Below are 71,531 nucleotides of genomic sequence, written 5' to 3'. Positions count from 1 at the left end.
CAACTCTTCGCATGAGGTGGCCAAAGTACTGGAGCCTCAGCTTTAGCATTATTCCTTCCAAAGAACACCCAGGGTTGATCTCCTTTAGAATAGACTGGTTGGATCTACTTGCAGTCTAAGGGACTCTCAAGAGTCTTCTCCAACACCACAGTTCAAAAGCATCAATTCTTTGGCGCTCAGCTTTCTTCACAGTCCAACTCTCACATCCATACATGACTACTGGAAAAACTATAGCCTTGACTAGACGACCTTAAAACTGCTCTGAAAAATAAAGTTCACTAAAATTTTTTTTCATAAAAATAGTTACATATGTGGTTCACATTTCAACTGGACAGTGCTACCTCATAGCATAACAATTTGTGATTGTTTCAAGTTATGACCACAGCTTTAAGCTGGACTTCTCATAATTTTGCTTAATCTATAACATTTCCAAATGTTTATAAAGATATGTTAATAATTTACCTCCGCTGCTGCTGCTGCTAAGTCACTTCAGCCGTGTCCGACTTTGTGCAACCCCATAGACGGCAGCCCACCAGGCTCCCCTGTCCCTGGGATTCTCCAGGCAAGAACACTGGAGTGGATTGCCATGTCCTTCTCCAGTGCATGAAAGTGAAAAGTGAAAGTGAAGTCGCTCAGTCCTGTCCGACTCCTAGCAACCCCATGGACTGCAGCCTACCAGGCTCCTCCGTCCATGTCATGCCATTATATTTTAACCGTACTTCATGTTTATATCTCTTTTTCCCCCATATTATCCTGAATTCAAGACATTTTCTACATTCAACTTGTTTCAGTTAATTACAGTCATTGATTTTCAATATTTAGTTTGTCCCTGTGTGTGAAAACTTTCTTCTCAAACTGTCCTGTTTGCCTCCTCCAACAGTATACATGAACTCCCCAAAGAACTGGTGCTTCCCATCAGTAACAGTATGTACTAGGTGTTTCTCTGCCTGGAGAATTGGCACTGGCTCTCTTCCAAGAAGCCTGGGTTCCTTTTCTGTGAGGGATAAACCTGAAGGATTTAACTATTAGAGCTACATTTGTATCATTCTCAGTGACTGTTGGGTGTCAACTGGCCAAAAATAAACATTAATCATTTCACTGGCTGAATGGAAGCCTTTCAGAGTCATGAGCTCAATTCAACGCTAATCTCCTTTCTTTTATTTTACTCTAATGTGAATAATAATTCTAAATAGAGATTTTAATTCTAATTATTTACCAGTGCAATTCTCCCTCTCCAATATTCCTGATCTCTCTCTCTGTTTTTAATGTTTTAATGTTATTTTTTGTTTTTGGCTGTGCTGGGTCTTTGCTGTTTGCACAGGCTTTCTCTAGTTGTGGCAGGCTGAGGCTGTTCTTCGCCGTGGTGCCCAGGCTTCTCCTTGCGGAGGCTTCTCTCCTTACGACGTGCATTCTAGGGCATTTGGGCTGCAGTGGTTGCAGCAAACGGGCTCAGTAGTTGTGCCGCACAGGCTCAGTCGTCTCGTGCCATGTGGAATCTTCCCAGACCAGGGATCGAACCAGTGTCCCCTACACTGACACCCGAATTCTTATCCAATGTGCCACCAGGAAAGTCCCACATTCTTAATATCATTAAAAATTGAAAGCAGTCCTTGACTGTTTTCTGGAACTGTCCTGGCACTCACTTCTTGGCCTAAGCTAGCCTGGGGCTCACCACTCAGCCACAGAGTTCCCCTGTTGAGCACAAACAATTTTACAGGACACAAACATCAGATAAGGGCATTCTGATTATGAGAGAGGCAGACAAAACAAGACCACTCCATAATCATGTCCGAGCAGACAAAAACAAGAAGCTTGTCTAAACCACAATAACACATTCCCTTTCCCTGGGTAATATGAGTGACCACTGCCGAAAGAGGAGAGTTGAAAAAGTTGGCTTAAAACTCAACATTAAGTTCATATCCCAGCGGGACGTCCAAAAAAAAAAAAAAAGATCAACATTAAAAAACTAAGGTAACGGCATCTAGTCTCATCACTTCATGGCAAATAGAAGGGGGAAAAGTGGAAGCAGTGACAGATTTTCTTTTCTTGGGCTCCGAAATCACAATGGATGGTGACTGCAGCCATGAAATTAAAAGACATTTGCTCCTTGGGAGAAAAGCTATGACAAGTGTTTTAAAAAGCAGAGACATCACCTTGCTGACAAAGGTTTGTATAGTCAAAGCTATGGGTTTTCCAATAGTCATGTGTAGATGTGAGTGTTGGACCGTAAAGAAGGTTGAGTGCCAAAGAACTGACGCTTTTGAATTGCGGTGCTAGAGAAAACTCTTGAGAGTCCCTTGGACTGCAAGGCGATCCAACCAGTCAATCCTAAAGGAAATCAACCCTGAATACTCATTGGAAGGACTGATGCTGAAGCTGAAGCCCTAGAACTTTAGCTAAATGATGTGAAGAGCCAACTCACTGGAAAAGACCCTGAAGCTGAGAAAGATTGAAGGCAAAAGGAGGAAGTGGCAGAGAATGAGATGGTTAGATAGCATCACCGACTCAATCACCTGAATTGGATCAAACTCCAGGAGACAGTGAAGGACAGAGGAGACTGGTGTGCTGCAGTCCATGCGAAAGCATCAGTTCTTTGGCACTCAACCTTCTTTATGGTCCAACACTCACAAAGTGTCAGACACAACTTAATGCCTGAATAACAGCAAGAGCAGCTGCTGCTTTACCAAGCACAGCTCTAACTCTGCTTTATTCCTCTTGCCTTCTGTATAAAAACCGCAAGAAATTTATATAAATTAGCAGTTGTTATTTCTCTTTGCTTTGAATAATAATTACATAGAACAACAGAAGTTCTATGCTGTTGATTTCCAGTTTAAGAATCAACCTATAGACAAAGCACAGCACAGAAGACTGGATGTAAATATTTCCCATCTTGATCATGTAAAAATAAAGAAGACAGAAGGTCTGGAGGTAAAAGTGGGGAAGATGCTGAAAGGTAGAATTTCCTGACCAGGGTCAGAAGGGAAGAGGACTTGTTTCACAAGACATTTGACATTGGCTGGGGACATTTTGACTTGTCTCACTGGCAGGATGCTAGTGGCACCTAGTGGGGAGAAGCCAAGGATGCTGCGCAGCATCCTAAAATACATTGGGCAGTCCTCCACACGAGAGAAATATTCAGCCCCAAATCTCTGCAGTGCCATGGCTGAGCCATCATGATCTAGAGTAAAAAGCAAGGTCCTTACCAAGGCTGATACAGCTCCTCCTGATCTGATGCTGTCTGCCTCTATTGTCAGCTCCTCCCACTCTCCACACTGATCTATTCTTTCTCAGACTCACCTGACACATTTCTGCCTTGGGGGCTTTGCATATGTTGGTTCCTTTAGTTAGGAGCCTCTTCCCCCAATAACCACACAGCTCAATCCCCCCTCTTTCTACAGGTTTTGGAAGAAATGTCCCTTCTCAATGAGATCTATGTTGACCATGTTACATAAAATTACAATACCTGCACAGGCACTAGCAATCCTTGCTCAATTCTATTTTTGTTTTCTTTTAATTCTATTTTACTTATCACTTACTAACATTTTTTTACTTTGCTTATTTATTGTATTTATTGCTGTTGTCTGTTATCCCTGTGATAAGCACCACAAGAAATTTTGTGCAGTTTGCTCACTGACCTACCCCTAGTGCCTGGAATACTTCCTGAAGTGAAGTGAAAGCTGCTCAGCCATGTCCAACTCTTTGCAACCCCATGAACTATACATTCCATGGAATTCTCCAGGCCAGAATACTGGAGTGGGTAGCCTTTCCCTTCTCCAGGGGATCTTCCCAACCCAGGGATTAAATCCAGGTCTCCTGCATTGCAGGCTGATTCTTTACCAGCTGAACCACCAGGGATGTCCAAGGAACACTGCCTGGCATATCTTTACGATCCCAAGGACTGTAGCCCACCACACTCTAATGTGCATGGGATTTCCCGGGCAAGAATACTGGTGGGTTGCCCTTTCCTTCTCCAGGGGATCTTCCCAGCCCAGCGATTGGACTCCCGTCTCCTGTGCCTCCGGCACTGCAGGTGGATTCTTAACCTGCTGAGTCATTAGGGAAGCCCACCAGTAACGGTCAATAAATATCAATTGCATGAGTTAAATGGATGAACTTGACAATTTCCAAAGCTTTTTAAAGTATTTAGGTATTTTCAGTGTCATTTTCAGCAAGATGAATGGACCTAGAGATTATCGTACTAAGTCAAGTAAGTCACAGAGAGACAAATACCACATGATATCACTTATATGTGGAATCTAAAATATGACATAAATGAACTTATCTGTGAAAGAGAAACAAACTTCAGACATGGAGAACAAACTTGTTGACAAGGGGGAGGGGCCGAGGAGGGATGGATTGGAAGTTTGAGATTAGTAGATGCAAACCATTGTAAATAGAATGGATAAACAAGGTCCTACTGTGTATAGCACAGGGAATTCAACATCTTGTGATAAACCATAATAAAAAAATAATAAAAAGTATGTTGTATACATATACATATATGTATATGTATGTATAACTAAATCATTTTGCTGTACAATAGAAATTAACACACTGTAAATCAATTATACGTCAATAGATTTTTGAAAAAGCATATATATCTTCTCTATTCACTACCAATTTCAAAATTCCAAAAGACTTTTAAAAATCAAGAATTTTCTAAAAATCCACATTACGTATTATAAATTATACCTAACAATACATTCTCACCTGCAAACAAGATTTTCTTTTCGAGAGTCTATGGATTGAATTAGGAAACTATCAAACTATCTGTGCTGGTCTCCAGGAAATAAATTGCGTAGCCAGTTAAACACCAACTGGGTTCCCAGAATCTCATTGCTTCCATATTGAATATTCAAGATAAAATTGCATTCTCATAAAGCACTGGACTGCTTACTCTAGCTCTGTTCATTGTATTTTGAAAATATACTGCATTTAGATATTAACAAAATTAAGTCAATCACTGTTCATTTTTTTTGCCTGTAGATTTTCCAAATAACTGCAAATAGAGAAAACACTTTCCCTGTAAAAACATACGGGCTTCCCGGGTGGCTCAGCTGGTAAAGAATCTGCCTGCAATGTGGGAGACCTGGGTTGGGAAGATCCCTTGGAAAAGGGAACAGCTACCCACTCTAGTATTCGGGCCTGGAGAATTCCATGGACTGTATAGTATAAACATACACACATGTGCACACAAATTACAGGAAAAATTATCCTTAAAAGCAATAGTTTACTTTTGTTCATAAAGATTTGGAAAACTCCCAAATAATTTCCATGAGTCAGGCAGCTTTTATTTGGCAGTCAACAACCCCACCACATAGAGTCAAATAATTCTTCATTTTCACCCACAGTAACTTAAAAATTAGTTAGGAAGACAACTTTTGCTTGTTTTTCACTTTGTAATATATCTGGTCAACAAATATATAATTTTTAAATTGATATGTTGATAAATTATGAATCTTCTTAATTAAGATGAAATAAGTAGTGTGTGTCAATTGTTAAATTGGAATAAGTTTAAATTTATCTCTGTGTATCATAAATATAATTTAAACAAAGTTAACAATGAACTGTATAGTAATAATATGTTTAGAAACATGCTAAACTAAGTTTTGTTATAGTATAAGTTACCCTGAAAGGGGTTCAAAAATCAAGAAGATGTATTAAATATTGATCTCTAGTATGAGTATTTTAATATATTTTAACGTTATTATATTCTGTGCTTTGCTCAGTACATGGTACTAGCATGGTACATTTGTATTGTCTTGAGCTCTAAGATTATTTTGTTTTCAGTATCTAAATATGCAGCTGTTGCCTACCACTTTACATTCTGAAATATGGTATAATTATTCCTTGCTCTCCTCTTTAAAAAAAAAAAGTAGGAAAATATTAAGGTCTACTGATAAATCTGACGCCATAGAAGCCCAGAATTTTGGAACCAAAAGGATTGAACAATAACTTAGCTTGTCGTACCCCACTTCCAATTGTTTTTTTTTTTTCCAAACTTTAAACTTTTTATTTTGTATTGTGGTATAGCCAATTAACAATGTTGTGATAGTTTCAGGTGAATAGCAAAGGGACTCAGCCATACATAGACATATATCCATTCTCCCCCATCCAGGCTGGCACATAACGTTGCCACTCCCAGTTTTATAAGTGAAAAAACTCTGGTCAGAGATGTTGTAGACTGATCTGACTCCTTCTCTTGATCTCTTTATACCGCATCCCCTTCTCATAAGTAAAAGACGAGTTTCTCTACCAACAATATATGGCTTATTAGATTTATTTATGTTCAAGCTTATATAAAAAATATTTGAAGCAACTCACAGCCAGAGCACATAAACTATAAATTGAAATGTAGGACCATATCAACTGAAAAAGCTAGGCACCCAACTTTTTTTTTAGCACATGCAGGCTCATACCACATAAAATCCTTTATAAAAGTTGACTTCTCAGAATTGTGGCTCCAGGATGCCTTTGTGTCTTGTGAGTTCAGAAGTCTCATAAGAATTTGCAAGTCATAGGTAGCAGTGAGATTAGCTACTTGGTTCTCTGGAGTAAAGACTGTTGGCTTCAAATTCTGTTTCCTACCTGCCCTTCACCTTGACAACTTCATTGTCCTCGATTCTTCATCTGAAAATTGAGGCTGATTGGTCTCACTTCAGAGGGCTCTTGTTGGCTTCATTACATAATCTTCATAAACTTCTGTGAAATAGAAAAGATGCATGTTGTTCTTTGCCCCCAGTTCCTGGTACAGAACTCCTGAAACCTTTGTAATTTCTCAAGTGACAAGAGCACTAGGAACATCTTTTGCTCTAATATTTGGTCTTTGTCTCTGGTTCCTGACACAGAACTCCTAAATCCCTTGAAATTTTGAGGGCAACAGGAGTGTTTTTGTTTTAACGAGACAACTCTTAGGAGTCTCCTGTGGTGGGCTGGTCACCAGAAAGACCAAGCCATGATTAGATGCTTGGAAATTTCAACCCCACCCACATCCATCCTTTGGGAAGGGAACTGTAAACTGAGTTAAGATCAATCATGCCTATACAATGAAGCTTCCTTAAAAACCCCAAATGTGGAGGGTTTGGAGAGCTTCTGGGTTAGTGAACACATTTATATACCAGGAATGTGGCACAGTCCAGCTCTACAGACCTGACCGTATATATTTTTTCATCTCTCTATTCATGCGTATCCTTTATTATAATCTTTACAATAAATTTTATAATAAACCAGTAAACAAAAGTGTTTCCCTGTGTTCTATGAGCCATTCTAGCAAGCTATTGAACCCAAGGAGGGAGTCCTGGGAACTCAGATTTACACCCGGTTGGTCAGAAGTACAGATAACAACCTAGGACTTACGATTAGCATCTGAAGAGGGCAGCCAGTCATGTGAGATTGAGCCCCTTTACTTTGGCGATCTGACAAGATAGCGTCAGAATTGAGTTTAAACCATAGGATGATGGTTTAAACTCCTTGACATCATCCAGGTGATGTCATGGAATCACTTGTGTGGAAAACCCACACATCTGGTGTCAGAAGCAGTGTTAAAGTAGTGTGAGAGTAAAAGAGAAAGATACAGGAGGAGTGTAGATTTTTCTTTATGACCTCTAACAAAATTCACAGCTCCTGGGACTTCCCTACTAGTCCAACGGTTGAGAATCCACCTGCCAATGCAAGGAACACAGGTTTGATCCCTGGTCCGGAAAGATTCCACATGCAGTGGCGCCACAGCCAGCTAAGCCTGTGTGCCACAACTACTGAAGCCCAAGCCCTAGAACCTGGGTTCTGCAACAAAAGAAGCCACTACAATGAGAAGCCCTCACACAGCAACGAAGAACAGTACTTGCTCTCTGCAACTAGAGAAAGTCTGTACACAGCAATGAAGACCCAGCACAGGCAAAAAACCAAACAAAAAATTGATGGCTCATAGTAAGTGCTCAATAAATATCAGTGATGTTGACCTTAAAAATAAAATAGTTATTTCACCAGCAAAAACGGGTTTATTCAGGAACAGCTGGGGAATTGCAATTTGGACAAACAAGTTATAGCAAAAGCCATAGGCAAACCCAATAACAAAATGAGAGCAATGTTGCTTTACAGAGAAAAAGGAGGAAGTTGGAAGGGATTGTTTGCAATGAAAATCTATTGGAGAAAAGTGAGAGTTCAGGGTGACGAAGATTTCTCATTGACTGAGCTGCTGGTGTAGTCAATTTCTTGTAGGAGATGCAGTGCACATCTTTTCCTGTTCACTTCAGTCGCTCAGTCGTGTCCGACTCTTTGCCACCCCATGGACTGCACCATGCCATTCTTCCCCATCCATCACCAACTCCTGGAGCTTGTCTGACTCAAGCCCATTGAGTCGGTGATGCCATCCAGCCATCTCATCCTCTTTCATTCCCTTCTCCTCCTGCCTTCAATCTTTCCCAGCATCAGGGTCTTTTCCAATGAGTCAGTTCTTCACATCAGGTAGTCAAAGTATTGGAGTTTCAGCTTCAGCATCAGTCCTTCCAATGAATATTCAGGACTGATTTCCTTCAGGATTGACTGGTTTGATCTTGCAGTCCAAGGGACTCTCAAGAGTCTTCAACACCACAGTTCAAAAGCATCAGTTCTTCTGTGCTTATCTTTCTTTATAGTCCAACTCTCACATCCGTATATGACTATTGGAAAAATCATAGCTTTGACTAGATGGACCTTTGTCAGCAAAGTAATGTCTCTGCTTTTTAATATGCTGTCTATGTTGGTCATAACTTTTCTTCCAATGAGCAAGCGTCTTTTAATTTCATGGCTGCAGTCACCATCTGCAGTGATTTTGGAGTCCCAAAAAACTAAAGTGTGTCACTGTTCCATTGTTCCCCATCTATCTTTCCTGTTGGAGCCTGTAACTGATGGTTGTTTCCTGTGGATTCTTTCATCGAGGTCTGTAATTGACAGCTCTTCGTGTAAACCACGTGGAGTGCTACTGCAGTGAGAGCGCGCCTTCCTGGCCTATTGACTCCACTTTAGTGAGATTTCCATTTATTAATTTTCACAGTGATAGTGATCTGTCTTTGTCCTTACTCTGGGCCTCCAGGGAAGTTACAGCTACCAACAAACACTAACAAGCAAATACATAGCTTTCAGGTGGTTTTGATCCAACCTTTAGGTGGCGTTAAGAGCACCTACATGAGGGACAGAGTCTGCACTCACTCCTGCAAGGCCTCCTTCTTCTGCCTGAAATGTTCTGTTCATCGTCAACTCCAATGCTGCAAATTAAACATATCTTTCATATTTCAGGCCAAGAGTGACTTCCAAAAGAAAACTTTCACTGACCTCCCAGTCTAGGTCAAGCCCCCTTTCTAGAACTGATAGAACTAATCAGAAGTGTAATGTCATAATTTTTTCACAGATATTCCATTTGTATCTGCCTCCCCACCAAACTACAGGTCCCATGACGGCAAGACCTACTCCTTTTTGCTCATCTGTTTCCCCAGGACCCAACTTAGTGCCAGGAATACAGGAGGCATTCAAAAAACACATTTTATGAATGTGTGTCCCTCATGTTATCATCCATACATTTAAGTTCTTTTTGTTCGAATTTAATTTTTCAGTTAATTTTGTAGTTGAAAAATACTTTTTGCACTTATTATAATAGACTTCTGGAAAAAATATTCATTTTTATTTATTTATTTGGCTGCACTGGGTCTCAGCTGCATGACATGGAATTTTCTATTTTCATTGGCATTTTTGGGATTTTTAATTGGAGCAAATGGGATCTAGCTCTCCAACCAGGAATTGAAGGGGCTCCCTGCAGTGGGAGTTTGGAGTCAGCCACTGGACCACCAGGGAGGTCCCTACAATAGACTTTAATGGGTGTTGGTAGCATAGAACTGAACCTTGCACTCTCTGGTAAAATCCAGGCACACTGATTTGCTGGCAGAGGTGCCCTTAAAACAAGTTCCAAATAGAAGATCTATATAAGACAAGCTACATTTGCCAAAGTTTTTGTACTGTGGTGTTTCTGCGTCAGTTCAGTTCAGTTCAGTCACTCAGTCTTGTCCGACTCTTTGTGACCCCATGAACCGCAGCACGCCAGGCCTCCCTGTCCATTACCAACTCCCAGAGTCCACCCAAATCCAAGTCCATTGAGTCTGTGATGCCATCAAGCCATCTCATCCTCTGTCATCCCCTTCTCCTCCTGCCCCCAATCCCTCCCAGCATCAAGGACTTTTCCAATGAGTTAGCTCTTCGCATCAGGTGGCCAAAGTATTGGAGTTTCATCTTCAACATCAGTCCTTCCAATGAACACCCAGAACTATCTCATTTAGAATGGACTGGTTGGACCTCCTTGCAGTCCAAGGGACTCTCAAGAGTCTTCTCTAGCACCACAGTTCAAAAGCATCAATTCCTTGACGCTCAGCTTTCTTTCGGAGAAGGCAATAGCACCCCACTCCAGTACTCTTGCCTGAAAAATCCCATGGATGGAGGAGCCTGGTTGGCTGCAGTCGTGCGGTTGCGAAGAGTTCGACATGACTGAGCGACTTCACTTTGACTTTTCACTTTCATGCATTGGAGAAGGAAATGGCAACCCACTCCAGTGTTCTTGCCTGGAGAATCCCAGGGACGGGGAAGCCTGGTGAGCTGCCGTCTCTGTGGTCGCACAGAGTCAGGCACGACTGAAGTGACTTAGCAGCAGTAGCAGCAGCAGCTTTCTTTCTAGTCCAACTCTCACATCCATACACGACCACTGAAAAAACCGTAGCCTTGACTAGACGGACCTTTGTTGGCAAACTAATGTCTCTGCTTTTTAATATGCTGTCTAGGTTGATCATAACTTTTTTCCAAGGAGTAAGCGTCTTTTAATTTCATGGCTGCAATCACCATCTGCAGTGATTTTGGAGCCCAGAAAAATAAAGTCAGCCACTGTTTCTACTAGCAAGATTAAAAACTCAGTGCACTCATCCAATTCGTTCTTATCTTTAGATTTTTTCCTAATGGCCACAATCATATTATTCTATTAAGGCCCACTGATCATTGTAACTCAGTTTATCTATTTATTATAAGTTTCCATTCAACTATTACCAACAGTTGAGTTATCACATTTTGATAGATGGTATCAAAAAGCTCTGAGGCTAACCAGCAGTCAGGGATTGCTGATCTCTGCATAGGTCAATTAATGTTGTATAGTCTGCAAGTTTTGGTAATTGCTCTTATGATGAAATAATCATATGTGCATTTAAAATTTCACTTTGATAAGAATCTTTGTTTTAAGCAAATAAATGACCATGTCCGCTTGAATAGACCCTGTCTACCCTGTTGGCTTAGTGTTTCTGGCTAGTATCCATTAAAGCTGAGTTTCAAGCATCCCAGTGCTTTCCAGGGCTAAACTGCTGGCTTTTATTTTGTTTCTCAGCAGAAAAGAGCACCTCCTCAAAGAAAATATGAATAAATGGGCCTCTCTTTTGTTCTGAATGGTTCTCAAGTGAGCTAGGAGAATTGAGAGTAGAAGAAATTCCAATTCTTCCTCCACAAGAGGCAATTGAAAGGATCTCTCTTAATAGGAGGGTATTAATAGAAATAGAAAGGCAGAGATATACCCAAATGAACAGTTTCAACGACTAGCAAGGAGAGATAAGAAGGCCTTCTTAAATGATCAGTGCAAAGAAATAGAGGAAAACAATAGAATGGGAAAGGCTAGAGATCTCTTCAAGAAAATTGGAGATATCAAGGGAACATTTCATGTAAAAATGGGAACAGTAAAGGACAGAAACGGAAAGGACCTAACAGACGTAGACGAGACTAAGAAGAGGTAGCAAGAACACGCAGAAGAACTGTACGAAAAAGGTCTTACGACCTAGATAACCACAATGGTAGGGTCACTCATCTAGAGTCAGACATCCTGGAGTTAGGAAACATTACTTACCAACAAACCATTACTTAGGAAGCATTACTACCAACAAAGCTAGTGGAGGTGATGGAATTCCAGCTAAGCTATTTCAAATCCTAAAAGATGATGCTGTTAAAGTGTTATACTCAATATGTCAGCAAATTTGGAAAACTCAGCAGTTTTCCACAGGACTGGCCACAGGACTGACATTTTCGGGTCAGTTTTCATTTCAATCCCAAAGAAGGGCAATGACAGAGAATGTTCAATGTACTTTACAATTGTTCTCATTTCGTATGCTAGCAAGGTAATGCTCAAAATCCTTCAGCAGTATGTGAACCAACAATTTCCAGATGTTCAAAGGGGTTTAGGAAAGACAGAGGAACCAGAGATCAAATTGCCAACATTCATTGGATCATAGAAAAAGCAATGGAATTCCAGAAAAATATCTACTACTTCATTGACTATGCAAAAGCCTTTGATTGCGTGGGTCACAGCAAACTGCGGAAAATTCTTAAAGAGAAGGGAGTACCAGACCACCTTATCTGTCTCCTGAGAAACCTGTATGCAAGTCAAGAAGCAATACTTAGATCCAGACATGGAACAACTGACTGGTTCCAAATTGGGAAAGGAGTACAACAAAGCTGTATATTGTCACACCACCTATTTAACTTATATGCAGAGTACATCTTATGGAATGCCAGCCTAGATGAATCACAAGCTGGAATCAAGATTGCTGGGAGAAATACCAACAACCTCAGATATGCAAATGATACCACTCTAATGGGAGAAAGTAAAGAGGAACTAAAGAGCCTCTTGGTAAGGGTGAAAGAGGAGAGTGAAAAAGCTGGCTTGAAACTCAACGTTCAAAAAATGAAGATCATGGCATAGGGTCCCATTACTTCATGGCAAATAGAAGGGGGAAAAGTGAAAGTGGACCTTGGGCTCCAAAATCACTGTGTATGGTGACTGCAGTCATGAGATTAAAAGCTTCTTGCTCTTTTCCAGTAGTCATGTATGGATGTGAGAATTGGACCAAAAAGAAGGCTGAATGCCAAAGAAGTGATGCTTTTAACTGTGTTGCTGGAGAACACTCTTGAGAGTCCCTTGGACAGCAAAGAGATCAAGCCAGTCAATCCAAAAGGAAATCAGTCCTGAATATTCACTGGACAGACTGATGCTGAAGCTGAAGCTCCAATACTTTGGCCACCTGATGCGAAAGGTTGACTCATTGGAAAAGACCCTGATACTGGGAAAGATGGAAGGCAAGATGAAGCAGCAAAAGATGAAATGGTTAGATAGCATCACCGATTTAATGGACATGAATTTGAGAATACTCTGGGAGATTGTGAAGGACAGAGGAACCTGGTGTGCTGCAATCCATGGGGCTCACGTAGTGTCAGATACAACTCAACAACAGTGACAAATTAATAGAAAGGAGAAAGGTACTTGTTTATTGGGTACAAACAGAGAGAAAAGAAAGCAGGGCACCAACAGCCTCATTCTCCCTAATTGCTCTTCTTTCTGCCAACCATGTTCTCTCTGGAGACAGAGGTATCTGGAAGGGCTGCTCATGGGCCCTCCTGAACCAAGACCATTCCTGTGCTAAGTAAGGATAAGGTATGTAATCAGAAAGAGAAATCCGCTGAGTTATCTGTGGTCCCAGGATATCATCTGAGTGAGCAGGTTGTACCCAGCAGGAGGCCTATTCCCTGAACACTCAGTCCTCTTAGAGCATTTCCAATCCTCTCTGCCACTGCACTCTCTCCCACTTTCCTATGTGAACAGACTGACCCATGTACTCCTTTCCTCATTTCTCAGGGTGTCACCATCATAAGCAGAATTTTCACAACTCCTTTATGAAGGCTTAGACTCTGGAGTCAGGCTCCATCTGACTTAAACAGACTTTTACTCGAAGTACAAACCTTTGGATGTTCAAGGGATACAGTTTTATCAGTTCAAGTGATCATGGGAGAAGCTGGGAATGAGGAAGGGAGAGTTACCTCTCATTCTAGAGTGTTCAAAACCAGAGCTGTCTTTAACCCTTATCTAAGACCCACTCATTTAATCATTCATTCACTCAGTGTTGGTTATTGACTTATACTATGTAGACTATGAACTAGTTTGTGTGTTAGGAACATAGTAGTAAACAAGACAAAGTTCTTGCTCTTAGGTAGATTACAAAGCAAGTCATAAAATCATGGATATAAAACAGGTGGAAAATAAACAGGAAGAGGGAAATAAATAATTATATATGTCTATTTAACATATATTATTTGCTGAAAACTCCCAGAAGGCGCTAGTGGTAAAGAACCTTCCTGGCGATGCAGTTAGATACAAGAGAAATGGGTTCGGTTCCCTTTCCTCCTGAGAAGATCCCATGGAGGAGGAAATGGCAACCCACTCCAGCATTCTTGCGTGGAAAATCCCAGGGACAGAGGAGCCTCACAGACCACAGTCCATAGCGTTGCACAGACACAACTGAAGTAACTTAGCGCCGCTGCCTCTCTACATAGGTGACCACTGAATGGCGATGAGGACGAAGTGAGGTTGTCAGCCACGCAAATACTTGGGGGAAGAGCATTTCAGGCAGAAGGAATAGCAGGCATCTTAAGGTGAGAGTCTGCTCGGTGGGCTCATGGAGTAGCTGAAGGCCCGTGCGCTAGAGCTCAGGGATGATAATGACGGGGGAAGAGATGCAGCCAGGGACGTGAGGCTGGAGGCTAGGGACAGGTCATGTAGGGTCTTGCAGGCATCGTAAGGATATTGGGTTTTATTTTAAGTGCGATTGGACCTTACTGGAAAGTTGAGGAGTAGCATCATCTGATTCACATGTTCAAAGAATCAGTCTGGTTGCTTGTGGAGAACAAATTGTAGGGGCCAAAGTGGAAGCAAGGAGACTAGTTTCGGGGCCTTTGCAGGAGCTCAGGAGAGAAATAACAGGCAAGAATGGTAGCCGTAGAGGTAGTGAGATGTTGCCAGATCCCGAATATGTTTTGCTGATAGGATTGGGTGGGGTTCTAAGAGAAAGAGAAATGGGAAGGGTGACTCCAGAGGTTTTGATCTGAGCAACTGGGTGAATATAGTGTCACTTACAGAGACAGGAAACCATGGAAGAGAAATAGGGTTTGGGCGGGGGGGGGGGGGGGAGCGGTGCGTGTAGGGAGGGTTGCAGTAAAGAGGAAGGGTAGCCCAGAGTTCATTTTAGACATGTTGAGTTTGAGATGACTGTTAAACAATCAAGTAAAAATGCTGACTAGGCAATTGAAAATACTTATCTGAAGTTCAAGGGGAAAAAGTCAGGGCTAGAGGCATAAATACAGAAGAGTTCAGTATATAGATGTTATTTATTTATTTGTATTATGAAACAACTTCTAAACATATACAAAAGTAGAGAGAATAACATAACTATCCTGTACATACCCATCGCCTAGCTTCACCAGTTACTAATATTTTGCTAGTCTTGGCCCATCTTCCCCTGCTCCTCTCAGGGATGGAGCATTTTAAAACAAATTCTGGATATTTATTGCTTTCCCCATAAATATTTCAGTATATAATGGATTGTTTTTAAACAAATGACATTGCCCACAGAATGTGTATAAATAGAGACGAGGTCAGAGACTTGATCTACGACTCTGCCTTGGAGATTAGGATTAGGAACCACTTGAGGGGGCTGAGAAGGAACAACAAGTGAGGGAAAGGGTAGGGAATGTGGGATCTTGAAAGCAATGTGAAAAATGGGTTTCAAGAAGGAGGGAGGATTTGGACTTCTCTGGTGGTCCAGTGGGTAAGAATCCGCCTGCCAATGCAGGGGATGTGGGTTCAGTCCCTGGTCCAGGAAGATCCCGCATGCTGTGGAGCAACTAAAGCTATGCACCGCAACTACTGAAGCCTCACTCCAGAGCCCATGCTTGACAAGAAGAGACGCCACTTCAACGAGGAGCCTGTGCACCGTAACGAAGAGCAGCCCTCGCTCGCCACAGCCAGAGAAAGTCCGCAGAAAGCAATGAAGACCCCGTAGAACCAAAAAAATTAATTCATGAATTAAAATACTAGGAAAGAAAAAAGAAGGAGGAGGAGGGAAGGATCAATTGTGCTGAATGCTGCTGAGAAGCTGAGAAAGATGAGGACTGAAAAAAAAACCCTTGCATTTAAGGAAGTTGTGATCACCGGCGACCTCGATAAGAGCAGGTTAGCACAAGAGCTTGATTAAAATGGATTTAAGAGAAAATGAGAGGAGAGGCAATAGAGACTCCTAGTACACAAAGCTTTTAAAAGGGATCTATTTTTTTCCCGTAAAGAGAAGGTGGGAAACGGAGTCATTACCAGAGGATGGTGTGAGGCTCAAGGGAGGCATCTTTTAAAGAGAGGAGAAATGACAGCATGTTGGTAGGCTCATGGAAGCAATAAAATAGGGAAATTCTGATGATGTAAAGTGAGACAGAATAAATTCATGAGCTAATTCCTGGAGTAGGCAAGAGGAAGTGGGATTTAGGGTTTTAGATCACTCATTTCAGTAGCTACAGGAAATTCTGAAGACCCAGGCCTTGCCTCTTATAGGTCAGGTCTTAGGGTAGAGACCCTTCTTTATCAGCACTAGTTCTGGAGAATGAGCATCCTTGTCCAAAGAATGATTGGGCTTGTCATCAAGATAGATGGGATCCTCTCTCCCTAAGTGGAATCAGTTGGTTGTGTCTTACTCATTGTCAAATCTCCATGGATCTAGGGATTCCCACAGCTAGCCCAGTCCCAGTTATGCAGAGATATGAATCACTCCCTCCAATAAATAGCAATAAAGTTGAGTAGATCAGATATTAAGAATAGAAAGCTTAAAAAAAAATCTCCCTTCATATTATTCATTTTGTCTGGAGAAGCTGATTCTAACTCAGGGGTGGAGTGGATCAGTGCACACGTGACCACAGTCAGAGGTCCAGGGGTGGACTTATGATCTAATCCAATCCAATCGTACCTTTTTTAGAAACCCTAGGCTAAAGATTCCTGATGCCAAACCCTGGAGCTTTCGGCATCGATCAGTTAACAAAAGCAGTCAATATTACAGATGTAGGGAAAAAAATGCAGGGACATCAGGAGGGGAACGAGCATGGGGTGAAATGGGAGATTGGGACTGACATACATACTCTATTATGTATAAAATAGATAACTAATGAGAACCTACTATATAGCACAGGGAACTTAACTCAGTGCTCTGTGGTGACCTAAACGGGAAGGCAGTCCAAAAAAGAGGGGCTATATGAATACATTTAGCTGATTCACTTTGCTGCCCAGCAGAAACTAACACAGCATTGTAAAGTAACTATACTCCAGTAAAAAAATTTTTTTAATACAACTGGATAATCATGCCAGCCGGATACATTGAATGATATATTTCACCAGTAAAATGAAGGTCAAGGTAAGAAAGTGTTTATGTTTGCTGTATCCTCATTATTACACCTGGAATGATATTGTAAAATAGAATAATGAATTCCTTGTGTCACTCAATAAACATATAACTCATAAAAAAAGAAGTCAGTTTTACGACTGACTTTTTGCCAACATTTCAGAAGGCAGAGATAAGGGATGAAATATATTACATCCTTGTTGAGCTGTTGGATTAGTGTATTACCTGAAGTTCTGATACCAAGTTTTAGCACAGTTCTGAAAATTTTTCAATTATGTCGAATAATATATTTCCCTTTATTGCTTATAGGAATATTGCTTAAACGGAATATATTCCCTTTAGGGCTTCCCTAGCGCCCCCAACAATAAAGCGTCTGCCTGCAATGCAGGAGACCTGGGTTCAATCCCTGGGTCGGGAAGATTCCCCTGGAGAAGGAAACGGCAACCTACTCCAGTATTCTTGCCTGGAAAATTCCAGGCACGGAGGAGGCTGGTAGGCTACAGTCCATGGGGTCACAAAGAGTTGGACACAAGTGAATGATTTCACTTTATTGCTTAAGCCAGTTTGTGTTGGGATTTCTATTATTTGCAGCCAAATCATTATAACTGAAGCACAACGAAAGGCACTGTTCTCTACTAGGTTATACATTTATTAGATATGTTTATCATAGACTAGTTCTGTGTCAGGCATGTGCTATGCACCAGGGAGACAGTAGTAAACAAGGATGTGTCTTCACAATTTAAAAGCAACCCCCCAGGCGCTTTCTTCTGGAGGATTGTTGGACCCTTTGTTCTTTGCTATGAGCCCCTGACATTCAATCCTTGCCTCTCTCTTCTCAGAGCTGACACCTCCTGCCTTCACCACATGGGGCCTTCTCTAACCAATTTTGTCTTAAAGCATATTTGTCTTCTCAGCCCTCCTTGTCATGTCACTGTTTCAGTTGGAAGTCACTCAGGGAAACAGAAACTATTTTAGATATTTCAAGCAGGAAGGAATTTATTTCGGGGAAATGGTTTTTTTTTTCTCAAACCATTGGAAGAGCTGGAGGGTTGAAGCTCAGAGTAAGTCGTCCTTTGTTCTCAGACCTGTCACTAGCTTTCAATGAGTCAGAAGTGTTAGGAACTGCCATGATTACTCCTGCAAGCGGCACGGAGGCGTGGGGAACTACTTGGAGACTACTGCAAAACCTCTTGTCTTCCTGCTGCTGGTCAAGAAGCAACAATATATAGCTTCCACTTCTCGTTTGCTTTCCAAATCTCATCTGAATGACTCATTGGCTGGCAGTAACCTGAACTCCACTGGTGAATTTCCAACAGACAGTCAGACACAGCCATTCATCAAAGGAAGAACCTAACCACTTTCTTTTAAGGAATTGTCTGCTAATCACAGTATACCTGCTCTTTGAAGGCAGTGGGGATTTGACTGGAGCAGGTTCCTAGAGAGAATAGTTTACTCAACAAAAAGTAGATCTTGTATAAAAGGAACCAAGGGGTGGGGAGTGGGAAAGCAGCTTCAGTTGGAAACAATTCAGTAGTTTTTGTTATTTTGTTGTTGTTCAGTCTCTAGGTCATGTCTGACTCTTTGTGACCTGGTGGACTGCAGCACACCAGGCTCCTCTGTCCTTCACTGTCTGTCTCCCAGAGTTCGCTCAAATTCTTGTCCAATTTACCTTCATTCATGCACCTAACTTTCCAGGTTCCTGTGCAATAATGTTCTTTATAGCATCGGACTGTCACCACCAGACACATCCACAACTGAAGTCATTTCCACTTCGGCGCAGCCACTTCATTCTTTCTAGAGTTATTCGTAATTGCCCTCTGCTCTTCCCCAGTAGCATACTGGACACCTTCTGAGCTGGGGGGAGGGGGGGGGCTCATCTTCTGGTGTCATATCTTTTGGACTTTTCATACTGAGCATGGCGTTCTTGCAGCAAGATTACTGGAGTGGTTAATATTGCCTCCCCTAGTGGACCATGTTTTGTTAGAAGTCTTCCCTATGACCCACCCATCTTGAGTGGCCCTGCATGGTGTGGCTCATAGCTTCATTGAGTTATGCAAGCCCCTTCTCCACCACAAGGATCTGATCTGAAGGGGGAATCAGAGATCACCTACATCCCAGGCACCTGCGAAGAAGACTGCATGATGATTTGATCTTCACTTCTTGTTCACTTAGAGCCCAAAGTTAAGGGACAGGTCTGCTGGGAAAACACACACACGCAGAGGAAATTCAAGCTAACTCCCTATATAAGAATGTGCGTGGGCAACCAGGTGTCTAAAGAGGCATAGAAGCAAACAAACAAAACAAGTTCTTGTATAAAGAAATGAGACTTGTCATCATTAGCAATGAATGTCATTATGAGGGAATAATTGTTTGAACCTAGTATTGTTAAGAAGAAATTGAGCCAGATACTAGTTATTGCTACTGCTAAGTTGCTTCAGTCATGTCCAACTCTGCGCGGCCACATAGATGGCAGCCCACCAGGCTCCTCTGTCCCTGGGATTCTCAGGCAAGAACACTGGAGTGGGGTGCCATTTCCTTCTTCAGTGCATGAAAGTGAAAGTGAAGACGCTCAGTCGTGTCTGACTCTTAGTGACCCCATGGACTGCAGCCTACCGGGCTCCTCCATCCATGGGATTTTCCAGGCTAGAGTACTGGAGTGGGGTGCCATTGCCTTCTCCAGATACTAGTTAAAGGCTGTATAAAGACAGATTTTATTTAGTACCATTGCAACACGGCAGTGAAACTAAATTTAACTAAAACTCATTTTTGAACACAACAAAGACAGCTGGAAGAGCAGAGTGAGGGGGTCAGTGAATGGAAGTTGCTAAGGGAAGAGACCGGAACGGTAGAGGGATTCTTGAGAAACATGTGTAACAGGATTCTATGGCTCAGCGGGTAAAGAACCCACCTGCCAATGCAGGTAATGGAAGAGAAGTGAGTTCAATCTCTGGATCAGGAAGATCCCCTGGAGAAGGACATGGCAACCTGCTCCAGTATTCTTGCCTGGAGAATCCCATGGACAGAGGAGCCTGGCGGGCTTCAGTCCATATGGTTGCAAAGAGTTGGACATGACTGAAGCGACATAGCATCCATAGCACGCAACAGAATTTTTGTTTGTTTGTTTTACTTACTTGGCTGTGCTGGATCTTAGTTACAACATGTGGGATCTAGTTCCCTGACTAGGGATTGAACCCAGGCCTCCTGCAAAGGGAACTCGGAGTCCTAGCCCTTGGACCACCAGGGAAGTCCCACAACAGGATTTTTGCTAAGAGCAGGCCAAGGACTTAGATATTAAGGGTAGGGAATCAGTAACTTCATGAGGTATCAATGGTGATGAGATACTAAGAATGGGGCAAGTCTTGCTAAACTAACTCGGCAGGATTCTTGCTAAAACTGGGCTAGGCAAGAGCCCAAGGATGAAGAAAAGTCAAAAAGAGGACTCAGAGTAGCCTGTCTAAAATTTGGTCAAGGAGTCTTTGTCAGAATTCTGTACACAGTCAAACTGCCAGCTGAATGTGAGGGCGAAATAAGAAACAAGTAGAATGCAAAATGTGTAACATTATATACTCTATGTGAAAAAATACTCACAGATACACTTCCGCAAAATGAAAATCGAATCTAACAAAGATCTATATAACATCGGATAAAAAAGATAGAGTATAAGACTAGACAAAGTGAAAAGGCTTGGGGAAAAAAAATTAAAGATCCATAAGATCCTGATACATGGAAGGCTTCCATTTGAGCTACTAAGTTTTGATGATATATGGATATATTTCTATCACTAAGGATCTAATCACATTACTTGGTTCTACAACTATTACTTATAGAATTATAATATGTGGTCACTTGAAATCTCTGTTAATTTTATTGAAAAATCAGTGGGTGTCTAGATCTTGGTCATTAATAATCATGTTTTTTAATAGCAAGCAACTTTACCAAATTTTAATAATCCATAAAAAGTGTTTGCATTTCTCATCTGCAAAAAAAGAGAACTGAAACTTATGAGTGTTCAGATACTTCTCCAAGTTTTCATTGTTCCCTGCCTAATCAGGGAATGTATATGTATCTTATTAACTTTCAGTATTCTTTGAAGCTACATGGGAATTCAGACTTTGCAAGCTCTCACTTCCTATTATAATATTAATAAGCATCAGAAGCTACTTACTAGAGTAACAATCTGGAATTGACTTAAATTGAAAGAACTTTGTCTCATACTAAATGGTTCCTCTTAAAACCAAATCCAAAGGAAGAAAGAACTCTGCTGGTACTTCTCTACACGGATACTTTGAACTATTTGATTAAAAACTGCTTGGGCAGGGAATAAACTGAAGAGATCAGTGGAAGAGACAGACGAGAGGCTGAGCTTTGTGGGATGGACGGTATTTGCCTGGAATAAGGATGATGAGCCCATTCGAGATGGTGTGAATGATGTTGGAGAAGGAGCAGAGAAGGGAATTTCAGGCAACATCTCTAGTAGATCAGACCAGTGAATTCAAGATTAGAGGGGGAGATAGGTTTGGAAAGATAGTTTGGGATTTTTGTTTTTTGAGAGCAAAAGGATCAACCATATCCTGAAGACTAGGGAGAAGTGTTGAAATTTTTTCAATTTGCTTTAAGAAAAATTATGCTGTTGTTCTGGTAAAAGATACATTTTCATGATAAAGAATTTAAGCAATGCAAAACACATACACACAAAGGAAAAATATTTTAAATCCCTCAAAACTCACCATCTAAAATAACCACTATTAACGTTTGGCTAACTTCATTCTAAATATCTTTACATGCTCTATTACATATAGAATGATAGATAAATAGGAATGTAAATGATATATCTAATGTTTTTAAATGGCATCAGAATTTATGTGCTATTTAAAAATTTCCTTGCAGGCAGATGCTTTACCGTCTGAGCCACCAGGGAAGTCCATATTTAAAAGATTAACATGTGTTAAATTCAAACTTAGTTGAATTTAACAGAATTTTTAAAAACTAGAAGAAAAGCTAGACATCAAATAAGGGTTTATTCACAACAAGAACTATCATTTCTTAAAATATCAATTTAAGGTTAGAAAAAGTGGTTTTGATATTGTTATCCTGTTGTTTTCAAAAAACATGTTTTAAATTAAAATCAGTTGATCCTCAATTCTTAAAATCTTCAGTTCAGTTCAGTACAGTCGCTCAGTCGTGTCCGACTCTTTGCAACCCCAAGAATCGCAACACACCAAGGCCTCCCTGTCCATCACCAACTCCCTGAGTTTACTCAAACTCATGTCCATCAAGTCGGTCATGTCATCCAGCCATCTCATCCTCTGTTGTCCCCTTCTCCTCCTGCCCCCAATTCCTCCCAGCATCAGGGTCTTTTCCAATGAGTCAACTCTTTGCATGAGGTAGCCAAAGTATTGGAGTTTCAGCTTTAGCATCAGTCCTTCCAATGAACACTCAGGACTGATCTCCTTTAGAATGGACTGGTTGGATCTCCTTGCAGTCCAAGGGACTCTCAAGAGTCTTCTCCAACACCACAGTTCAAAAGCATCAATTCTTTGGTGCTCAGCTTTCTTCACAGTCTAACTCTCACATCCATACATGACCACTGGAAAAACCACAGCCTTGACTAGACGGACCTTTGTTGGCAAAATAATGTCTCTGCTTTTGAATATACTATCTAGGTTGGTCATAACTTTCCTTCCAAGGTGTAAGCGTCTTTTAATTTCATGGCTGCAGTCACCATCTGCAGTGATTTTGGAGCCCAGAAAAATAAAGTCTGACACTGTTTCCACTGTTTCCCCATCTATTTCCCATGAAGTGATGGGACCAAATGCCATGATCTTAGTTTTCTGAATGTTGAGCTTTAAGCCAGCTTTTTCGCTCTCCTCTTTCACTTTCATCAAGAGGCTTTTCAGTTCCTCTTCACTTTCTGCCATAAGGGTGGTGTCATCTGCATATCGGAGGTTATTGATTTTGCCCTATTTCTTAACTGACTGAATTTCACTCTAGGTATTTCTCTTTTCTATAAGTTCTTTTATATTTGTGGGAACTGCCCAATACCTTTACTTTTGAATGACATCTTGACTGGGTTTACAATTCTTAGATCACAGATTTGTCCTTTCAGAACCTGGTAGACAATGCTTCACTGTCTTCTGTCTCTGAATGTTGCTGTTGAGATATCTGAGGACAGTCTGACTTTTTTTTCTTAGAGATGATCTGCCTTTTTTTTCTGCCTGGATGTCTGAATTTCAATAAAATAACTGAAATACATCTCAGGGTTAAATATTCTGTATCGAATATTTGGCCTTTCAAGCTACAGACTAACATCATTTTAGAGGAACTTACGTTCTTATATTTTTTAATACTTCTTATTCCATTAAGAGTTCTTAACTCTGAGGATACCAATAACTTCTATCTTCCATATCTAGTAGCTTCTTTCTGATTGTTTTAATCTCTTGGTGCTTTTTCATTTGCCTTTAATGTAATTATTTCCATCGTTTTCCACATCAATAATTCAACTTCCAGCCATGTCTATTCTGTTCCTTGCTGTTTTAATGTATTTATTAGTTCTTTAATGACACTGGTTTGGTCTCTGCTTTATCATATGTGTAATTTTGCTGTCCATCTCTGTAAGTTGTTTTATTGCCTCATTTTTGAGTTTTGCCTACTGAGTTTATCTTCTTTTTAGATTATTTTAGTGCTCAAGGCACTTGGGGTGATTTTTTCCGATTCTCTATTTGCCTCCTGAATTCCTTCCTACTTGATCTGAAACTGGTTTGATTTTCCTAAGGAACAGCAACTTGAGGCTGTTATTTTTCTATGACTCATAAGCTAGTTTGAAGGAGAGGAGGGGGCAGAACTTAGGGGAGGTAGGATGCAGTCTTTTTGTTAGAATACAAATATTCTGCAGCCACTTCTGAGGTTTCAAGGGTCTATTTCAGAATTCACTCTACTATGGGAAAGAGCCTCCCCTGATTCACTAGGCTTTCCTGGAGTCTTCACTGCTACCTAAAGACTTGGTCTATTCTTCACTTCTCACTCCACCTTCTCCCCAGCAGCCATTTTCACATTTCCGGAGAGAAGACATAAAAGATAAGGAAGCCACTTACTTTTCTCTCAGGATATATGTGCATATGTATGTGTTAATTTCTAGGATTTTGAGTTTTAACAGTATGAGTATTGATGGAATGCTCCAGACCAGAATCTTCTGTATCTTTCCTTGACTGCCACTTGTTGATATTTAAGACATTAAGCTGTTACTCTTTGCTTGCTGTGGATGAAATTTTAACTTTTAAAAACTTTCTTGGGTATTGGTGGAAACAGAGTCTATGAGAAAGCTTTAGTTCATTGCCTTTACCGAGAAACACAATAATTTTTAACATACATATATCTTTTACTGATTTTAAAAGTTATGTATCTATTATACATATTCATTGTGTTGTATACCTCAAACTAATACAATGTTGTAGCTATATTTCAAAAAAACTGGGGGAAAAATAAGTTATATATCCTTCCTGTAAAAATTAAAACCATACAGAAGTGTATAAAACACAAAATGAAAGTGCCTTATAATTGGCAACTAAAAACTGTCACTCGTCATGTGGTACTACAAGAATGAAGTCACTAGCCACTGCAATCTTTGACCTTCAGCATCCCCTGAAGGGAGTTCAGGGTGGAGATCAGGAATGTAGCACTGTGGGCTCTGGAAACAACTGGCAGAACAGGTCTCCAGGTAGTCAGAGATTTTCAGAAGATTTTATGAGCCCCAATTTTTGCATCTTCTCATGCCCAGGAAAGCACTGAAATCGTTAATGAAGCATCTGCTCCTCCTGACTAGCAGCTACCTTAGAGTGAAAAGCAGCCACCCTCTGCCAAAGTAAGTGCTTGACTGCAGGTCTCTTGCTTCTCCGAAATCACATTATACACTGACATCCCCCTGTTAACCTCTTTGGAGCAGATCCTCGGAGCTCTCTGAGAAGTTATCTCTGGGCTATAGTCTTCACTTGGCCCCAAATAAAACTTACATCACAGCTCTCGTGTTGTGCACTTTTTTTCAGTGGACATAATAACACTGTCCCCCAGACGTCACTTTTAACAGCTTCCTGATCTTGTTATATATTTATTTTCTTTCTGCTTGTCAGTGCTTCAGCCTTTCAGTCAAAATCAGTAGAAATATGTGAATATACAGATGTTGAAAGAACAGCTTTATTAAGCTAGGTTTTACATACCATAATACTCACCAATTTCATGTGGACAACCCAATAATTTTCAGTAAATATAGAGTGGTATATCCATCACAATATATATACTTCTTTAAACAAAAAAAAACTTATTATTTATTTATTTTTGACTGCATTGGGTCTTTGCATTGCTGCTTGTGGCTTTCTCTATTTGCCCTGAGTGTAGCCACAGCTTCTCTGGTTGCAGAGCGTGGCACTCAGTAGTTGCCCCTCAGAACAACATATATATTTCCTGTAGAAATACATTTCCTAGCTTTTCCTTTCAGTTCAGTTCAGTTCAGTCGCTCAGTTGTATTCGATTCTTTGCGACCCCATGAATCGCAGCACGCCAGGCCTCCCTGTCCATCACCAACTCCCGGAGTTCACCCAAACTCACGTGCATCGAGTCAGCGATGCCATCCAGCCATCTCATCCTCTGTCATCCCCTTCTCCTCCTGCCCCCAATCCCTCCCAGCATCAAAATCTTTTCCAATGAGTCAAGTCTTCTCATGAGTTTTTCCTTTAAAATAAATCAAAAACATTTTGCCATGTCACAATATACAACTTTGGGCTTCCCAGGCGGTGCTAGTTGTAAAGAACCCTCCTGCCAATGCAAGAGAGGTAGGTTCGATCGCTGGGTGGGGAAGATTCCCTGGAGGAGGGTATGGTAACCCACTGCCCTATTCCTGCCTGGAGAACCCCATGGACAGAGGAGGCTAGCAGGCTGCAGTCCATAGGGTTGCAACAGAGTCAGACATGACCTAAGAGACTAAACAACCACCACCACATATACAAATTTACCTATCCTTTAATAAAATCCACCTCACAATTTTCCATTATATAATGGATACACTTTAATTCACTTAAACTCTCCATTTAAACAATTTCAATGTTTTGCTGAAAAAAAATCATTTTCTTCTTTTGCGGGCAAGGCTTGAGATTATTAATCTGGAGGCAAGCAAAAAGTGGGAAATGGTGGATGAAAGGTTCCTACCATAATTCAGCTTTGAGTTTATACCAGAAAGTGGCAGTGGCTTTTTCCACCATGCTTACATCCATCAGACGTTTCTGTCAATCTGGAAGTTGCCACACTTCTAGAAAACACGTACCTTCCCTCTCTATCTTAGCTTATACCAGTCCTTCTCTGGCATTTTATCTTTGCCTTTTGAAGTTCTATCTTTCCTTCACGATAGTGAACACCACACTGTCATGATTAGCCCTGGAAATTATAACTCTCCTTCAATTTCTGATAAAGAGCTGAGTCAGCTCTTTTTTCCTTCCTCCTTCCCTCTTCCTTCTCTTCCACAAAGTACTTTTCTTCCAAAGGCAGGGCGATGCAAGGGTAAGAGCAAAGCCTTTGGATCCACCTACGTACTATCTCTGTGACCTTGGTTGCTAACCCACATTCTCAGTGCCTCAAGAGTCTGACCTGTAAAATGGGGAGAAGTGTATTTGGGCGTGATGGGGATTAAAGCAGTTACCAGATGTAAAGCGCTGAGAACAGTGCTTGATGCACAGGAAGCACTGAGTATATGTTGGCACGCGTTTGATTTCTGGTGGCGAGCGGTCCACTGGGGCAACTAGCCAGGAGAGACGCCCGTCGGCCCGGAGCAACGCAGGCCGAGGCGCGGCGGATGCGACGAGCCCGCGCCCGCGCCCGCATAGAGGCCGGGGCAGGGGGGCGCGGTCACGTGATAGAGTCAAGATGGCGTCGTCCAGCTGCTTGTGCCTCTTGGCTCTCGCTTTCCTGCTGGGTTCCTGCACTTCCCTGGCGCTGGGGGATCTCGACCCGCCGGCTCCCCTGCCGCTGGTGATCTGGCATGGGATGGGTGAGTGAAGGAGGGAGTGAGAAGAGAGTCAAAAAGGTTTGGCGATCCTTTCCCTCTCCAAGCCTGGGTTCGCGTCTGCAAAGTGCAAGTGTGGAGGGCGAGGACCGTGGTCACACAGCACCGGACCGGCTCCACGTTTTAGGATTTAGGGGTTACCCTGCATTGGAAAGGGAGATGCTGAGGAGGGAACTGTCTTTTGGTAAGCGCTCACAGCGGGCTGTGCACTGCGGTAGGATTTTACGCGGTGTCCTAGTTTAATCTCAGGGCAGTGGCGTCAGGGTGCAGCATCCGACTCTCGCTCGGGAAGGCAGGGTTGTGCCTGCGTGACCGCGGCATCTCCATCCTTTTGTTCATTCATGCATTGAACGCAGATTTCTTAGGCACCTGTAATTCGTTTATACTTTTGACGCGTAGCTATTGATTACCTACTGGATCCTGAGGATACAGTAAACTAAACAGACTAAATTCTTTGCTCTTTTAGAACTTCCCAGTGGAAGAGACAAACGATAAATAAATAAACATATGTCAAACGGTGATTCGTGCAATGGAGGAAAATAAAGCAGCGGAGGGGGAGGATAGAGAGTGCAAGTGGGGGCTTGCAGTTTCATAGAGCAAAGTCAGGATTTACTGAAAAAGTGATTATCTGAGCAAAGGCCTGAAGTCCATGAGAGAAGATGCCATGTGAGTATATGGTGGAAAGATCAGCAAATGCAAAGTCATGAGGCATAAGTATCTAGTATGTCTAGTGTGTTCAAGGAGCAACACTCAGGTCAGTGTAGCTGAAACGCAGTGAATCAGAAGAAAATAGGGGTAGGAGGATGGCCTGCATGTGTTGTTGGGGCTACTAAGGCTACTGTAGGAACTTTGGCTAGAAGAGATGGGCATTATTGTGAGTTTTGAGCAGATGAGTGACATGATCTGATTTGCATTTTAAAAGCACTCTAGTTCCTATATTCCTGATGCTGGGAGTGATTGAAGGCGGGAGGAGAAGGGGATGACAGAGGATGAGACGGTTGGATGGCATCACCGACTCAATGGACATGAGTTTGAACAAGCTCCGGGAGGTGGTGAGGGATAGGGAAGCTTGGCATGCTGCAGTCCATGGGGTCAAAAAGAGTTGGACACAACTGAGTGACTGAACAAAGATAAGTTGCTATATTGAGCCTAGATTGTAGGAGGTCATGGACCTTTGCAGGGAAAAAAGTTAGAAAGATTTTACAATAATCTAAACAAGGTGCTGGGAAAGATTGAAGGCAGGAGGAGAAGAGGACAACAGAGGCTGAGATGGTTGGATAGCATCACCGACTCAATGGACATGAGTTTGAGTAAACTCTGGGAGTTGGTGATGGACAGGGAGGCCTGGCGCGCTGCAGTCCATGGGGTTGCAAAGAGTCAGACATGACTGAGCGACTGAACTGAACTGAAACGAGGTGACGGTGACTTGAAAAAGTACAGTAAAAGGGGAGATGTTGAGAAGTAGTCAACATTTGGATACAGTTTGAAGATAGAACCAGTAGGATTTGCTAACAGATTATATATGAGATAAGAAAGGAGTCAAGGATGGTTCCATGGTTTTTGGCCTGGACAGCAAGAAGGATAAGGTTGTCATTTTACCAAAATGGGGGAGCCTGTAGGGTGAACAAATTTGGGGTGAAAATCAAGAATGTGCTTTGGGACTTACTAAATTTGAGATGTTTGTTACATATTCAGGAGATGTAGAGGCATTTGGAGTGTGAAGTCTTGAGACAGATACAGGCTGGAGGATTAAGTTGGGAACCTGTGGCATATGGCTAGTATTTAAAGCCGTGAGACTGGACAGAATCACGTAGGGAGTGAGGATATTCAGAAGAGGAAAGAGGTCTAAAGGCTGAGTTCTGAGGCATTCCCAGCACCTGGAGGATGAAGAGATGGAATGCATGTGTGCTAAGTCGCTTCAGTCGTGTCTGACTCTTTTGAGCCTGTGGACTATAGCCCACCAGGCTCCTCTGTCCATGGGATTCTCCAGGCAAGAATTCTGGAGTGGGTTGCCATTTCCTTCTCCAGGGGATCTTTCCAACCCAGGGATCAAACCAGATTCTTTACCCTTAAGCCACCAGGGAAGCCCCCAAGGGGATGGAGAGGAATTAGCAAAGGAGACAGAGACAGAACAGCTAGGGAGAAGGTGGAGTCAGAAGAGAGCAATGTCTTGAAACCACGTGAAAATGTTTCAAGAGGAAGGGATAGCAAACTGTGAAATGCTGGTGATAGGTCAACTAAGATGAGGGCTAAGAATTGGTTACTGGATTTAGCAATGGGAAGATCACTAACGACCTTGAGTAAACCACTTTTAGGGGAGTGGTAAGAGTGAGAACCTTATTGGAATAGGTGAAAGAAAAACATTCAGAGAGGAATTAGAGTCAGTAGGTAGAGAATGTTTTTCAAGAGTCTGTGCCAGGGCCTCGGGCTACTGCAGTGGAGATAAAAGAGAACATGAGAGAGAGCTCTGTGTCCTCCCAGAGCACAGCCAGTCTATTTGGAAGCCATCTAAGTAACCCATGATTATAGTTCAGTGTGAGAAACAGAACATGCTTGAGCTCTTTTCCTTCTTTAAAAACGAATTTTTAAGTTTAGCTCTCAGGTTGAAAATGGAATGATTAAGTTCAAAATGGAAAATGATCTTAGCCCACTTATCCTACTCAGCAGTCAGTCACTTTGCCTGCTATTCTTAGTTCTTGGTTCCTTGAAACAGGAAGAAAAAAAAGTGCAGAATGTAAGTTCAATGTCAGCACTTACATGAGCTTTCTTTACTTGTCTTGGTCTAGTCCTGGCCCTAAAGAGAGAGATTTCAAGGTGCTTTGGGGCCTGTGAACCGCAGATGTGCTAGATGATAAGAGACCATGCACCTCTGCTTATTTTCAATTGTGAATTTGGGGTCCCCATGATACTGTATTGGGCTTTTGAAGCTATTACGTGAGCTGAGCAAAAAATGTTCTTTTTGTTGTTGTTGAGGGGAAACTCATGTAACATACACTTACCCATGTTAAAGTACACAGTTCAGTGGCACTTAGTGTATTCATGTTGTGCAACCACCGCTTCTCTCTAGTTTCAAAACTTTTTCATCACTGCAGAAAATGTGTGTACCCCGTTTTAAGGAATCACGCTTCACCCCGTCTTCCTGTCACCCCAGGAAATGTTCAGTCTGCTTTCTGTTTCAATGGATTTGCCTATTCTGGACGTGTCATATAAAAGGAACTATACAGTATGTGACCTTTCATTTCTGGCTTATTTCACTTAAAATAACGTTTTTGAGGTTCATCCATGTTGTAGCATGTTTCAATACTTTGTTCCTTTTTATGGCAGAATAATATTTTCCTGTATATATCTACCATAATTTGTTTATCCAGTCATCCATTGATAGACTTTTGAGTGTTTTCCACCTTTTAGCTATTACAGATAATGCTGCTTTAAATATTCTTGTACAAGTCTCTGTAGGGACGTATGTTTTCACTTTTCTTGGTTGTGTATTTAGAGTTGAAATTAATGGGTCAAATGGTCATTGTGTCTTTAACTTTTTGAGGAACCATCAAATTGTTTTCACAGTGGCTGCACCATATTACATTTCCACCAGCAATGTAAAGAGTTCCTATTTCTCCCTATCTTTGCCAACACTTGCAATTTTCTATTTAAACATTTATTTATTTATTTATTTTTGGCTGCACTGGGTCTTCGTTGCTGTGTGAGGGCTTTCTCTAGTTGCAGTGCTTGGGCCTCTCATTCAGGGGGCTTCTCTTGTGGTGGTGCACGGGCTCTGGGGCGAGGGGCTCAGTAGTTATGGCACACAGGCTTAGTTGCCCTGTGGCATGTAGAATCTTCTAGGACCATGTCCCCTGCATTGGTAGGCAGATTCTTAACTACTGGACCACCAGGTAAGTCTGTTATTTTCCATTTTTAAATAAGTTAATTAAAAAAAAAAATTGAAGGCTTTAAAGGCATCTTGGTAGGTTTGCATTGGTACCTCATTGTGATTTTGATTTGCATTTCCTTAATGACCAGTGGTGGTGAACATAATTTCGTGCGCTTGTTGGCCATTTGTATGTCTGCTTTGAAGAGATGTCTGTTCAAGTCCTTTTCCTATTTTAATTAGATTATCTTCTTGCTGACTCGTAGAGTTCTTTGTATATTCCGGATGTTAAACTCTTATGAAGTATGTTTTGCAAACATTTTCTTCTGTGTGTTGTCTTTGCATATTTTCATTAATGCCTTTGAAGTACAGAGTTTTAAAAAGTTAAATAATGTTGTTTTCACTCATAAGTTTCCATGATTGTCTTTGTTGTCTAGGAGACAGCTGTTGTAATCCCTTAAGTATGGGTGCTATTAAAAAAATGGTTGAGAAGAAAATACCTGGAATTCACGTCTTATCTTTAGAGATTGGGAAGACTCTCAGAGAGGTGAGGCGCTTCACAGCTCTGTTCCTTTGAAGGCTTGCTGACTGATTTCGTAGAATGTACTATTAAAATGCTTTACCTTGCATTTTTAGCGGAAGACCATACAGTGATACTTAAGTTTTTGAGTGGCTTATGAGGGTACCAGCCTAAACAAGTTTGCCTCTTAGAGAAGGTGCCAGTGCTTGTGTTCAGCCCCGTCCTTTCATTTCTCTGTGGCTTCTCTTTTAGGATGTGGAGAACAGCTTCTTTTTGAATGTCAACTCCCAAGTAACAACAGTGTGTCAGATTCTTGCTAAGGATCCTAAACTGCAGCAAGGCTACAATGCTATGGGGTTCTCCCAGGGAGGCCAATTTCTGTAAGTCCCTTTCTGTTATATCATACCACTTATATATGGTATCACATGAAACTGACTGACTGCCCTTTGATGCAGATAGATCTATCCGTTTAGTGTTTTTGGAATCTTCATCTTCCTTGGATGGGAAGCTCTTCTAAAATAGCCCCTTGAAAGAAGCTCTGTGGAACTTAATTTATTTTCTATGAAGGAATAAAGATTTGTGTTTGGCTGTATCAGAGGAAACTAAATCCTGAAACTTTGTGGCTTTGGGGAACCACAGATGAAGTAACTTAATCTGGGAAGGTTTTTTTTTTTTAACTTAATTTTGTATTGAAGTATAATTGATTAGCAGATAATGTGGTGAGTTTCAGGTGAACAGTGAAGGGACTCAGCCGTACATATATAGGTACCCATTCTCCCCCAGGCTCCCCTGAGAAGTTGATTATTGATGATCTGTTTCCATCTGACAGTGGAAACTGATAACCGTTTTTTTCCTCCAGACGGGCAGTGGCTCAGAGATGCCCATCACCTCCCATGGTCAATCTCATCTCAGTTGGGGGACAACATCAAGGTAACTTTGTCCTTTTTACCTAAAATATTCTAGCATCTCTGTTTGTACAAGAAGTCAGCCATCCTCCCCCAAATCCTGTTTTTCTAAGTTATAACAGACTAGCCAGCAATGATGACAAAACAGGATTCCAGACACCTGGCACACAGGGGAGTCATTACATTACCACCTACTTTTCTCTAATATAATTGGCATGGTTTCCTGCAGTTGAGATGGTTGCAGCCCTGTAGCAGGCAGTGGTTGAGGAATTTGGAAAGTCCAACAATCTTTCCTGTTTTCTGACATGAGTGGTGTCCTATTGAATTGGGACTTAGGCAATGAATAGTGTCTAGGCTTTTTTTGTCTGTAAAATTAACAGCAGAGATGAAATCTTTCAAAAAAAAAAAAAAACCCCCAACAGGTTTGCTATTTAGACAGAATTAATAAACTTTTGGGGCAGATGTGTCTTGGGGTAGAACTTTATTTCTCTTCTAATGGATTTAGCTGTTAAGCTGGTTGAGTGTAGGAGCAGGATTCCCCTTATAATCAGGAGACTGGATTCATCCAATTAAGTGTTAATTGGACAAGTAATTTGGTATCGTAGGGTCCCTTTCACAGAGAGAAGCTAAAATAAGATGCTGCCCATCTTACGGGAATTTTTCAGAGGATGAAATAAAATAACAGGTAGGAAAATACTTTTTAAAAGTATATGTTTTATTCAGATGCAAATTGGTAGAAACAGCTTTATCATTCATTCATTGATTCCATGAATATTTATTTAAAACCTCAAAACAAGACAGATAAGGTTTCTGCCTTCATGAAACATCCATCCTTGTGTGGGGAGACTAGACATGAAACAAGTAAGCAAACAAAATAAATACAGATAGTAGTAACTGTGATAAAGAAAAAAATACAAGAATAGTGGTTATATTTGTGAAAGGCCTGGGCACTGGAACCGAACTGCTCATGTTCATATCTTGGCTCCATCACTTACTGTCTAACCTCAGACAAAGTATCTAACCTCTCTATTTAAAAGTTTCCTGTCTATAATATGCTCTAAATCATGATTTCTACTCCACAGGGTGGTTGTAAGGATTAAATTAATTATTGCCAATATATGCTTAGAATTGGTATGTCTGGTACCTCCCAAAATGTTATTGATGAGGACACAGGTATAACTGGGTTGGGGGAGGAACAGGGGTTGAGCACTGCTTGAGACCTGGGCTTCTCAGATATGACTTCTCTAAGCCAAGACCCAAGAGGTGAGAATGAGGCCCCCCAATGAAACAGTAAGAGAAGCACATCCTCTGGAGGGGAGTAGGTGCAAAGGGCCTGAGGCAGAAAGGAGAGGGAACACCAGGAGGAAGCTGGTTAAAGTATCAATTCCAAATACATTATTTCCTTAAGAAATGAATGAATGAAATCAGGATCTGTTTCTGGTTTTTGTTTCTGTCAATGCCCTGCACACAGTAGGTATTCAGAACATGATTATGAAAGGCATGAGTATCTGTCTTCTACTGCTGTAGGTGTTTTTGGACTCCCTCGGTGCCCAGGAGAAAGCTCACACATCTGTGACTTCATCAGAAAAACACTGAACGCTGGGGCTTACAACAAAGCTATACAGGAACGGTATGTATGGTTAGCCGAAAAGGATGCGGAACTGTCACTGCGTGATAATGTCTTATTTACTCTCATGCTAACCGTGATGCTAGGAGTAGCTGCTAGTGATATTTAAATGATATTCAGATGACTGTGAATATACTATCTGCTTCATTTTATTGTAAATCTAAAACTGCTCTAATAGTAAATTTAAAGAAAGGGAGGACATTTTTCTGTATAAGAAGAATGTAATTACATTTTCATCTTTAAAAAAACAAGCCTATAGAAATTACTCAGGCTAAGAAACTACTGTTAATATTTGAAGGACAGATTCTTTATATTGTCAGCAGCAAAGGCTTAACCTCTTACATCAGTGTCCTCAACTACCTATGTTTGGGTATTTCAAAATATTCAGAATTACTTTTGGAGTAGGTTGTCCTTCAGTTGTTCCCAAACCTAAATTATATGTCAGACCCCCTGGGAAATTCATTAAAAATGAATTCCAGAGCTTCATCTCTAGAAATTTGGATTTAGTAGGTCTGGAGTATTCTGGGTGATAGCTGAGATTCGGGATCAACTAGTATGGTTATGGGGCTTCCCAGGTGGCGCCAGTGGTAAAGAGCCTGCCTGCCAATGCAGGAGACGTAAGAGACTGGGTTTGACCCCAGGGTCAGGGAGATCCCCTGGAGGAGGGCATGGCAACCCTCCCGAGTATTCTTGCCTGGAGAATCCCTTGGACAGGGGAGCCTGGTAGGCTATAGTTCACGGGGTCCCAAAGGAATCAGACATAACTTAGCGACTAAACAACAACAAAGCAAAAGAATAAACTGTGATAAACTCACAAGGGCAAAGAGAACAGGAGAGGAGAGAAGAGATGATAAAAAAGATGTCAATATGTTTTTTGAAAGAAAGCAGATGAATGAGTGATAATTGTTTTAGCAGAGCAGAAAATTCTGAAACCTTTATGTCTGTTGAAGGAAACACTGACAAGAAGGGACCAGTTCACTTTTTATAATCTCAGAAAGAGTCAGGAGTTTAACATCTAAGATACTTTGGTGGAGTAAGTGCATGAGACTCTTCGTTGAAAATCTGTAGAAACAATGATCAGACTCCCCGAATCCCTTAAGTGTATGTCCAAGTGACTGCTCATCCCCAACCCTGACAAGAGAAGCCAAATTTATTTTCTGGAGCAGTTTAACTCAAGAAGTACCAGACTTTGGGATAATAAACACAGGATGGTGATAAGACACCATATTGAAAACCCACCTCCTCCTATTTGATTCCCAGAATGATAGCAGCCAGGTTATTATCTTCTTGGCAGAAGTTTGATGGATCCCTCCCTGAAAAAACTGGTCCCAGAGAGATCTGCAGGTTGATATTTCACAATCCTCCAACAAATCAGGACTCCTTTGACTCCCACGTAGTGAAACCACCAGTAGAGAGCTGTCTAAATTAAAAGATGCTTACTCCTTGGAAGGAAAGTTACGACCAACCTAGACAGCATATTAAAAGCAGAGACATTACTTTGTCAACAAAGGTCCATCTAGTCAAGGCTATAGTTTTTCCAGTAGTCATGTATGGATGTGAGAGTTGGAGTATAAAGAAAGCTGAGCGCAGAAGAATTGATGCTTTTGAACTGTGGTGTTGGAGAAGACTCTTGAGAGTCCCTTGGACTGCAGGGAGATCCAACCAGTCCATCCTAAAGGAGATCAGTCCTGAGTGTTCTTAGGAAGGACTGATGTTGAAGCTGAAACTCCAATACTTTGGCCACCTCATGCAAAAAGCTGACTCATTTGAAAAGACCCTGATGCTGGGATGGGTTGAGGGCTGGAGAAGAGGACGACAGAGGATGGAATGGTTGGATGGCATCACTGACTCAATGGACATGGGTTTGGGTAGACTCCGGGAGTTGGTGATGGACAGGGAGGCCTGGCATGCGTCGGTTCATGGGGTCGCAAAGAGTCGGACACGACTGAGCAACTGAACTGAACTGTGTGAAGAACTTCTATTCAGCTCAGTGAAAGTGAAAGGGGCTCAGTTGTGTCCGACTCTTTGCGACCCTGTGAACAATACAGTCCGTGGAATTCTCCAGGCCAGAATATTGGAGTGGGTAGCCTTTCCTGTCTTCAGGGGATCTTCCCAGCCCAGGGATTGAACCTAGGTCTCCTGCATTGCAGGTGGATTCTTAACCAGTTGAACCACAAGGGAAGCCCAAGAAATCTGGAGAGGGTAGTCTATCCCTTCTCTGGCCGATCTTCCCCACCCAGGAATTGAACCAGGGTCTCCTGCGTTGCAGGCAGATTCTTTACCAACTGAGCTATCAGGGAAGCTCTTGTTTAAATATGAACAGTGAGCCAAGGACCGCCACCCCACCCCTCCATCAGACATCTGAGGAAAGCTTCCAAAATAGAAGACAGTCAAAACAACAAAAAGTAAAAAGGGACTTGGAAGAAACAGATGGCAATTCAAGAAGCTGAAGGAAACCTTAAACAAAAAAAAGCCTATATTATTATCTTCAGAGATAAAGAGATCATCCATGACTCTAGAAAAGAATTCAAATAAAACCAATCATTAAAGAGTAAGAGAGAGATCCTGGAAGTTCAAAATAAGATAGCCCGGGGGACTTTCCTGATCCAGTGGTTAAGACTCTGAGTTCCCAATGCAGGGGAGCCTGGGTTCGATCCCTGATCAGGGTACTAGATCCCCCTTAGTACCAGCTAAGGCTGTGGCAGAAAGAAACAAGGTGCAGTGATGGACAGTAATGGAGGAGGTGCCTAGTTTGGCCAGAATGGTCTTTGAAGAAATGATATTTAAGCTAGGTCTCAAGGACAAGAAGGAAGGAGCATAGGAGATGCTAAGGAAAAAGGGATCAGGCAGCAGGAACAGAAGGCTCTTGTCCCTTCGATCTCTTGGTGGCCTGTGCCCAGGGCCATGCCTCGGGCATACTGACTAATGTGCTGCTTGGTCACCTTTCCTTCTTTTTCTCCCACAGCCTGGTGCAAGCAGAATACTGGCACGACCCCATCAAGGAGGACATATACCGCAACCACAGCATCTTCCTGGCAGATATTAATCAAGAGAGAGTAAGTACCCAACCCAGGCTACCATAATTGCGCATTCCCTTTCCTGTTAGGGGCATTATAAACAGATGAGCAGTGACTGTCCAAAATATCCCAGGCAGAGCCCAGGAAACGGAAGTTCTGTATTGGGGGAGGCGGTGCTTATGAGGTTCAGTTCCTTCTAGGGAGGCTGAAATTCACTTGGCTTTCTTCCTGTGGATTCTTCCTCTTGCCTAATGTTGAAGCAGCGGGGTGAACTCAATAGGTGCTGGCTGGCAGGAACCTCAACTGCCGCCTTACTGAGGGAAGCCTTTCCAGTGGATCGCTTTGGGGTCATATTTTTTCAGAAGAGTGAATTACTTAAGAGAGAGACTGCACAGGGGACTGAGTGTGTCCCAGAGATGAACATGGGAGATTCTGGCTCAATTTTTATTGGCTTATCTGGAGGTTTAAAACAAACAAACAAAACCAGAATTTGAAGAGGGGAGCGATGGGAACAGAATAGTATGGCAGAACCAGTCAGAGTTTGCAGTTTCTTATTTTGCCTTGGCTTTCTCTGGCTAGAAGTCTTTGACCTATGTGATGGAGACCTGTAGAGTGCAGTGACAGATTCATGGTGGCCATTCATGGTTGCCATCTGTACGCCATGGTTGCTGGGAGCATTGTCAGTCAGAAGAAGTAAGAAAAAGGCTGTATCTGGTGTATTCTGGGCAGGAAGCGAGAAAAGCAGCCCACTACCATGGAGAAGAAACCCAGGGTCAGGCAGACCAGAGCACTGTAAGGTTTTAATTCCCTGGCTAGAATCTGATGGTAATGATGGTAATCTGATGGTTCTTACTATTGACTTTTCCTCCAGGGTGTCAATGAGTCCTACAAGAAAAACCTGATGGCCCTCAAGAAGTTTGTGATGGTGAAATTCCTCAATGATTCCATCGTGGACCCTGTGGATTCTGAGGTGAGACGCTTCTTAGGCCACAACATGCCAGGAGACTGGTGGAGAAAATGGCATTAAAACACAGCTGCCTGGGGACTTCCCTGGTGGTTCAGTGGTTAAAACTCTGTTCTCCCAATGCAGGGGATGCAGGTTCAGTCCCTGGTCAGGGAACTACGATCCCACATGCTGCAACCAAGACCCAATGTAGCCAAATAAATAAATCAATTTTAAAAAAACGAAAAAAAACCCCAAAACCCACAGCTGCCTGCTGGGAAGAATTGTCAGTCCCTTCCACCCACATTTGTGTAGAGCAGGGGTTCTGAGGTCTATAAATGGGACACTCAGGGTTATAACCCCCCACAACCCAAAACTGTTTGCAAACTTATATACAGTTGACCCTTGAACAACATAGGGGTTAGGGACGCTGGTGCTTTGCACAGTCAAAAATCTACATATAACTTATAGTTGTCCCTCAGCATCCACAGTACTGAACAAAACCCACATATAAGTGGACCCAAGCAGTTCACACCCATGTTGTTCAAGGGTAAGCTGAAGTTGCATTCTCTGAGGAAGGGTCTAGAAATTTTTTATCAGATTTTCAGAGATCTGTGATCCAGAAAAGGTTCAGCAGCACCAGTCCAAAATCTGTAACTCCCTGAGGTTCACATTCACGTTCAGCCTTGACTTGGCTTTGATTTCTTTCCAACCTAATCTTATACTTCATTGATCACTTCATCCCCTCTCTGACCAAGTCATATTGCGCTACTTGAAATGCCCTGCTCCTGGCACGTGTTTCTTTTGTGCTCCTTTGTTCATGCTTTAGTCTCTAAAATGCCCTTCCCTGGCCTTCTCCACCTGACAAGCTCCTGTTCAGCTCAAATGTCATTTCCTCCATCCAGAAAGCCACCCTTCTTCTAGGCAGAATTTGCTCCCTCTTAAGAATTATCAGTGTTCATCACACTGTGTCAGAGCACACCACAGCCTGTGTGCTGAATCTACCCTGTACCTGCTTTTGTAGGGCCCACGAAGGAAAATGGTTTTTTTTTAAAAATGGTAGAAAAAAGTAAAAAATTTTGATAATGTAAAAATTACATGAATTACAAATTTCAGTGTCTATAAATAGTTTCATTAGAATGCAGCCATATTGAGACTTCCCTGGCAGTCCACTGGTTAAGACTCTGAGCTTCCACTGCAGGGGACGTGGGTTTGATCCCTGGCCAGGATCCCACATGCCATGCTGGGATACAGCTGGGGGCTGGTGGGGAAAGACAGGAAAAAAAGAATGCAGCCATGTTCATTTAAAAAATACTGTCTCGTGGCTTTTTTCGCATTACAATGGCAGTATTTAGTAGTTGCAACCACATGGCCCCTTAAAGCCTAAATTATTTTGTGTTTGTTGATTATGGAAAAGTTTGCTGACCCCCATGCTAAACAACTAGTTGTGTCTGTGCATTGGACCAGAGCTGCTTAAAAGTTGGGGCTGTATACATAAATTCATCTTTGAATGTTTATACAGCGCAAGGATTTTCAGAGTAGGTGCTCAGTAACTGTAGGAAGCAGCAATTCTAGGGAATGGGAAAGCTCTTCGGAATGATTAACTCATACCTCAGGATCCACCCTGAAGAAAAAATGACTCAAGACATGCTTTGTTGTCCCTCCTTGCTGCAGCCTTAGGGAGTTGTTTGTCAGTAGTCTTAGCTACTAGCCAGTCTTGAAATAGTCTGGCAGTGTGCGCGTGTCTGATCTGACCTCCTTTCTTCCTCCTGTCCTGTAGTGGTTTGGATTTTACAGAAGTGGCCAAGCCAAGGAGACCATTCCCTTACAGGAGAGCACCCTCTACACACAGGTAACTGGGGAGGAGCGGTGTAGTCCTTGTCAGCCCGACGCTGGGAACTGCTAGGTGTTTTGGTGACATTCCTGATCCTGTACACTCTGGCACAGCAGGTGCTGTGGGCAAGGTTCGTTAGACTACTGATTGTGGCACCAGCTTATCAGGCTGGTTTACTGGTCTCCATCCTGAAGGTTGAAGGACCTGTTCCTCATGTTTTCAGGCCTGGGCAAGGGACATATCTCTAACTCCTGATAACAGGGTTAGAACTGGCTTCCTTTGCTGAGGCGCAGTCCATCACAAATCCAAAGAGCCCTCACATGACAAAAATATGGAGGGCTGTTACTTCAAAACACTAATATCAATAGATGCTGAAGTCCTGTTTTTAAACCAGGCACTGACAGGGGAAAGCTCCTCCTGCAGGAGACTGGGAGGAACAGAGCTATGAATTTTGTTCAGCAGTGGCAACCCACTCCAGTGATCTTGCCTGGAGAATCCCAGGGACGGGGGAGCCTGGTGGGCTGCCGTCTATGGGATCACACAGAGTCGAACACGACTGAAGCGACTCAGCAGCAGCAGCAGGCCTTTTTTTCAAGCAGCTTTTCACCACTCCCAGTTCTGGAGTCTCCCACACTCTCAGGCTTTTATCTTGGAGATACTCTTCCTAAAGTGCAGAAATGATGCATCTAAACCACTTGCCTTCTGTTCAGATCCCAAGTAATTTCAGAGGCCAATTGTCATCTCTTGACTTTTCTCCTGCCTCTGGTGCCCCACCACGGGTGAGGTAAAAGGAAGCTAGGGTTTGTTAAGTTTTGCAAGTTAGAATTAAGAACTTGTCATGAAACTCAAATTGGTGGTTTGATGCTTTTGAACTGTGGTGCTGGAGAAGACTCTTGCGAGTCCCTTGGACAGCAAGGAGATCCAACCAGTCCATCCTAAAGGAGATCAGTCCTGAATGTTCATTGGAAGGACTGATGTTGAAGCTGAAACTGCAATACTTTGGCCACCTGATGTGAAGAGCTGACTCATTTGAAAAGACCCTAATGTTGGGAAAGGTTGAAGGCAGGATGAGAAGGGGACAGAGGATGAGATGGCTGGATGGCATCACTGACTCAATGGACATGAGTTTGGGTAAACTCCGGGAGTTGGTGATGAACAGGGAGGCCTGGCGTGCTGCAGTCCATGGGGTCACAGAGTCGGACATGACTGAGCGACTGAAGAGCAGGAGCAGCATGCTGACTGCTCATCTTCCCAGCTCTTGTTCTTCAGCACCCCAGCTGTCATGACTTGTTCAGCTACAGAATGTGAAAGTGTCTGAGTTTTGTTATCTAAGAGTTGGGTATGTTTTAAGTTCTCTAGCTAATGTTCTCCCATCTTTGGCTCAGTCCCACTTGATATTTTGAGGCAGTTTTGTCCATGGCTTGCCCACTTGTAGGTGGTCCTCCAGAAGCTTTGGGAAACTTTCGAGAAAGCAGAGTATAAAACCCTGTATAGAACCACCTCAGTGGCACATAACTTTTTTTTTTCCCCCCAATTGTTTGACTCCATAAAAATCAGAAGACACTAGTGGACCACCAACCCATCCCCATGGTGTCCTAAGAGAAGACAAGTCAGCTTAGATACATGGTGGACTAAAATCCTACTACCTAAAGCTTCAAGCAGTGAGAGGAACAGCCATCAAAAACACGTTTTTAATATTAGGGAAAAGAATGGGAGGGAAGTATCCTTGTTGGCATTTCATTTACCTAAATTTTAATACTCAAGAGAAAATACTGCATTTTTGAGAATATCTCGTTAACTGTTATGATTTTACTGTGAAACCATTAAGCTTAATTATGGCCTTTTTCTCTGCAGGACCGCCTGGGGCTCAAGGCAATGGACAAGGCCGGACAGCTGGTGTTCCTGGCTCTTGAAGGTGACCACCTTCAACTGTCCGAAGAATGGTTTTACGCCCACATCATACCCTTCCTTGAGTGAAACCCTTGTAGTCTGAACCAGAGCTCAGGGAACCCCTCCCACTTCCAAACCAGTTCCCTCTATGCCCAAGCCTGAGCTCAGATCCAGCTAGCAACTAATCCTTTTCTTTAGTCATCATCGAACATGCCCCGCTTGGAAAGATCCAAGATACGAGTCTTATCCTTTGCCTCATCCTATCAGCAGATGGTGTGGAATGTCAGTTTAATTAGCTAACAGCCGTGGAGCTTGTCTTACCACCTTTGATATGGTCAGACTCTTTTAGGAATCGAGTTTGCTGCAGGTCAGTGCCAGAGCTTTGCCCAGGCCTGGAAGAGACTGAACAAACTAAACCGATGAGATAGTCTAAGATGAATGACTTTCTCAGGAAAACCTAGCCGCATCTCAAGCCGAGGGGCCAATACCCAGGCCTGAGGTATTCACATAAAATGCTTCCTTAACTGTTCTGGTGATATGACCAGTGCTCGGAAAAGTATTGCTTGGCTAATGCAACCATGTAATTTCTTTAAGGCTGCCCTCCTCTGAGTATGTTACTTTCTGTGTGTCTTGGGTATTATTTTACAAATTCTGGCACCCCACGATCTTGCCTTGGTAGCACTGTCTCCTTCGGTAGTGATGAATTAGTTGCTCTGTCACAAAAGGAGGGAAGTAGCACCCAGTTGGATTGCTTAAGGCAGGAAGTATACATATTGCTAAACTTAGATGGGGAAGGTAGGGAGGTTTAAAGAAAAATGTAACAATTTAAAAAGGAGGCGGTAGCTGGTTCTTTCCATTCCACCCTTGATAAAGCTATCCCTTCTGAATATGACTGGTGGTCTGGATTCCAGAGTTACTCTATTGCTGGCATTAGCGAAGACTGGGAGGGGAAAAAATGTGAACAGATCAGGCTTTCTAACTTCCATCTCAAAAATGTGTATTACCAGCACACTCCAAACTGCTTCTGATGTGTTCTGTGAAAAAAAGATTGCTCAAGAAAGCTTAGGGAACATTCCATAACCCTTTTCTCTCGGAGATCTACGCACCTTAGAATATTAAGGATTCTTGAGAATTTCTGCTAAAGACATCTTAGCCCGACCCCCTTACCCCATGTAATCCTAGCACCACTTTTGGAAGACTTCTGCAGAATGCTCCGTCTGTGGAAATGATTAGCTGCGTCTGAGGGAAGCACTTTATTGAGTGCTACAAAGTTTACCTTCTGGTTTTCCTTCATCTTTCAAGACTTTTCAACTAAAACAAGGAGATGAAAGGCAAGAAGTGGGGACGGGTGAAAACAATTTTATGAAGTTGTCTAAAATAAAGAGTAGTTTCTTATCCTTGGTGTCATTTTTCTTTTCAAAGTTCTTACATTTTTGTTCAGCAAATATCATACATAAATACTAAGTGAGTTTGGTATTAATTTTATTCTATTTTCTGTATAACTTTAAGTACATAAAGGTTTATTTCCACAGGCCTCAGGAAATGGGTAGAAATCACAGGACAATCTCTCTTCCCACCAAAAAAAAGTTGCATATTTTGGTAAAGTGTTTGTCCTAGAGGAAAAACTGAAAGTTGCATTAGAAAGGCTGTGCAAGATTTTTACACAAGACCTAAAAACAGCCTGCAGTGGAGATTTTAGTCCTTTGTTCAGGTGCCCAGACAGAAGCCCAAAGTTGTGAGTATGACAGTGCCATGGAAGCAGTGAAGGTGGATGATGGGCACCTAGAATGGAAGGGGAAAGGGAAGCCACATTTCTGGGAATGGTGCGGTCTTCCTTTTTTTTTCTCTCTTTTTAAGTCATCTCTGTAGGAAGGTGCTGGGCAGGGGCCCAAGAGAGAGGGTCCGAGACTCCTTTAGCTGGCCTGGGTGCAGGGCACCACCACAGCAGCTAACACAGGACAACCTACGGTCAGGTTTGGGCAGGTGCGGGATGGAATGCAGAAGAAAAGGAATGCTTGTAGGAAATCATTTTGCTAGGAATGCTAGATGGCCAAGCTTCAGCCTTTGGTCCCGTGCAACCCTTGCCTCACTTGTCAATAGTGAAAATTAGTTTAAGTTAGAAGAACTAACTAGGATCAGCTGCTGTTACCTTCACACTCGTTGTTAGAAAAAGGTTAACTTGTGTGAACATTCTGACCTGTTAATTCCTGGGACTGCTATAGTCTTCCCAAAAGACTATTTGTTGGTCAAATAACCCCAAAGGCTGAAAGCTAAAACACACCTGTCCTGGTCTGCAGTTGCTTAAGAATGGACTGGCGTTGTGGTTGAGCTGATATGAAAGAGCTGCACCTTCCTGCGGAAGATCAACTGACCTGCTATTCCACCCCAAATCTCAGCCTGAGGTATATTTCAGTGAAGGCAGGTAGCTGTGCTTCTCAAAGCAGAGAAGCAGTTTAAGAGCAGAAAGGTAGAGGAAATCTAAAAAAAAACCATCTTGATACAGATTTATCCCATGGTGTGAGGGAGAGGGCAAGGAACCCAGTGGCACTTCGCTTATCCAGCAATTTCTGTCACTGTGGTGACCAACTTCTGCCCATTCCATACGGTCTTGAACTGCTCAGGGACTGGGAACTCATTCTGCAAATAGAGAAATAACAAGTTTAAACCTGAGCTAGGCAACATGGAGTTAATTAAGTGTTAACACTTTTCTCCCAATGCCTGTTTGCACTAAACTGTGAGAGCAAGTAGGATGTAATGAGAGCAATGGAATCCTCTTGTGAAAGCCTGGCTACGGGGGCTATGGAACTGGCAGCAGCACATCTCAGAGACCACCTCCCCCACCACTGCCACAGTGAAGGAGCCGTGCAGTGCAGGAATGAGAGCAGGGCCTCCAAAGCTAGACAGATGGAGGCTGGAGTCTATTTCCTACTGACCAGTAACCCTGGACAGCTGTTAACCCTGTGAGGTACAGATGGGAATGTGAATGGCTCAGCAGCGTGCTGTGACTCAACCCCAGTCCTTTCTGCTACCCTGAGCATCTGCTCAACCTAAGAAAGCCAGAAACCACTCTCCTTAGGGAGTCTACTTTGTGGGACCATCTCAGGCTTCCATGTGCTCGAGGTGTGCACAGCTGGGTTGGACCCACTTGGTGCAGAATGTCCATCAACTAGCTTTCTCCAACACTAGCCTTTAAGCCCTTCTGTTTTCACATACTACTAAAGGGATCAAGAAACTTACGAAGTCACCGCCTTCTGTAGGAATGAGGACATTCATCTCAGAAGATTTGGCACTGACTATCTCACAATCCAGGGAGTTCTTGCTCAGGTAAACGTGGCAGCCATCTGTTTTGTTGATGGAAATGGTTGGCACTTTACCCATTACCTGCAGAGGAAACCAAAAGCACTGAGTTCTGGCCTCTGGAAGAACAGTTAACTGTAGGAAAAGCTTTCCCTGTTTCACAGGAGCACAGGAACAACTCACAGGTGTACAACAGATACTGGATACTAGGGGTGGGTGGGGATGGTGCTGGAAACAGCTCACAATAAGGGCCAACTCCTTTCCTGCCACATCCAGAGCAGCTCAGCTTACAGACCCCAGAGAGTCAGATTTCTACCACAGCAACATCTGTGGGTCGGCTGTGTCTCTTTCAATTAATCCCCGAGACCAAAGGAAGGAGCCAAGGTATCGAGTTACCTGAACTTTGACATCCTTACTATTGATTATCTCCACAATGCCCACCACGTCATCAAACACCAGACCAAGTTTCTTACAGTTATCTAGGAGAAGAAAGGGAGCAGGTTAATAGTATAACTTTAAAGGAAAGCACTCTATTAAGAATCTCTAGAAATAGGGGAAGTAGGGTGCCAGCCTTCTTGAGCTCTAGGACAGAGCCTGCCTTGGCCAAGAAGAACTCACCTACTGTAATGGAGTTAATTTTGCCCTTGATTTGCAATGTCGAGTTCACACACTTGAATATGTAAGCCACCTGTTTCAGCTCTGTATCCTCTATCACCAGGTTGGAAACATTCTCCTGATTTTCCTGTTAAAAAGATCCCCTTTTAGGAACCTCATCACTAAGCACACCCCCAAAACCAGACTATGCCAAACTTTCTTTCTTATAATCAAAAGCCTGCACTTGTTTGGCTGTGCCCGTTTAGTCTCTGCCCCCTCTTCTTGTTCCCCAACTCTGGGTATTTTTAACTCACCACTCTCCACTTCTTGCCCTCCAGTTCAAGTAGAGCTGGCTCCTTCTTTGTGACCGGTTTGGGGGGATCTGGTTTAGATGCAGAGAAGGGTTTGGGGCCACTTCGTATCAGACCACTCTGAGCCTTCAAGGCAGGGTTCTTGTGAGTCTTCATGTCATCGGATACGTGTTTCAGGGCTGTAAGAACAACAGCTGCTTTGTTCCTGTCCTTCATACCAGCGCTTTGAGCTGAAGCAATAACCAACTTCTGCTATCAGAAGTTACACTGATCCTTAACCAAAAATTCAAAGCCAAAACCCAGAGCCTCTGAGATGTTCTCTCTCATACCGCTGGAGAAGCACTTTTATAATTCTCTTCTACCTCCAGGTTAAATTATAAAATTCCACTAAAAAATAAGTAAAATGCAGAATATGTATATATGGGGGAGATGGGGATAAAAACACAAGAAAAAGATTTAGAAAGACACTAAGTATATACTCACAAAACACATACATAGTTTTTAAAGCAATAGAGGAAGAAAAAGTACTATGTGATAATAAAAAAAATTTGGTAAAAGGAAAAATAACCTCATTCACAGCTAACTTACCACCCACCCTCAATCAGTGCTGGCACTTGAAACTTCCCTTCCGATAATTTTTCTATTCATAGTTGTTTTTTATTTAGATGCAAGCATACACACTTAGACCAAAAAAATTTGGTTTAACCAATTAACAGTAAAATTTTTCTCAAGTTAGCCTATAGTTTCTAAAAATATCTTTATTTTTTTAAGGGAAAAAAAATTCCATAATCACTCTCAATAGGCTGACACATGCCTTGCTTATGAACAGAGCCCCAATCTACATAAGCAATGCTAGCTTTTTAGCATCACCACTCCATGTGGTTAGTTTTTTTTCTTTAAACACTGCATGGTTCATGGCAGAAAAAAGACTTAACAGTTGCATAATATTCCATCATGAGGAACATACCACAGTTAACCATTTCTCTTAAAGTTGGATATATAGTTATACCATTCTTAGCTACTATAAATAGTAATGCCTAAAACTTGTCCTTTGAATATTTTTATAGGTAGATTCCTAGGAGAGTGTTGCATAATTTAGACTTCAACCTACTGTATATGAGAGTGTCTACCTTTTCTATGCCAACATTTGGTCATTCTTATGCAAGTTTTCCATTATGACTAATATACATCCTCGGAGGAAGTTAACCACCCCCTTCCATGATGACTTCCCAAAGAGACCATGTGGTAACATGGAAAAAGCTCTAGGGAAAACCACTGGCACCATGCCTTGGCACAATACAGTAGGTACTCTATATGTGCCCCTTAAATCACTTTCCAATGGGAAGAGAGATTCCCACAACTATAATGACCCATTTTCAATTTCCATTTAAGCCAGTTCTGCTGTCCCTTTAGGCAACCTGAAAGAATGTAACACCCCAAATGAATCTCCCATAAACAAACCATGATTCTGGTTTACAGACTGCCAGGTTGCTAGCTGGTAAGTTCTTGCCAAAACAAGTTGTTTACTGACTCCTCTTGCCAAAGCGTTCACTTACCATGTGTGATGCTCTCCCCCTGATTAATCTGCGCAAACAGTGCTGAGCGTGAAGCAGAGTCATCTGAACCTGAACTGGTGGGGACTGGGGGTGGAGGTGGGCCTGGTGGGGGAGGAGGAGGACCAGATCCAGCAGAGGGTCCAGATGGCAAGCCACTCAGTTCTTTTGCCACAGGCCCCTGGAACAGTAAGTGCAGGGAACACTGTCAACTTTTCTTCCCCTCGGTACCTGCCCCAACAGGACCTTACATGTGTCCAAGATACATGGGATTTTCACTGTAGTCCTTGATGCAATGACTAATGCTCCCGACCCACACCCAACTCAGCTCCATTTTTCCAGCTCTAAACCTAGAGTTCTAAAAATCTTAGTGTATCAGCAATACCTCAGACTTACAAAATCCAAGTTTGATTTTACCATCCCCTGCCTGCTCCCCTTCCTGTACAATCACCCCATTTCTATTTTAGCGAAAGGTATCACCGTCCAAGCTTGGCTGTTAATCATCTTCTCATTAACTCATTCTGTTCTCTTGGTTGGACCTCCCTAAGTCTGTTTCTATCAGCCTTTTGCACCATGAGTACTTACATAGTCTGAGCATAAGCCCTTGCCCCCAATCTATACACTAAGACTCTTAAAGACAAATCTGATCATTACCACTATTTTGCTCAAATACCTATTATAGTTTCTTATCATCAATTAAAAAAAAAGTATTTATTTGGCTGTGCCAGGTCTTTGTTGTGGCACGTTGGGATCTAGTTCCCTGACCAGGGATTGAACCCAGATCCCCTGCATTAGGAGCGCAGAGTCTTAGCCACTGGACCACCAAGGAAGTCCCCTTATCATTTGTTACAAAGACTAAATGTCTCAACTACTTCCTTTTCAGCCTCTCCTCCTAAAACTTTGACTCTCTCTTCTTACTGAAGGCAGATGACCAACCTCTACATTTATTCTGCATTTACTTTAAGCTTCGCTGTTACCCATCTCTCCCACTTCCATCCTATACCTGACAAGTCTCAGATGAGAATATGACTCCTGCAAGTACAGTCTCTCCCAGTTGAGAATCACTTTCTCATACTCTGTAGTGTGCACCTTTGTAATAGCACTTGGCTTGGTGATTGGTACTGGGGTTTCGTATCTCTATACTTAAGCTTCCTGAGGGTTGGGATGTTATTTATTCATCTATCTCCCCTCCAGCCCAAGCATGTTCCTGACTCATGTTTACCGACACTGAATAGAACTGAGTATTCTTTCCCTTACCCTCGCTTTCTTTACTCTTTTACTCCTTTTCCTTCTCTACTTTCTGGAGGAATGACAGGAGGGGATGAGAACTCACCGTTCTGCTCCAGGCTAGTCCGGTGGTATGGAACTCCTTAATGTAAGCCTGCAGCTCTGTCCATATACTCAAGTAAGCTTTGACCCAGTCCACGTGCTTTTTATCCCTGGGAAAATTAAACAACAACTCACTGCAGGCAGTCAGGGTACATTACAATAATGATTCCAGATCCTTCCTATCTATGAGCTCACATTTTCTTGCCTGTGACGCTCCTTAGGCTCTGCTCAATGGCAGCTTTTCTATCATAACTGAGCTTCTCTTTTCTTTTTTAAACCTATTCTCTTACCCTAATTAGACCAAAGTCCATACCGACAGGAACTCTGTATCTCTACCTCTTATAGCAATATGCCTTAAACTTTTTAAAGTAACAAACTGTTTTTTCAAAGCATAAGACTTTAGGCATAATCTTATATAAAAAACTAAAAAGAGCATATATTCTGTGCCTGAAGCCATGGTCAAGAGGGCTCTCAAGCATCACTCTGGATCTTCAGGACTCCAAGAAACTCAACTGTCTTGTAACACAATGCCTTAGGTCAAAAATATGCCTTCCTCCAGAAAATTAAAAATAAAACACTTCCCTTTAGGAGGAAAGATGATGCTGTAAAAGTGCTGCACTCAATGTGCCAGCAAATTTGGAAAACTCAGCAGTGGCCACAGGACTGGAAAAGGTCAGTTTTCATTCCAATCCCAAAGAAAGGCAATGCCAAAGAATGCTCAAACTACCGCACAATTGCACTCATCTCACACGCTAGTAAAGTAATGCTCAAAATTCTCCAAGCCAGGCTTCAGCAATACGTGAACCGTGAACTCCCTGATGTTCAAGCTGGTTTTAGAAAAGGCAGAGGAACCAGAGGAACCAGAGATCAAATTGCCAACATCCGCTGGATCATGGAAAAAGCAAGAGAGTTCCAGAAAAACATCTATTTCTGCTTTATTGACTATGCCAAAGCCTCTGACTGTGTGGATCACAATCAACTGTGGAAAATTATGAAAGAGATGGGAATATCAGACCATCTGACCTGCCTCTTGAGAAACCTATATGCAGGTCAGAAAGCAACAGTTAGAACTGGACATGGAACAACAGACTGGTTCCAAACAGGAAAAGGAGTACATCAAAGCTGTATATTGTCAGCCTGCTTATTTAACTTATAAGCAGAGTACATCATGAGAAACACTGGGCTGGAAGAAACACAAGCTGGAATCAAGATCGTCGGCAGAAATATCAATAACCTCAGATATACAGATGACACCACCCTTATGGCAGAAAATGAAGAGGAACTAAAGAGCCTCTTGATGAAAGTGAAAGAGGAGAGTGAAAAAGTTGGCTTAAAGCTCAACATTCAGAAAACTAAGATCATGGCATCTGGTCCCATCACTTCATGGGAAATACATGGGGAAACAATGTAAGACTTTATTTTTGGGGGCTCCAGAAGCACTGCAGATGGTGATTGCAGCCATGAAATTAAAAGACGCTTACTCCTTGGAAGGAAAGTTATGACCAACCTAGATAGCATATTCAAAAGCAGAGACATTACTTTGTCAACAAAGGTCCATCTAGTCAAGGCTATGGTTTTTTCAGTAGTCATGTATGGATGTGAGAGTTGGACTGTGAAGAAAGCTGAGCGCCGAAGAATTGATGCTTTTGAACTGTGGTGTTGAAGACTCTTGTGAGTCCCTTGGACTGCAAGGAGATCCAACCAGTCCATTCTCAAGGAGATTAGTCCTTGGTGTTCTCTGGAAGGAATGATGCTAAAGCTGAAACTCCAGTACTTTGGCCACCTCATGCGAAGAGCTCATTGGAAAAGACTCTGATGGTGGGAGGGATTGGGAGCAGGAGGAGAAGGGGACGACAGAGGATGAGATGGCTGGATGGCATCACCAACTCGATGGACATGAGTTTGAGTACACTCCGGGAGTTGATGATGGACAGGCCTGGCATGCTGCGATTCATGGGGTCACAAAGAGTCGGACACGACTGAGCTACTGAATTGCATCAGTATTAAATTACACAAGTAGCACTGCGTTGTAGTTCAAGTCTCCTCTCTTAAGTATTATTAGCTGGAAGACTTTATGATTACCGAGTGCCAAAGAATTGATGCTTTTGAACTGTGGTGTTGGAGAAGACTCTTGAGAGTCCCTTGGACTGCAAGGAGATCAACCCAGCCCATCCTAAAGGAGATCAGTCCTGAGTAGTCAATGGAAGGTCTGATGATGAGGCTCCAATACTCTGTCCACCTGATTGAAAGAGCTGACTCACTGGAAAAGACCTTGACACTGGGAAAGATTGAAGGCAGGAGAAGGGGACGACAGATGATGAGATGGTTGGATGGCACAACCAACCCAATGGAGATGAGTTTGAGTACGCTCTGGGAGTTGGTGATGGACAGGGAGGCCTGGCATGCTACAGACCATGGGGTTGCCAAGAGTCGGACATGACTGAGCGGCTAAACTGAACTGAGCATAAAACCCAATTTCCTCAACTGTAAATTGTGGAGTACAATAGTGGGATATAATCAAAACATTGTGATGCTTAATTCCAGATTACTGGAAGGATCAAGGAACTGCCTGGTGTTCTGGGAGATATTTCAGACCCACATGAAGGCTCATTCCTTCAGAGTAGTCGCTCAACATATGCTGATTACTGAGGATGAACAGAGGGAAGAAAAGAAGGGTTTGGAGAGTTACGAAGCCAAGTAACAGGTGTCTGTAGTCACTCCAGCTCAAAACCAGTGATGGGAGAAGTTCACACTGGTGGACACGTGGTCGGACATACAATAACTCCCCTTATCCAATACCTGCAGCGGTCAGGCAGCCTTCCTCTCACTTCACCTGACTATAAGAATAGTCAGGGTCACTTTATAGTAAATCTTGTTGTAACTTTTGCCATTGAGCCAGTTGGAAGTTTTCAACAAAGGAACAAAATCTTATCCACACAGGCAAAAAAAAAGGGGGGGGGGGCATTAGTTCATTTTCATATTCAGCAAAAGCTCCTAAACCTGTAAAGGCAAGGATGAGAAAACTCAAAAGCCCTCTACAAACCCTGGAGAAAAAGCAGAAGAGGAAGAAGAAACACTTCCTGCTTGCAAATGCAGCTTCTATGAGTCAACATCTATCACACTTTCCAAAAAGCAGCCCTGAGAGAAGAGAATCAACACAGCAGCCACAGCCAGCCTTAACTTAACCCAAAGTCCTACTCTAGCAAGTCAAGTAACCAGCTGGGTTTGTTCTTGACCCCTTGAGGACAAGCTGGACTTACACATCTTTGTACTCCTTGAGGACTCGATTTGTATAAAACATGGCAGCATCATTCATTTCCTTCACATATGGACCAGGCTTGGGAGCCTAGAAAAAGAAAAAGCTGTCAGTGACTCAGGGCCTTTCCAGTCACATTTCCTGGCCTCTGTCCCTTCCCTTCCATAGACGCTGCGCAGCTCACCATAGCCACCCAACCCAGGGCCTGGATACTTTCGCTGACAGCTGACAGGTGATTGAACAACTTGCTGCCTCGGTTCTTCTCCCGGAAGGTCACCACTTCTTGGATCTGCTCGGAGATGGGTGCCAACAAGTCAGAAAGCTTGTTCTAGAAAAAAACAGGCAAGAAAAGACAGAGGTTAGAGTCCTTTTATGTTTTATGTTGCTCAACTCTGATCTTGTAAAGCAAGAATTCTTCATGAACTACAACAAGCATGCAAATAAACTCTGTGTTTATCTCCAAAGATTCATATGGCTACACTACTACTCAACACCTCCTCAGAGTTCCAACTCCTCAGGCAGGATTTTGTGGTTCTTTATGATCAGGACCCATATCCCAGCTGTACCACAAAATTCTACCATTTCTGTCATTTGTCTTTTCTGTCCCACGAACAGGAGCTACTAGCTCCTTTCTGGGCCCTCACTCATGATGGGCTCCTCTCTTTCCATCTATCCACACGATCCTCTGCTTCATGAGGAACAGCCCTCCAATCCCAGCCACACTGGCCTCCTACAGCATCTCTCATCAGCAGAGCCAATTCTGACCTTACCACGCAACATTTATTAACGGACCCATGTGAACATGTTTTTCTTTCTCATTAATTCTTCAAACACAAGGGCTTTGTTTGAGCCCTATTTTATAATCTGCACAGCCCTCAACACAGTGCTAGCCATATAGCAGCTGCTGAGAAGAGATCTGCTGAATCAAATGCAATTAGAGGACTTGGCATTTGAGCAGGAAGCTTAGCATAATGGACGAATTTTGTGTTTCTGTGTTTTCATCCTTCCCACAAAGCTTGGTTTCCTGAACATCTCGATTCTCAGATCTCAGTATGAGAACAGTCTAAAGCAGGAGTTGGTAAACTTTCTTTCTGTAAAGAGCCAGACCGTAAATATTTCAATCTTTGCAGGCCATCCGGGCTCTGTTGCTATTTCTTAACTCTGCTGTTGTAGTGCATAGAGCAACAACAGACAATACTTAAAAGAATGGACATAGCTGTGTTTCAAAAAAAACTTCACTTAAAATAGGTGGTGGGCCAGATTTGGCCTGCAGACTACAGTCTGCCAATCCTTGATCTAAAGTAAGGGAAATATAATAATATCTCAGCTGCCTAAATTGTTGTGAAAAGTGTGGGGTTGGAAAAAAAGGTTTAGACAAAATGCTTTAACCTTTCGTCTTTTAATTTTTAAGATTAAAAATTAGAATCTAACATATTTAACATTACTTCTGCTACTTTTACATTGTTTAGGCATGTTGAGGGTTCACAGGTTTTAATACAGCATTAGCACGAAAACTTATTTTATTACCCCTCTACCTAGGAGAGCCAAATGCAAAAAAGAAGAAACAAAACAAAACTAAAATGTGTGGCTCTAAGAAAAATCTAAATTTTCTTTAATTTATTTTCATACTTTGGCAGCATAAAATATTGAGGTAGGAATAAAGTTAAAGAGAGATGTCCAACCACTTAGGGTGAGGGGAGAAGCAATTCTTTTACGATCTCCCCAGCAGTCTTACTAATAAAAGCACATCCCAGTGGAGCAAGAAAATCACTTTCTAGGGCCTAATCAACTTAGGAGACAATATGATGAATCTGGGCTAAGCCAAGAGGCTAGAAAAGACTGTCAGATGGCACATTCCCATAGTGGGGCTTAAAATCGGACTCTCCTGGGACTTGGTGCCTGGTAGGTCTATCTTAACATGTTGTGATAGCTCAGCAGAAAGCCCTCAAGCTGTCCTGCACATCAAACCATAACAAAACCAACCAGTAGTGAACTTACGCCTGCTGGCTGCTGGCACTGAGAGGCTGTAACCAAGAGAGCTCGCTCTAACTTCAGACCTGTGTGGACCATCTCCGCCTGAAAACAAGAGGACAGGAAAAGAATCAGCTATCAGCGACACTTCACAACTGGACGAGTCCTGATAAGAATAACCTGAAACCTCCACGTTCATGTATTCTGGCAGCAACCCAGGCACTTCATGTTGATTTCTTTAAGTAATCCAGATTTCAGGGACTGATAGCAGAATTACATATACCATTGCTCCTGATGGAACCAATCAGGGTTGTATATCCAGAGCTGGAAATGAAGATACTTAGGGCTTTCAAAGAAGTCAAGTTTGCAGCTGCACATGTGGTATGAAGGGCACTGAAAAATCTCTCCTACCTCTCATCACCAAAAAAAAATTGTTTTGAAAAACTAGAGGTAGGAGTAAAAGCAAAAGCCTAAGCTTATGCCTCAAATTCTTAAGGTATTTACTCCATAAGGTTAAAGCTATTTTCAAGTATTGGACCATGACCTATCACAGATAATTAAATCAACTTTGTGACACATAATGAGTACTTAAGTGAAGTATAGTAGAACGAGTGCAATAATTTCAGTTAGAAATTATATATTTTTTAAGGTGCAATACAGGTTGCATAAACACTATTTTGTGAAACATCTATCTTAACTGGTCTTCCCAGGTGGCGCTAGTGGTAAAGAACCTGGCTGCCAACGAAGGAGACGTAAGAGACACGGTTTCGATCCCTGGGTCAGGAAGATCCCTGGATGAGGGCATGGGCAACCCACTGCAGTATGCTTGCCTGGAGAATTCCATGGACAGAGGAGCCTGGCAGGCTACAGTCCATAGGGTCGCAAAGAGTCGGACACGACTAAAGAGACTTAGCACACATGCATATCTTGGTTACAAATATGTATTTCTTACTGAGGGCCATGGACAAATGAATTTTAAGAAGCATGAAGCTATAAGCACTACCACATATAAAACTTCAAAGTCAAGTCATATTTTTTTTTCTGGGTTTGTATTTTTTAAATGTAGAACTGATACGTTTTAAACTTTTTCAAACGTTATCTACTGTATAAAGTAAAAATGCAAGCCCCATACTCCTAAGTCCCAGTCCCACTCTCTAGAGTTAACACCACTGCCAACAGATGGTATGTAAGAGGCTTCAAACAGGTCTTCCAAAGATCAGGCAAACAGTTTTACTGAAGGGTCAGGCTGATCCTAAACATGGTTACTGCTTACAAAGGATCACTGAAAGACTAGCAGGAAGGTTCCGGGTCCCGAAGAGAAAGACAGAGTGGGAGTGGTGGTGACACGTGGGTAGCAGCAGGAAGGGAGGCGGGTGGAGAGCACCTGTCATTGCCTACTTCATATTCTTACTGTGGGCTAAGTGTGAAAATAACTCACATTAGCATAGCTTTAGCATAACTATCAAGCACAGCTTCATAAATGCTAAGTCATGATGATGAGTCCTTTGAATAAGCCACCCCAGGGTTGGTTATATAACATGGTGGGGTAGCATATTCTCACTACCAAGATGAGCAAAGCAAGCTATCTATATAAAAGAAGCCTATCAGAGCATGTGATAAAAGCAGAGGGCCTGGAAAAAAATGTGGAAAACTGTTTCAGTGCATAGACTTGAGTTCCTCAGTGCAGGCAGAAGCAGCCAGGAGCCTCTCAAGGGGCTCTTAAACCAAGGATGACTAGGATTTGAAGAAAGCCACCAGTCCTTAAAAGACGGAAAAAGGGCCAAACCTCCTTACATGTTTCTGCACATCTCCCCCAATCTCTTTACTGATCTTGAGGTACTCTGCCACAGGACCGGCCAGCAGTGAGTCAAACGCTTGCACATATGGAGTTGTTCCTGCTAAAGACAGACACACCACCAAGAATGGTCACACACGAGAAAGAGAGTTTGTTAAAGGCACTTCCAAAGCGGAGAGGCAAGGTAACACAGTAAACAGAAGGCTTGGGGTGTAAGTCAGGAGCTTGGCTCCAAAATCACCATTAACTTCTTATGTGATCCTAGCTAAGTCTCCTTTCCTAACTAAGCTTGATTTTTTTAATCAACAGAATGAAAATAAACAAAATTACCCCCCATCAAAGTTCCTTTTAGCCTAACATTCTATAATTCAACTGGTACATGTGCAAAATGGTCAATCTGCCAATAATTTGAAGAGAGGAAATTTTAATATCACTTGTCATTTGACTTATACTACAGTCATTTTGCTAAAGAAAGAACAGGAAATAGCATACAAGCAGGAAGTTCTCATGTTAAAATAACTTTACCACAGGCCTCCCGGCATAGAAGTCACTTCCTCCCTTATCTTACAGGTGATGAACTTTCTAGATTAAATGTTTCAGCAAGTTAGCTCCAAAGAAGAGAATATACCAAGATAGAAAAATTGCAGGCCAGGACACCAAGTTTCACTCAAAGCATTCTACTGGCATGCATACTGCTTACCTTTTGCAGCACTGTCTCCATACCCACAATGTGTGTCAGAGGCATGGGAGACTGCCTCCAGGCGGCCCACCACTCTCTCCAATCTTTCTACCAGATTTCGCATGTCAGCCATAATGTACCACCTGCTGAAATAGACCAAATGTTATTTGTTGCTTTAACATGACACAGAACCTAGGGAGGAAAAAGAAAAAAGAATGCCCTGGAGATGAAGAAGATGCCAATTCTGAGAAACAGAATCATTTTACAGTAAAATAAGATGGAAGATAGTCTAGCATATTTGCAGAAGCATAGAGACCTCATTAAGCAAAAGAACTACCCAGGAAACAGCGTTAACTGAAAAGCAAATATTTACTCATCCAAATACTTACTGAATATTTACTATGATATCATCAACTAAGTATTTGTGTAAGAATTTAGAATTTACAAGGAGAAATCACATATGTTTTCTCAGTTTACTAAGCCTCTCAACAACTACTTATGAATGGAAAGATAACTACTACATTCTTAAAGATAGGAAACAATTTCAATGAAGTTAAATGACTTGCCTATAGTCACAAAATTAGTTAGTTGGGAAGCCAGTACTCAAATCAAGTCTTCTGGCTCTAAGTTCAGTGTTTTTTCCTACATCCTGCTGCCTGCATGCAGAATGCCCAAGGCCAAGATGAACAGGATATTTATCCTACCCACAATAACTTATAGTCTAACAGAGAACTATACACTGTGCACTAAAACTATTAAAAACAAACAGAAAAAAATTTAAGGTGACATAAGTTGCAGGCAAAATAACACAGGATTTCAGAGAAGAGAAGAATATATCAACTGGAAGCGTCAGATAAGGCTATCAAGGAGAAGCTGCCAATTGAGCCAGGCTTCAAAGGAGGAGGGGCAGGATCTAGACATGCAGTAGGGAAGGAAAACAAGACATATCCAGAAGGACTTGTTATAGATCTTTTCACAAATACCAACTTATTGAACTAGCCTCATTCAATGTCTAATATCCTAAAGAAAGGAAGCTCCTCTCTCCTCAAAAGAGAAGGGACCTTTTCTGGTTTGTTTCCTAAACAAGTTTATCCTCTACCATCTAGACCACTACCTGGCAGTTAGAAAGTGTTCAATAAATATTTATGAAGTCAATGAACCTGAAGTATAGAATCTCAGAACTCCAGAGGGACAAGGGTTCTGAAAGTTGCCCACAAACACATATAAGTAAGTGTTAACGTTATCAATATACATCAATATAAAGTGGCTGAGACTGTAAGTGATCTTGTAAAAATCAGTCAAGTGAAATTTGAGCCAAAGACTTGGAGAGATTTCATTCCAAAGCGTTAATCTGGTCAGGTAACTGAAGATGAATGAACTCAACTCCCTTGAAGCCACCTAAAATGACGACAGAATCACAATTCCCTCAAAGATGACGACATGACAGAATACCTCAATTTAACACATTGTCTTCCCTGTGGAAGAGAGAAGCAACTCACGAGATAAACTAAGATCATCCCTGCCCACTCTTTTCTGTGTACAGGCTCTGATCTCTCAGAGGAGTATTGTACCCCAATACGCATAGCAGCACTACTTACAACAGCCAGGACATGGATGCAACCTATGTGTCCATCAATAGAGGAATGGACAAAGAAAATATAACATACACACAATGAAATATTACTCAGCCATAAGAAGGAACAAAACAGTGCCATATGAAGAGACACGGACAGACCTAGAGAGTAAAGTCAGAAAAACAAGCATCATACAGTATCATTTATATGTGGAATCTAGAAAAATCATACAGAAGAACTTATCTGCAAAGCAGAAATAGAGATACAGATGTAGAGAATAAACTTATGGATACCAGGGGTGGGGAGGAAGGGGGATGGGATGAATTTCGAGATTGGGATTCACATACATACACTACTATATATAAAATACATAGGCTGTATGTTGTTAACCTGCTTCTTATATGCAAAGTACATCATGAGAAACGCTGGACTGGATGAAGCACAAGTTGGAATCAAGATTGCCAGAAGAAATATCAATAACCTCAGATATGCAGATGACACCATCCTTGACAGAAAGTGAAGAAGAACTAAAGAGCCTCTTGATGAAAGTGAAAGAGGAGAGTGAAAAAGCTGGCTTGAAACTCAACATTGAGAAAGCCAAGATCATGGGGTCTAGTCCCATCACTTCACGGCAAATAGACGGGGAAACAATGGAAACAGTGACAGACTTTATTTTGGGGGGCTCCAAAATCAACCCAGACAATGACTGCAGCTGTGAAATTAAAAGACTCTTGCTCTAGGTTATGACCAACCTAGACAGCATATTAAAAAGCAGAGACATTACTTTGTCAACAAAGGTCTGTCTAGCCAAAGCTTTGGTTTTTCCAGTAATCATGTATGGATGTGAGAGTTGGACTATAAAGAAAGCCGAGCACTGAAGAATTGATGTTTTTGAACTGTGGTGTTGGAGGAGACTCTTGTGAGTCCCTTGGACTGCAAGGAGATCCAACCAGTCCATCCTAAGGCAAATCAGTCCTAAATATTCATTGGAAGAACTGACGCTGAAGCTGAAACTCCAGTACTTTGGCCACCTGATTCGAAGAACTGACTCATTTGAAAAGACTTTGATGCTGGGAATGATTGAAGGCAGGAGGAGAAGGGGACGACAGAAGATGAGATGGTTGGATGGCATCACTGACTCAATGGACATGAGTTTGAGCAAGCGCTGGGAGCTGGTGATGGACAGGGAAGCCCTGTGTACTGCAGTCCACGGGGTCGCAAAGAGTCGGGCACAACTGAGCTGATGTATAAACTGATGTATAAACTAGATAACTAATGAGAACCTACTGTGTAGCACAGGGAACTCTACTCAGTGCTCTGTGGTGACCTAAATGGGAAGGAAATCTAAAAAGAGGGGATATATGTATACATATAACTGATTCACTCTGCTGTACAGCAGAAACTAATACAACATTGTAAAGTAGCCATACTTCAATTAAAAAAAAAAAAAGACAGTAACCTGGAAACTGTTAAGCAGTACAGTATAGTGGTTAAGAGCATTATTCTTTAGAGAAGTCAGATAGGTTGGGAGTCTCTGTGTCTGAGTGTTACCAAACTTTTTGAACCTCAGCTTCCTTATTTGTAAAACAGGAAGAACAGCATAAAATCCAAAGGGCTGTAGAAAGAATACGTGAGGAAATACACGTGGAATTGCTTGACTGGCTCAGGCCTGAAACATGGCTAGGATTCCATAAACATTAACTAAATTGTCTTCTTACTAATCTCAAGTCATCAAAATCCATAGGCTCTATTTTGTGTATCATAAATAGATGCCCCTTGTCTTCATCCTGATTTATAAAAATTCAGCCATCATGACTTTGCCTAGATTACTGCAATAACCTCTTCACTAGTCCTCTAATTTCAGTAACACACCCTCTTATCCATTCTTCTCCTTATTACCACAGTGACTCAGAGTAACGTCCAAACAAGGGTTTTCACAATCTGGCCCTGTTTTATTTCCCACCACTCCGCCAGTTTTATCTCCTGCCACACCTTTACTCAACATTCCACAGCAACCCAAACTACTGGCATGTTCCAGAAAGAGTTCTGCTTTCTCTCACTTTTAAGACTTTTCAATGCTATCTACTCTGCTTGGTTGCTTTCCCATCCCAACCTGTTCCTTATCTCATAACTCCTACTGCCTTTTTCAAATTCAGCTATGCTTTCACCTCCTCTAGGAGGTTTCTTCCAGTTTGCTATGCTTTCCAGTACTTTGGCCACCTCATGCGAAGAGTTGACTCACTGGAAAAGACCCTGATGCTGGGAGGGATTGGGGGCAGGAGGAGAAGGGGACGACAGAGGATGAGATGGCTGGATGGCATCACTGACTCGATGGACGCGAGTCTGAGTGAACTCCGGGAGATGGTGATGGACAGGGAGGCCTGGCGTGCTGCGATTCACGGGGTTGCAAAGAGTCGGACACGACTGAGCGACTGAACTGAACTGATGCTTTCCCTTGTCAATCTGCCCCTAGAATTCTTACCATCCATTAAATCTCAGCCAAGATATCAATCTCACCAAGAAGCATTTCCAGTATGTCTCCCACAATATTTCATTATGTACTTATTTCTACCATACATTTCACACACAGCTTTAAAATCATTTAATAGTCAACAGGCAATTAGCCACCCTACAGAAGAGACCATGTCTTGCCTTTGTAATTCCAGTACTATAACTGTGGTAGGCACTATAAACACAATAGGTTAATATAGGCCCTTGAAAAAAATGATAATAATAAGGGCCTTTACCCTCTCTCCCCTCAACACAAGTCTGGCTGTCTCCTCTCTGTGTCAAGTCTGAGGAGAAGTGTAGGGTGTTTTTCCCCCTTTCTTAAAAAAAAATTTCCCCCTAATTGTAGGATCTAACAAACACTGTCTTTCAAATAAACACGGCCTTCCTGGGCACAAATTACACTGATATGGAGATTGTCAAATCAAATACCTTAAGGAAGATAACCTTATTAGATGATATAATATCAATTAAAAACAAAATTCCCTGACTTCCCTGACAGTCCAGTGGTTAGGACTCCACAATCCCAATGCAAGGGGCACAAGTTCAATCCTCGGTCAGGGAACTAAGATCCCACACGCCCCAAGGTGTAGCCAACAAAACAAACAAAAAATTTATAAAGAAAAAAACAAAACAAAACTCCCTTATAGTTGTGCTTTACATCATCAAACTACTGCTTCTTTTGTCTAGTAATTCTATGATGTATGTTACAAAGATACTGATCCCCATCTTTAGAGGAAAGAAACTGACAGAAGTTAAAGTGAGGAGAACACAAATTCTCAGGCTCTTCCCACCACTCCACATGGCTTTTACGCGCTTAAGGGACTAACGGGTTCATCACAGCATCCAACCCCCACTGTGGCTTCAAGGTCTCTTTATGGTATACTGAGTCACATTATTAGCAGCCTTCAATTTCTCTGTTCTCAATTTCCTCCATGGAGGCCAATATTTTTTTCACCTTAAGTAGAGATGACACATATTTGGAAGGTAAATATTTACAATAAGATTTTTCCCAATACAGAATTGCCAAAGCAGAGAACTATAGCTGTGCCTAATCTTGTTCCCTGCCATTTTTGGTTGCCAGTAGCCAAGAACTGTATGTAAGTGTCTATAAATGAATATACAGAGTCCCAAGTATTTAAGCGTTCATCATAAAAGCCTCAGAAGGCAAAGCAGTCTTAATTACTCAAGTCTTAATAAAACTAGGATTCAGGAGGCCAAGGTTTGAGTCCCAACTCTGTCACGTATTGGCTGCGTAACTTCAGAACAGTCATTTAATGGACCATCACCTAGCACACCTGGGGATTCCCAGGCGGCGCCAGTGGTAAAGAACAAGCCTGCCTATGCAGGAGACCCAAGAGATACGCATTCAACCCCTGGGTTGAAAAATGGCAACCCACTCCAGTATTCTTGCCTGGAGAATCCCATGGACAGAGGAACCTGGCAGGCTTCAGTCCGTATGGTCACACAGAGTCAGACACGACTGAAGTGACTTAGCATGCGTGCACCTAGCACACAGAGATGTAAGGATCAAAGGAGTTGGTTTTATAGATGAGTAGCTCAGCTGGTAGTAAAGAATCCGCCTGCAATGTAGGAAACCCCAGTTCGATTCCTAGGTGGGGAAGATCCCCTGGAGAAGTCAAAGGCTATCCACTTCAGTATTTATGGGATTCCCTGGTGGCTCAAACTGTAAAGAACCCACCTGCAATGCAGGAGACCTGGGTTTGATCCCTGAGTTAGGAAGACCCCTGGTGGGGAGGGCATGGCAACCCCTCCAGTATTCTTGCCTGGAGAATCCCCATGGACAGAGGAGCAAGGCGGGTTACACTCGCAAGAAGTCAGACACAACTGAGCAACCAAGCACAGTCTCTTTGGGAGCCTTACAATGCGGTTCAAATGCGAAATGTTCTCACTGCCTACTACGTGCTGGAACACAGGCTCCAGAAGCATGGGAGATTTCTTCATTCTCCCTGCCTCTGCTCCCCTAACAGCCTCCCCCAACTAATGTCCAGCATCTAAAAAACCTGGCACATAGATGCTCATACCAGGAAAGTGCGCAGCACTGTCATAGCTACTGAAGAAATGGCAGACCCACGGTCTCTGCCATCTAGAAGCTTTCATTCTTATTGAGAAGGACAACACAAATGCCAATGGAATAAATACTGAAGACTATATTTTTTAAAGTTCTGTTAAGAGATTAACTAATTTCATTTGGATTGGAAAAAGTTAAAGTATCAGCCAATACACTGGAGCTTTTTCTTTGTAAGATGTTGCATGGTCCTAAATTACAGAGTATAAATGACTATATGCTTGGAGTTCAGAAGAAATCAATGAGGACTAGAGTTAGTCTCAGGGGTTTCAGGAGAGAATTGGGGCAGAAAAAGTAAAAGAAAAAAGAGAAGACATTCTAGAGCAATGAAAAGCAAATAGAGACCAAGGAGGCTCAGTACAGAGCGTGAGCAGACAGTCTACACAGTACTACGGGGATACACAAGGCGGGCTTGGTTATGGAGGCACTAAGAGCCAGGCAGCATTTGAATTTCGTGCTGTGATAAATGTGAAGCCTTTCAAGGATGTTGAATGAAGGAGTAATATGATGAAAGCAAAATTTTTATAAGTACTGAAAGAATCGGTTTTTGGGGGAAAGAAGGATGATATTAGGATTTAGGTTAGGTTGAAAGCTGTTCAACTAGCTGTAAAATAAAAGTGCTACTGCAAAAAACATTTTTGATATTGCAAAGGAAAAAAAAAATCACTTTTAGGCCACTAAGTGACCAGCACCTGAATTAACAGTAAAATAGTTTTTCTGCTCTGAGGGAGTCTAGCAGGAGTGACAAAGCTATCTTTCACTGAATCACTGGCTTTCAGGATCGGGAAGGAGTCTAGAAAGCATAATCAGAGTCTAGAAAGCATAAGCAAGAACAAATCTTTCAACATCCTCAGCAATTAGTCAGGTAGCCTCTGTTCAAACGTCCTCAGTGTGGAGAACTCAAGACTTCTGGAGGCAGCCTATTCCATTCGCACAGCTCAAAGTATTTAAAAGTTCTTCCTTATATGGAGGCAAAACCAGTCTCCCTGCAACTTCCACCCACTGATCTTGGTTCTGCCTGCTGAGGTCACACGAAACAAGTGAGCATTAAACACAGAACAAGTATTAACTGTCTGGTACTGTTGAGTATAGTAGCATTCAGAGAAGGAAGTCAAAGATGACTCCAGAGTGGCAAATCCAAGGGAGTAAGAAAATGATGATGCTATAGGCAAGAACACGTTTCTGGCATGTTCTAGCTAAGGCAAGAACATGAGGTCAATCTTGGATACACAGTTTGAACAGAAGATGAAGTTTCCAAGTAGGAATATCCAATAAATAGTTAGAAATAAGCTTGGGGAAGGATCAAGGCTGGAGATCAATGTTTACAAGTCATCAGCAAGGAAACATCATTAAGTAACTAGAATGCATAGGCTTTTGGAGGGATATTACGCGGAACAAAAAGAAATGAGGAGCTTGATTCTCCAGCAACTTCTTTTGTGGTTTTAAACTAAGTGAAATCAGAAATGGTCAGTGACTCCTGCCAAAGCTGCTCCATATTCTCCTCATTCTAACAATTCAAACAACCCAATTCCTTCTACCTGTCATTCAGAAGTAAATGGAACCAGGTTACTCCTGCAGTTCTTGCCTCTTTTCACTAGGCAATTAAGGCAGTGGAATGAATTTCTACTCACAAAAAGCTGCTATGGTCAAAATGTTTCCTGCTTTGTCTGGTAGTTGTTCCTGTAGGTCATACCCTTAAGTAGAATTAAAATAAAGCAACTATACAAGTCACCCTGTATATTATTGTAGCCCACCCGATCTGCTTCAAAATGCTTCTGCTGGCCTTTACTTTGGAATTCTGTTCCCAGGATGTTATCCTAAGGAAGTAATTCTAATGTGGGAAAAGTGATAGGCATGAAGATGTTCACTGCAGTGTTAGCTTAGACTTCTAATTACAGGGAAATAGCCACATGCACTGCGGAAAAAGACTTGAAAAGAACACAAAATTTACAATATTTGCCAAGTTAGAGTGATGGACTTTTGCACAATTTCCCCTTCTGTTTTCCAAGCTTACAAAACAAAACACAGTTATATAATTTCTTTTAAACAAAAGACAACAAAGCAGTTCCACTTGGATATCTTTTCTAAGCTACACTAAACCATAAGGCATTAGTTTAGTTCTATTCCTAACAATGTAGAAATTCTCATCACAAGGCTCTAACATGCTACAGAGCAAAACCTACACATGCTAACAGGTTACTTACAAGTTGGCTTGTAACTCAGAAACCAAAGAACAGACAGCACTTTGCCCCAGTAAAGATGCTATCTAAATCTAACCCAAATCAGGAGCCACTGTTCTTCCCCAAGCATTTGGTTTCTCTGATGAAACCAATGACATTTAGTGCCCAAGTCACTGCCACCCCAGAAAGAAAGGTCTGTCTTCTAGGGAGGGAAAGAATTCTGCCTAATAGCAGCACTTGTCACCCATTCCCTCAATAAACATGTCCTCTTATCTAAAGCTCCAGGAGTGAGTCAAGTTAGTAACTGCACAAGCTGAAGTCAGATTTAAGAACTAGCTGTTTCAAAGCTTTGGGGCAAAGAGATAACTTTGTGTGGTCATGGGTTACCTTCTCTCTTATATTCAATGAACATTCATTCATTTTATGAAGACTAACAGCATAAAAGCATTCAGTAGGCATCTTTTACATTATATAAGGAAAAACCACATTGGTTGATTTCAATTGGTAGTTGCTTTAAACAGAACAGCATTTCCCATTCTCATGCATAAAGATAGATTCAAGGATGTCATTTGTCCCTAGCCATGATTCAGCTACAGCTACAGATATGAAAAGATCTGTGACTGTACCTCTATAATTAACTTAAGCACAGGAATTTTACTGACCCCTGGAGGGAAAAAGACAACAACAACAAAGCTCACTCTTTCCACTAAATATTTCAACTATGTTTTGCAGTGGAATGGAAAAATGTGACACAACAGGTCTGGTAATATAAGGCGAACAAAGCTGCACTGTAGCTGAGGAGTACTTTTAGAGCTTTGATAGTTTTTATTATGTTTACGTGATGGTATATCAAGAACAAATAGTTTCATGATGAATGCTAGAGCTGCATAAACTTTACGGTCATGAAACTACAGTCGACCCTTGAACTACTTGGAGGTATGAGCACAGGGCCTCAGTGCAGCAGGAACTCCGCAAATAACTTTACAGCCAGCCCTCCATATCCATCGGTGTAAGTGAACTCTTGAAAATCCATGTTGTACGAGGGTCAACTATATAACAATTTTATCAGTCGAAATAAATGTTGAGTAACATCATAAACTGCATGTAATTTAAAATAAATGATAGGGACTTTCCTGGTGGATAAGAATCCAGAAGATAATACACAGGATAAGAATCCACCTGCCAATACAGGGGACACTGGCTCCATCCGTGGTCCAGAAGATTCCACATGCCTCAAAGCAACTAAGGCCATTCAACACAACTACTGAGTCTGAGATCTAGAGCCCACAACCACTGAGTCTGAGTACTGCAACTGCTGAAGCCCATGCACCTAGAGTCCATGCTCCGCAACAAGAGAAGCCACTTCAATGAGAAGCCCATGCACTGCAACCAAGGGTAGCCCCCAGTCGCTGCAACTAGAGAAAGCCTGTGCGCAGCAATGAAGATCCAGCACAACCAAAAATAAACAAATAAAATGAGAATCCCTGTTTGCCAAAGAAAGCTGCCTAAGTGCAGGCAAAGAAAACAGGAAATTTATATACCTCCAATATAGGAGAAATATAAATTGGCTGACTTTCGCTGTCAACTAATACAAATCTCATTTCTAGTGAGTGCCTAAACAATGGCTTTCTTCATTAAGATCACATTCTCTGAGAGGAAAAAACCACAAAACAGCCACGCCTTCAAAGCCCACCCAGAAATTCCTTGAATAAACAATTCTTGACGCTTCAATGAAACCCATGATCCATTTTTTGCAAAGTACCCTGTGCTTATCATGTGCCATACACTGTGTTAATCACGGCAATGGAGCCTGCTCTCGGAGAACTGAATTGAAGATAAGACACCACACAATCAGAGCTGAGATATTTTCTCATACACTATTCTCCATCCGGGAGACATCTGGCAATATCTGAAGACATTTTTGGTTATCACAGATGAAGGAATGCCCCTAGCATCTTATAGGTAGAGGCCAGGGATACTGCTGAAATCCTACAATGCACAGCACAACCCTGCAAAATGAAGAATTATTTGGCCCAAAATGTGAATTATGCTGAGGTTGAGAAACTCTGTTCTAATGTAATCATGAGCAAAAGGTAAGTGCAAAAGGTACAAATAAAATGCTAATAGTTTGGAACTCTCTAAATCAGAATGTCAATCTGTACCACCCAATGAAAACTAAATTAAGGGTCTGACTCTGGAGAATTCTGTCAATTGGACAAAAGAGTTTAGACTTGATTTTCTGGGAAAATGTAAGCCAGTGAAGGGATAACAAGATGAAAACGGTTCTTTTCAAAAAAGCAGTCTGGTTTGGTTGAAAAGCTTAAGTATCGTTATGAAAGCCAGCTTAATAGAAAATAAAGAAACTGATGAGGGTAAGGCAAAGAAATAATCAGTAGGACTGCCTAAGATATGGCTTGAGGAGCCTCAGATTTCAAATCTCAGGATTAAATTTCAAACCAGAAGGTTCAACTTCCAATGACACTGCATTTGCTTAAGTAAAATGCATCTTTGATTCACCACGCCTCACAGAAAACTGAAAGAAGGAAGTCACTTTTTAAAGGCTCAGTTCCTAGTTGAAAAATAACTGCAACTAAACAAAGGTATGTATAAGGAAGAAAAGGGATTGAAAAAAAGGCTTCAATCCTTCAGGCTGGAAACATTTTACAAACTAAACAGCTAACCTCTACAAATCAAAAATACACACACTGAAGCTGAGCAATACTACCACTTTTGATTTGTATGACAGGTTGTACCTGACAAAGTACTTTCACTACTACCATTTTATTTAAACTCCTCCAAAACATCTGACTGATGAAGTATTTCTGGGGAAGGGGGAAGAAAATTCAACTGAAATTTCTTTATACTGAACAGCAGTAACAATAAGCAAAATGGCAACCATAGAATAAATCCAAATGCATTCAAACAAGGCATCAAAAGCCCCTGACAACCTGGCAGCACCTACCTTTTCTTTCTGGTCTTATCTTCCCCTACAAACCCGAGGCCCCAGTACTTCACTGAATAATATAAACCCCCTGCCTCCACATCTTTGTTTGTGCTGTTTCTTCTAGCCGGGATACCTTATTAGACATTTTTGCCTAGATGTACTGCAAACACCTCAAACTAAATACGTCCAAAATTTATTTTCTTTCCATGTCACCTCTCCAATTAACCTTCTTCATAGAGTACCTATCTTGGTAAATAGTACTACCACTTCCCTAAACCAGAAAATCAGAAATTGTCCTAGGTTCTTTCTATTTTTTCATTTCCATAAATAATCAGCCTCCAAATCTATGGATTCCATCTTTTTCATATTGCTCAAATTTGATTCCTCCTCTTCTTTCCATTCTCACTGTCTTAGTTCAAGCCATTGTTCAACCTTCCGAGCACCCGTCTACTTCCCCACTAAAGTCCTTCCCCTCCCCCCAACAGACAAATTATTAATAAAACATCAATCTGACCATATCATTTTCCTATGTAACAGCGTTCAAAGCCTCCCCACAGCTTTCAGGGTAAGCTCCAAATTCTTTAGCAGGGTTTACAAGGGCCTTCATATTTGATCCCACCACTGCCCACTTCCTCCACTTCTCTGAGCTTTACTGGAATTCCAGTCATGGTCTTTCAGCATCCAGTCTCCATTTCTTGCATTGGACTCTCTGGCTGGAAATTCCTTTTTCAGATTCACCATATGGCTAAATAAATCCTCCAAGACTTACTCTCCCACTTCCCCCCAAAACCTGGCTCAGGTAGTCTTCCTCTCAGAACCCTGCGCTCACACAGGGCACCTCAACACTGTAAGCTACCCACGATTTACTTGTCTGCTTCCTCCTCCACTCCAAGAAAACTACTGTAATTCTTGGTCACCAGGGCCAAGTGCCTCATTTCATATGTGCCTCACACATATTCAATAAATGACTAGTGAATGGTTAATGTGCTGGGCTCCCCATCCCCGTTTTTCACTTGAACAGGGATCCCTATAAAGAGCTTCAACTGACACAGTTCTGATACTAACCTCTGCTGTAAGTTTCTCATCCTGTCTTCATCGAGCTCTTCGTTGTTTAACACTCATCTTAAACCCTGCTTCTGCAGAAGTGATTTTCCTGAGCCCCTTGTTACATACTGCCATAGTACCCTGTTCTTTCCTAACATGCATCACATTTATAATATTTGTTAAATTCCCTGTGACCAATGTCAGATCCATGAAGGCAGGGTCCACCTTATTTTGTTTCTGCAACCCCTGGATATGGCAGAGTCCCTAACAAAGAATAAACATAATTTGTTACACTGAATTTAATCTTGTGAGGTGAGCAGAGATCTTCACTTAAAAGATGAGTAAAAATGAGGCTCAAACAATAAAGCACCTATGGCTACCGAGGCTTTGCAGTGGAGCCAGACCAAACCTGAGCCAACAGATTTTACGACCAGAAGTATGAGACACCTTCAATAAAGTTAGCTTGGGTTTTCAAGATAAGAACTACAGACTAAGAGAAAGGGGAGGCTCTCAGATAGCAAACACAAAGACCTGCTCCACTCTTAAAAAACAACAAAAAAACTCCCCAGGCATTCCAAACATGCTGTATTTTTAAATAAAAGTTCCACGCAGCGGGTAGCCTTTAAACCTGCAACTGCCTGAGACACCTACCGGAAGACCACCCCAAGGTACAGAAAGGTTCCTGGGAAATAAACGGGGGAAGGATCTGGGGCTGGTAAACTAAGGAACTGAGGTCTAGATTCCGATTGTTTCGCAGTAAGACCTTAGACAAGCCTCGTCTCTTCTGGAATCAGTTTACCCATCCAAGCAATGGGGGCGAGACCAGGAATAGTGAAGACTCTAAGGTCTCGGAGGTATCTTTCAGTCAGAGCTCCTTAGGAATCAGGCTTCTATTGACAATGATCTCCAGAACCGCTAGGTCCAGCGGAGGGAGGGCCTCCACAGGAAGAGTCCGGCTCAGTTGGTCACCCTGGCCCCACCTCAAGAGACCGCGCCCAGGATCCGGGGTCGGCGTAAGGGCCCCAACGCGCCGGCCCCCTCAGGAGGGCTCACCGCACGCACCTAGGTCAGAAAGGCCATTAATAACGCCAAAGGCCAGTGGGCCGAGGAGTGGACCCCAGTCACTCCCCACCGTGCACACTCACCTCAGACTTCTGTCTCACCTCCGGACTGCGATCAGCCTCTCTCCACTTCCGGCAAGAACCGCCCAGCAACCTTCGCGCGACCCACTTCCGGGCCCTCACTGGGCGCGGCACCCCCACCGGAAATGAAGGGCCGGCTAAAACGCCAGCCCAGTGGAGGGACCCGGGAGGAAGTCGGGCCGCCGGGCTGGTGACTCCGCCCCTTATTCGCCACGCCCGGGAGAAAGAACACCCCTCTAGCTTGGTAAAAGAGCCCCGCCCCCGAGGCGGGAGCGACGGGGGCGTGTCTAAGGCTAGGCCACGCCCTCCAACGATAGTAGACCAAGCTAAGCTCCGCCTCCCTCTGGGCGTGGATACCTCGGTTTCGCCGTTTGTGATGTAGGGAGGCCATTGGTCTGGGCAGTGTTTCGGGAGGACCTGTGGAGGCTGTGTGTGGGGAGGGGTCGGAGGGGGCGCTCAGGCATAGCCCAGGGTTTCTGGGCGTGCCCGCCGCCGCCACCCTGCTTGCTCTGGCCGGGGCTGGGAAGGTGGAAGCGCAACTCACTTCCTGTTAGTTCGGTGCGCTCTGTGACCATAGATGGTCAGGTCTGGGGCCGCGCGGAAGCCTCCGCCCCGCGGTTTAGGAGTCCTTCTTCCCCACACTCAGGGTGTGGTCCCCGAGAATAAGAGGATCGAGAGGGGAAAAAAAGATGAGCAGAATTAGAAGAGATCCTTCTTCACCTTGCTAAAACCTGGCTTCTGAGGCATTTTTGCCCCGGGCTGGGCGTTCCCAGCCGGCTGCCACTCAGTCCGGGGGAGGTTCAGCACGGTGGCCGCTAAGCGCAAGGAAGACTTCCCTTCCGTGCTCCTTGGGCCCGGGCATCTGAGCTTTGTTCTCTCAAGTCTCACGCTTTCCAACCAGTGATTATCCTCCCACAAAGATTTTATTTCCAGAAAAAAATTGGCAAGTTGCCACCCCTTCAGTTGAACGCCTCTGACAGCTCCAAGCGTCAAGTTCAATGCAAGCGTTATATGCCAGAGTCACTCATTCAATAAATACAATTCTTATAATAACGACTGCCGTTTACTGCGCGCTGAGTACATGCCAGGCCTCTGCTGAAAGCTTCAAGCTCATTTTCACTTAACTTCTAATAGGAACTCTCCGAGGTAGGTACCATTATGGCCTCCAGTTTTCAAGCGAGGATACTGAATTATTTGCCAAGTTCACAAAGTGTCAGAATTTTAGAGGAAACACATTTATGTGACTAAACCCCAGAGCGTAACTCCTGTGATAGACCATATTGGAATCATCTGCTGCAATTTGGAGGCAGTGATGGCCCTGGTGGGAAGACACCAGGGGTTCCAGTCATGGCTTAGGTGCT

At 42.4% G+C, this 71,531-nt stretch overlaps 2 protein-coding genes and 2 non-coding genes across 9 annotated transcripts; 1 reads left to right on the top strand and 3 right to left on the bottom strand.

Moving 5' to 3' along the window:
• The first annotated feature begins 26,777 nt into the window (after nt 1-26,777).
• PPT1 (palmitoyl-protein thioesterase 1) lies at nt 26,778-43,299 on the top strand. The gene is made up of 9 exons (XM_069587101.1): nt 26,778-27,288; nt 31,606-31,715; nt 31,941-32,068; nt 32,548-32,618; nt 34,121-34,223; nt 37,186-37,276; nt 38,109-38,207; nt 39,961-40,032; nt 41,869-43,299. Exons 1-9 carry the CDS (start codon nt 27,165-27,167, stop codon nt 41,989-41,991), a joined length of 921 nt encoding a protein of 306 aa, XP_069443202.1. The 5' UTR covers nt 26,778-27,164; the 3' UTR covers nt 41,992-43,299.
• LOC138431662 (small nucleolar RNA SNORA79) lies at nt 41,547-41,694 on the bottom strand. The gene has a single exon (XR_011253811.1). It is a non-coding gene; the product is annotated as a small nucleolar RNA SNORA79 (small nucleolar RNA).
• A 70-nt stretch (nt 43,300-43,369) lies between the features above and the next one.
• Nucleotides 43,370-70,433, bottom strand: CAP1 (cyclase associated actin cytoskeleton regulatory protein 1). Of its 6 annotated transcripts, none has more exons than XM_069587064.1 (13): nt 70,174-70,433; nt 56,711-56,835; nt 56,010-56,110; nt 54,243-54,320; nt 52,429-52,572; nt 52,249-52,334; nt 48,993-49,098; nt 47,663-47,840; nt 46,110-46,285; nt 45,820-45,943; nt 45,598-45,680; nt 45,142-45,285; nt 43,370-44,541 (listed from the first exon to the last, which is right to left on the bottom strand). In XM_069587064.1, the coding sequence occupies exons 2-13, from the start codon at nt 56,820-56,822 to the stop codon at nt 44,458-44,460; spliced, it is 1,416 nt and encodes a 471-aa protein (XP_069443165.1). In that variant the 5' UTR covers nt 56,823-56,835; nt 70,174-70,433; the 3' UTR covers nt 43,370-44,457. The 6 variants fall into 6 exon arrangements, with proteins under 6 accessions (XP_069443165.1, XP_069443139.1, XP_069443146.1 ...); XM_069587038.1 differs by having other exon boundaries at nt 56,010-56,113; nt 56,711-56,832; XM_069587045.1 differs by having other exon boundaries at nt 56,010-56,113; nt 70,174-70,427.
• On the bottom strand, nt 48,416-48,488 carry TRNAR-CCU (transfer RNA arginine (anticodon CCU)). Its single transcript has one exon. It is a non-coding gene; the product is annotated as a tRNA-Arg (tRNA).
• Nucleotides 70,434-71,531: the final 1,098 nt, after the last annotated feature.

This window comes from Ovis canadensis, chromosome 1 (assembly GCF_042477335.2).
Source record: "Ovis canadensis isolate MfBH-ARS-UI-01 breed Bighorn chromosome 1, ARS-UI_OviCan_v2, whole genome shotgun sequence".
Lineage (NCBI taxonomy): Eukaryota > Metazoa > Chordata > Mammalia > Artiodactyla > Bovidae > Ovis > Ovis canadensis.
Note: the sequence above shows the minus strand (reverse complement) of the source record. Positions and strands in the feature narration are given on the sequence as shown.

Coding starts and splice junctions, on each gene's coding strand:
- CAP1 (XM_069587038.1), bottom strand. CDS start 56,822: ATGGCTGACATGCGAAATCTGGTAGAAAGATTGGAGAGAGTGGTGGGC. Junction 56,114..56,710: donor TGGAGACAGTGCTGCAAAAG/GTAAGCAGTATG, acceptor GTCTGTCTTTAG/CAGGAACAACTCCATATGTG. Junction 45,286..45,597: donor GTAAGGATGTCAAAGTTCAG/GTAACTCGATAC, acceptor TTTCCTCTGCAG/GTAATGGGTAAAGTGCCAAC.
- PPT1 (XM_069587101.1), top strand. CDS start 27,165: ATGGCGTCGTCCAGCTGCTTGTGCCTCTTGGCTCTCGCTTTCCTGCTG. Junction 34,224..37,185: donor AACAAAGCTATACAGGAACG/GTATGTATGGTT, acceptor TTTCTCCCACAG/CCTGGTGCAAGCAGAATACT. Junction 38,208..39,960: donor TGGACCCTGTGGATTCTGAG/GTGAGACGCTTC, acceptor CCTGTCCTGTAG/TGGTTTGGATTTTACAGAAG.